The sequence below is a fragment of the Musa acuminata genome, chromosome BXJ3-10 (genome assembly GCF_036884655.1).
Source record: "Musa acuminata AAA Group cultivar baxijiao chromosome BXJ3-10, Cavendish_Baxijiao_AAA, whole genome shotgun sequence".
NCBI lineage: Eukaryota > Viridiplantae > Streptophyta > Magnoliopsida > Zingiberales > Musaceae > Musa > Musa acuminata.
In genome coordinates, this window is record NC_088358.1 from 32032583 (window position 1) to 32093530 (window position 60948).

The window sequence follows — 60948 nt, forward strand, 5'->3', positions numbered from 1 at the left end:
CACTTTCGGTGATGCAAGTCTTGGCCTCCTCATACTTAGTAGATTGGGATATTTCCTTTTGGTACATGTTAGATTTTTGCAATTGCTACTAAAACACTTGCTATTTTTATTCCCTGACAGCCACTGGGTTTCGGCAGCAAGTAATACGTCGCTGTAGACTGCAGTTGTTGGTGGATTTTCTTGATGCGCATGGAGTCATGTTTTAGACGCAAAGCTGAAATCATGTGTGTCATGCATGATTGAAAGCTCTCTATGCATGCCCCATGTATTACACTGAGTAAATGCACGGTCATATCAAAGATTGTATGGTTTGTTGATGGAAGTAGTTGTCATGAGTCACGACTTGATGCTAATGAGCTGATTCATTGCACAATGCACATGGATAAGAAAAAGAATAAGGTATGAATTAGAATTAGGTATGCTGGTTCGCAACTATGATGTTGCCAGTAGGTAACATGAGAGATCCACATGAACAAGAAGTATATTTATATACGAACAAAGTTGATGTTGTATTGACTTACATCTCACTGGCCTAAAGCTGGATGACTCTGACCCAAATAATTCCTAGCTCACCTGCCACAGAAAAAAAAAAAAAAAAAAACTTGGAACATGAACCACAAAAAATGAGTTTATTTCACAAGGTTTAATGATTGAAATGGATGTGGACTAGCTGGATGAGAACACAGACAGGTTCCTACAGTAACAGGCACATACATGCGACCACTGGAAGACCCAATGCACACAATAATAGATGATGCTGAATCCATTTTTGCCAGATCGAGCAACACCAAGCAGCAGCATGGAAATAGGTCACCAAGTGATTTTGTAACACAAGTAAATAAATATATAGAAGAAGACTATTAGAGAATCCACAAATCTATCAACCTTAGAATGTCATCTATTTGAACAAGCGGACAAGTTAAACCATGGCTTCTTCATTAATGCTCATGTATCCTACCGTACTATCTGGATTACACTAATCTTCATGGTCTCAAGAAACTTCATATTTGAGATATTTTTTTTCCTTATGAAACTACATGTGATTTAAAGATTATTTTTAACTAAAAGAATAGATGAAAACAATTTCTCTGTTTGTAAAGATAAGACTGCAGACATTGAAATAGATCTCTATCATTAGATGCTAGGGACAACTCGACCCAGAGCTCTGGTCCAAAGGTGAGGGTCCCGACCTAGTTCAGGTACCGACGAAAACATTGCAGAGAGTTCAGTCGATGCAAGAACAACCACTTCAATCCCAGAAGAGACATAAATTGGTACATCATGGTTCTTAATAAAGCTGAGAAGTCAAGCCTGCATCCGGAATCCAATGTAAAGTCATGGAACAGATAACATTATGTATTTTTGTTACCTGTTAAACTCTTTTTTTCCAACGTAGTAAAAACTCCTGCATAAACTTGCATCGAAGATACGAGAAAGGGAATAACTGAGAAGCTCGATATGTGAGTTCAACCATCTCTGCCACAGACCAAGCTTTTAAAAGCTGATAACTGTGACCAAGCTCAAAAAGTCTCAAATAAAAAGTTAGCATGGTCCAGGAGACAAAAGAAAAGCCTGCCATCTAAATCTAACACTCTGTAAAGGACCTCGATCATCTTTGTCGTTTGGACTACAGCTGCTGAACGGCAGTGGCCAATTCCAAGTTACTGAAAGGTTGGTATGTCAGAGAAAACACAAGAACATGCCGCTATTCTTGTTGTCCCTGCGAAATATAATACCAGATCTTACAGGCTTCACTAATTTAATTAGTGTGGTGACTCATCTAAAGTTGTGCAGTCAACTTAGAAAGGGACATAGAACCAGTCATGAAGTGCAATGTATTTGCAACGAGACCTCATGATATTAGCTAATTTGGCCTCTTTGATCCCTCAAATTTCATAGAGGTTGACAATATCTCCTATGCGTGTCAGAATCAGGAAATTTCACTCTCATGAATCATATTGCAGCAGACGAGACAAGGCAATGCAGCGCACAGTTTCCCTTGTCAATCATAGACAAACTACACCATTTCACCACCCACAAAAGAAGTTGTTTGAGCTTCTTCTTTTTCTTGGCAAGCTCCTCTCATGTTGGTGCAATTTGCTCTAGGATCTCAATTGTCCTGGGGAGCACCGAAACCACATAAGATCAACGTAGCAAGAAGTCATCAAGAGAAAATTGGGCAAAGAGAGGATTTTGATGAGAGCCATCGGGTGATGGACCAAGCAATGACGAGGAAGGTGAGTTGAAACTTCGCCATGGGTGTTGGGGCAGGTAAAACAATAAGAATACCATCATTTTGTTGCCCATTGATGGCTTGTTTGGGCTGTTGTGTTAATCCACCGTAGAAAATGTTCTCTGACCTGGTGGGTGAGTTCTAGAATGTAAGTAATAGATAAAAAAAGATTAAAAGGGATGACAAATGGGCTAATTATAAATTATCTGTTATAGTTAGTTACTTTGAGCTGAAATATCTATGTCTATTAATTATAACATCGTCGATTTTATCGATGAAAATAAAAAATAAAAAAATAATTTTAAATTTGTGATAATGGATAATGTCAATGGTGATGGATGATGTCGGTGGTGATAAATGACAGTACTATTAGAGGGTCATGGGTGATTGTTGTGGACAACAAGAGGTGAGGGTCACCCAGCAACTATGTTGACACCGACATAAATGTAGAGCGACCTTTACCTCTCGCCATCACTCTCCTTATCTACAACAGTCACTGACAGCCTTCAATGGTACCATTGTCTGTCACTATCGATGTCGTCCGTCAACATCAACTGAAACGTTAAAATAATTTTTTTTCTTTTATTTTCATGTTTTCGTTAGTAAACTGACGATGTTAGTATAAATGGACTTAAATATTTTATTTTTGTAACTATAAAAATATTAATATAACCTTTTAAAGTATAAATATTAGAATACTAAAGTAGCTAATAACTAGCTAGATAGGATTAATAATCAAGCCTATCCGACCTATATATATATGAACTTGATTTCAGCATATTACTGAGGCTAATGAGCAGCAATTCTAAAAGAAAATTCTTAGAGAACAGCAGCATGCTAGCATGTGTGGTCTCATTAGTGAAACAAGAAAAGCAAAGAATTCTCAAGAATTCACTTTATCCAGAAAGCATCGCTCGTGAGTTTTGAGATCATAAGGTATTGCCCTAAGTCTATTTCAAGGTTCAATCGAGAACAGATCAAAAGAGGCAGGAAGCAAGAAAATCTCATCGCATATGCATTTCGTCACCAAATTTACGTTTGTAGGTATCAGCAAATTGGGGGATCTCCCCCATCGTACGTATGCTGTATATTGCAGATTCACATGTAGTTTCATCCCCATCGCATGATATTCCTCCTGCCTTACTGGTCACTGAATCCCAACTATTGGCTATGATATTGAATCGATTCTTGCATTTATGCTCTATCTGGCTGCTAAAATCCAATCATGTGGAGAAACTCCCACACCCCTCGCAACCAATGCATCAAAAGAGCGGGATCGAAATACGGTTCTTGGACAATAAGAAGACGCAACAGAACAAAGAACGATTCCTCGAAGCTTGGGAGGTCGAGGTTACCTTTAAGCCCGCGAGGTTCCTTTGGGCACTCTCGTTCGGCGTCGCGTATCGATCCGCCGCCTTAGCCCCGATCGAGGCCGCTCGATCTCGAACGAAGAAGCACTAGGACGCAGGGGAAGTCCAGTTCCACCGCCGGCGGATCGGAGTCTGGGATGAGAAGGATGGGTGTCCGGGAGGAGAAGAGCACCACAGGAGGCGGCATAGCCGGGAAAAGAACAAACACGTTCTAATTCTATTTGCCTCATATATTTAAGTATACCGTTTGGATTCCTCCCGATGTTATAATTCTTTATTAATCTCGTTATCATCCCAACGCTTCTATAAATGATTAATATTAATTATTTTAAGTTTAAAATACATAAAATATGGACAACTAATAACAATTATAACCTTAGAGATATATGTTAAATATATATACGAAAATGAAAACATATATTCGATTTTGCCAAATAACAAGGTTAAGGAAAACACATGATCATAAACGTCAACACAGCTCAATCATCCACATGAAATCATAATTTTTATTTTTATCAAAGGGTAAGTAGCGAAGAAGATATCATGACCTTGATATCGACCAAACATGTTTATAAGTGCATAAGTTGCTTGAATAGCGGGCATATAACTCTTTAAAATATATATAAACAAATGGACAAAACAATTTCATTACATGTTCATCCTCCAATAAGCTTACATTATCTAAGGCAACAGTAAAGTACCAAATGAGCTTTTAGGATCGTTCGACACAAGTAATATTGCATAGTCCACGACCAGGAAATAAAAGCTTTTATTGGTTACATAATTGCAAGGCATTGTTATGCACAAAAGCATAACTAATACTTACAATATAGTTTATTTACTCGGCAACCTCCTCACCCAAACTCCCACAAGAAGCAAACAGTCCCCCTCACATGCTTCATATGCCAATTAACATCATCTTAGATGATTTTTCGCCCTCTCACAAAGGCTCAAAGGATAGCACACCTTTGAGCTAGATCTTTCTGTTCCATCCTCTGATCGTCGCTTCCTAAAATGTCCACCAGCATGTAAATCTTATAAAACCACAAGAAGATAATACAATATGTAAGTTGGGTGCAATATTTTGACAAGCAGTATACCTTCTGGAGGCTGGTGGAGCTTCCGGTTCTGGGGAGCTGACATCTCTTTCTTTAAGGTCAGTAGAATGTCCTCCATGGTGTATTCTCTCTGCCAGTTTGTAAGCATCGGAAATAGGCCAGGTTCAACCTGAATATATTTGGACAATAATACTAATAGGATCAACATCATGTTATCTTTCAGTAATACAAATAATTAATTAACAGCTAGTAAATACCATTCCGGTTTCCTGGTTGACGCATGTCATGTTTATCCGTGTCTGAAACCGGACAGCAGGGGGTTTGTCAGGATAGTCTTTGTCACAGAACAGTTTCAACTGATATATCCGCCCTTCATGAACAGTCTGAAATAGAATAAGCCAAAATCTTTCCACTATTTAGTACAGTAATAGCAAGCATGTGGCAGGATTATATATAAACAGTGACATCAGAACATACATTCTGAGGACCTATAATGGTTCCAGTCCAAGAACACATATAAATATCATCAGCATCATCCATTCCATAGCTGACAGTACCATCACCGATGCCCTTCTCTCCCCTTTCAAGCTCTTCCAGCAATCTGAAGTTCCTTGGAACTGCAGAGAAACAAGTACAAAAGTCTAGCTCCAATTTGAAATTTAAACTCCCAACAGTTTGGCTTTCATCAATCTTTCACCAATGTAAAATGGCAAACATGATGATCATGCTCACAATGATGTCACTACTTATAAGCATTTTGTACTTAATCAACCAACGGCGTTTCCTATTTACATCAACTTATTATAATATAATTCATCCAACCTAATAGAAAACGTAAAAGATATGTCTGACTTTACACATGAAAGGAGAGGACATAAAAAGCCTTGAAGGTATTCATTGGACCTAATTCTAAGTTAATGAGATATATCCTTGTGGAAATTTATAGCACAGAAACTAGACATGCACTAGTATTTGATCTCTAACTTCTGGGAATGTCCGAAATTGATGCATATCATAATGGCATACTAGTATTTGTCCCAAGACATAATTAATGATAAATATAATATTTTCTGAGATGGGTATTCTTTTGCACCTTTTTATCTTCACGATTAATCTTTTTAGTCTAATAATTTTGGCCATTTAGTCACAAATGCTCAAAAACTATTTTCAAATTCCACACCTTACTCTGGGGGTCTATTTGGATGGAGAGAAGTGGAGAGAAGAGAAGTGGATTATCCTGTTCAGTTGCAATTAGTAGGAGAGTAGCATAGAGAAGTGGAGTGAATCCAATTATCACTGAAGGCCATTTGATTCTCTCCAAAATTGGAAAATTTTGAAGAAAATCAGAGAGAGAGAGAGAGAGAGAGAGAGAGAGAGAGAGAGAGAGCATACAAATATGATTTACTTAGTTGCCCTTACATGATAAGAAAGATATTTTCAAAGACCAAACAACAACAGCAAATTTCTATACTACACATTGAAACTTCCCTTAAAACTCATTTACCAAACTAACAAGTGAAGATGGTATTCCTTTCCTCTTTCACTCTCCTCTATATTTAACATAGGAAAAGAAAAAAACAAGATTATCTTCTTTTCTCTCCAATATGCTTATTACAAATGGAAGAAAAGATTCTCCATTATCTATAGTAGCAATGAGGAGAAAACATATTGCACAAGCAACTGTTATGCAACTACCGGCAACAAATCCAGTGGCATTCTAGTAGCCTAATGTAGATATAGGAAATAGATAATCAAAAGTAAAAGCACCATTACAAAATTGCCTTGACAACAACATATTCGTCTTACTTCTTCGACAGTAACATGTTCCTCTTACTTCAATCCTTGTTCTATCATGGTAACACAAAGCTAGCACCAACAATTACATACTTGGCTTCAATCCTGGTTAACTACCGAACCACAAAGTCAGCTTACCTTCTTAGCTCATGCGCACAAGTCCAATATTTGGATTAGGCAGAAACGAAAGAGATATGTTGATATCAATGATGGAAAATTTCTCAGGCAGAACTCTTTAAAAGCTCCTCTTTTCACCTTTTTTATTAACAGAGTCTCTTGTACATACCCACTTCATTCATTCTTTTCATGCCAGACACAATAGAACATCTTCTTCTCACAACTTTAATATGAAAGCTAGCCTTTTGAATTTCTTCTTTCAAAATTTCACATGAACAAGGCTCTTACATTCATTTCATTGGTTCTTGATTAGCGAATTCTACTTTCAGCGCCCCTATAGGTAGAGCCATCTAACCAACCATGTCTAAAACTTGAACTCAAACATCCGTTAGCTCATCAAAATGATCTTTTAACTAGCAATCAGCAAGAAGTCCGCGAGTATCTCGAGTTAAGCATCAAACCCCCCTTGAAAATTCAGAAAACCCCAACCCAATATTACCAACCATGTCGAAACATACAATTCCACAAAATCCAACCCCAAGAACCCAAGAAATCAAGCAAAACAAGCAGAACTTGCCAATAAAGGTGAGGACAAATAAGAAAGCAACGGCGGCGACAGAGATCGTACCAACAACCCGTGATTCCTCGGAGTCCATCGTCGAGCGGGGAGGGCGGCCTCAAAACTCAAGCTATTTCGCGTGCGCGATGAGGGGAACGGGGCAAGAAAGGGGGTTTTGCGGGAAGTGGAAACGAAGTGTTAGCGGGTAACCGCTCGCCGCGGGTTCAGGGATTCGAACCTCCTTCCTCGCCAAGAAAACCGCGGCGCACGGCCGCTTTGGGATGGGAAGCAGAAAGCAATCCACACGACTTCGACTCTTCTCCTCCTCCTCTTCCTCCTCCTCAATTCGCCACCACCGGACTGGGAGAGCAGGTGACAGAAAACAAAGCGAACCAAAAGAAGCGATGCGAAAGGTAAAGTGAGCGTCCGCGTAAAGAACAGAAGAGAGCGAGAAGGTTGTGCGTGCGAAACGACGAGGATAAATAGACCAAAAGAAAATAAAAATCTCGACCAATCCTACCCGTCCCGTGGTTACCCCAGTTGCAATTGGATCGAAAGTGGTCCCTCTTTGGGGTCCACAAGGACTCTTCGCCACCTCTCGAAAAACAGGTATGCAAGAAGGTAAATAGTCGCTCTGGTTCAGAAATCAATCAAAGAATAGGGCGAGTGAGAGAATACGTGTGCCAGAAACATTGTTCTGCTTAAGACATAATTCTTACACCGGTTTCTAGGTTACGATGTGACCCAGAATCTTGATTGGTGAAGGACGTGGCATCACAAGTGGATCCCACTTTCCCAAATGCCGGTACTTTCTTGGGTATTGAAAGGCCGTATAAGGTAGCGGGTTTTCCTAGGGGCGCATGCTGTTCACGGCGTGTATTCTGCATCGAGATTCGGAATTCCATCACCGGTTCGACGGTACATCACTACTTACCAATATAAAGGTTGCATTTAATTATGTTGATTGCTCAACGTAATAATACATTGCATTAGACTCCGTACAGAATTAGAAATAGTATGACATACATAGAGTACGTAACACTGGAACACGATAGTTTCGGTGACAGTGATCGACGGACGGCGGGAGATCATCGGCCGTCGACAAGGCCGTTGACGAGAGCGAGGGCGTTGCTGGTGTACTTCTTCACCTTTCCAACCCGGCGGCATACGTCGGCCTCGACCGAACTCGTGCCGCCGCTGCCCACGTTCCGGAAGCCGTCGGAGCAGGTGCCTTCGTAGGTCAGGGCGGCGCTCATCCACGTCTGCGCGCTGGACACCCGCCACGCCACCTCCGGCTCCTCCACGGACTCCAGCTCCCGCAGCTCCGTGGCGGTCCTGCCCACGTGGTCGGCCGCGTCTCCCAGCTCCTCCGCGCAGTCCCTCAGCGCCGCTGCCACGTGTCCGGCGCCACTGGCGCGACGCAGGGCGGAGACGTGGGAGCATAGGGCACGGAGGCGGGCGAGGGTGACGTTGGTGGCCACGCGGGCGAGCTTCAGGGGGCTGTGCTGGACGGCGGCCGCGTAGCCGGAGAGCGACGTGTAGCAGAGGTCCGGGTACCGGGTGCCGCCGCACCGGGCGCGGATGAACTCCGTCGTGTTCTCGTCAGGGCTTGTCGGCGTCATCGGTACCGACGTGCACGTGACGAAGGCGAGGAGGAAGAAGAAGGACGACATGAGGACCGTCCTCGGAAGCATGTCTCGATGCCAGCGTAGAAGAACGCTTGGTGGCTTGCGGTGGCTGATGGATCATGAAGAGGCCGAGGGATTTAAATGCCAGTATTCGGTGCGGGAATTATTACTTCGCGACGGTAGCTTCTCACAGAGATTACGGGGAATGCGCACAACGTAGACCGACCACTTCTATGGCGTGTTACCAATACATGCAAGAGAACGTAAACAAGGAACTGGTATCAGAAGACACGCTTGATGCATGGGGAAAGCTGCTGCAAGAAGAAACCTAATGCAAATGAGTTCAACGCAAGGAGATGCTTCAATGACGGCAAAGGGAGGAGACAAAGTTCCTGGAAGGGAGGGAGGAGATATGGATACAAAGTTTCTGCCCTGTTCATGGGCCTACCTAATCAACTGCAGCTATAGATCGTCCATCCACATGATAATGAGCAGAATAAGTTAGGTTGGTTTCGTCGATCCAATCATAGACCCATTCGAGGGATGCCCTCCATGCTTTTCTCGATCCTTGAAAGACGAAGAAAGAAGGAATACCAGAGGGGCATTATCCTTGCCTGGTTTGAAATGTATCGTCGTCTTACTTCCACGAGATTGGGGCTTCGGAGCCAACTTTGGAAGACAAATAAAGGAGTATCATATTGTGGTGCAACTTTAATGAGTTGAGACTGAATAAATGAGAAAATAAACTTGTAGTAAAGTAGAGATAAAGATTCGTTGTCCCTTTTCTGTAAGAGGGGAGGCTCTTATGCCATCTCTAATAGGCTTTTTTCATCTTAATGGGATTGAAGGGAAGAATCTGATGTGGAGGGATCAGAAGAATTTTGCATGCTCGGGAGGAAGGGGAAAGAGGTGTGTCCTTTTGTTCTCATAAATGGATGTAATTGTAGCTGATATATCAAATGGATCACGACGTGAGACGAGACATGATCTTGACAAATCATACGGTACCAAGAGACGTCTCATCATAATCATAATATAGGATTGCTATAGTGACATATTGATATTGTTTTATCGGTGCTTTGGTGTTAAAACCACAATGATAGCCCAATGTGCTCGGTTAGTGATACTTATCGAGACTCCATGACATATAATGTCTAAAGGAGTTATGATGTCGAAATGGTGATACTATGTTGAGGGAACCGAGGTGAAAATATACTAATATTTTTTATTCTTAAATATATTTTAAAAAACCTACTTAATATAAATCAAGTAATTGATCATTTTATGGAAAGAAGTATATGACGTCCGAGACGATTCAGACTCGTGTACGTAGGATTGTCCGAGATGTCTTCGAGATGGAAACGTTAGCTCCTGAGGTATCATATGCATGAAGACCAAGGTTGGGAGAGGTTTCCCGATCCGATCCCTCTGATGCCCAAATTAGTAACATGATATTAGGTGAGTGTAGACGCGAGTGGTCAAAAATTAATATTGAAGATTAGTTTTTAAATCTACTCATAAAAGGACAGAATAATTCATGAAATATTCTACGAAGAGACAACCTCTAATATCCTCCAACAATCTTCCCATGATCTTTTATCCACGTGAGCGGCAAGGTGGGAACAACTCATTATCCATATGGGTAGATAAGCGAAGGGTGACTTTTGTCTTCCCCTTCCATCCTGGACGCAATGTGGAGACCATGTGTTAGGTGACGTCTAGCTGACGATGCTCTCCCTATCATTTGTGTCCCCTCCCCCCAAAAACGTGTTTCGGGGGTTATCACAATAGAGATCCGAAGTGCAATGTATAGCTCATTCGACACATTAAGCTACACCTTATTAATTGTTCTTCAACTCTACACATTAGATAGACACTGATGGGATTGGGGGGCACCCGAGCTGTGCTTCAAATAAATAACCTTTGTCTCTAGGTAATGAGTCGCTCCTTGTTGGCAGACCCTCATCAATATTAGATCAATCATTCCCAATGTGAATTCGACTCTCCTTCGGGCATGAAGGTCTACAATGAAGAGATCGATTTTCTAACTTTGTGGCTCGACGGTAGTGACAAGGGAGAGTTAGGTTTCTCAACTTTCATACCTTGGGCGTAGGAGGGGGTTGAGTTTTCCAAGCTCCTTGATTTAGTGAGGACTATAAGAGAGAGGCGCAAGAACTGTTGGTAGCAATCCATTGACTTACCCTTTCTATCGTCAAGGGACTTACATTGAGCAAAGAAGAGGGTCAGGTTTTTCAACTTCTCTGACTCGGTAAGGACCGCAAACGAGGGGTGCAAGTGTTTTTGGTGGTGATCCATCACCAAGAGACCCACCTTGACTAGAGGTAGCCCATCTCCATCCAACCTGGTTAGGTTTCTCAACTTCCACATCTTAGGCAAAGGACATGGTTGGGTTTCTCGACCATATGAGAGGGGTGCAAGGCAATGGTCCATTATTGACCTACTCTTCTTCTTCTGCTTGTTGTCAAGGCAAGCTTCGAGAGGAGTTAAGGCAGGTTGCAAGTGATGTGGTAGTAGACTTCTTATGTACTCAACCCTAAGGGAGCCAGGCAACGAGTCCATAGCAAGAATACTACAAATTCCCCGTAGCTGACCTACCCCTCTTTTTATGTTTGTTGATGTGAGCTATGAGAGGAGCTAATGCAAGTTGTAGGCAATGTCGAAGTAGGATCCTCCTCTACTTATCGTTGAGGGAACCAAATCGTGTAGTGGGTCCACAACAAGGATGCTACAAAGTTCCCCCCATCGTCGACCTACCCCTCTTCTTTTACTTGTCGTAAGATAGGCTGTGAGAGAAGCCGAGGTGGGATGGAGGCGATGTAGAGGTAGTCTCCTCTACTCATTCCTGAGGGACCCATGTCAGACAATAAGTCCACAGCATGGATGCTGTAAAGCCCCCATATCATCGATCAACTCCTCGTATTACCGATGGACTATCACCCCTCAGCCTTTTATCCATGTGGGTGACAAGGGAGTGACAGTTCATAATTACCTATATTAGACCCTTGTCCACATGAGTAAATAAGTGGAGAGTGTCTTTTGTTTTTCTTTTTTTTACCTTGAACACTATGTGGAGGTCACCTGTTGAGTGATGACTGTTGGGAAATCTTATCAAGGTTGTGTCTTTTAACATGGGCAGGGCAGTCCCAAATCTTAACAACCTTAAGATCAGGCTATGACTAGCAAGATTTTCCAACAGTGGTATACCTATGACTAGCAATGACTAGCTTACAATATTCTTCCTATCATTTGTCCCTCCCAAGGTATGCTTCGGGAGCTTTTATAAGAAAGATCTGAAGTGTAGCACCTAGTTCATTCGATATGTTAAGCTTACACATCCTTGATTGTTCTTCAACTTCATGCATTAGGCAATTGTTGACAGTACTAGGGGGTGCCTGACCCGCGTATTGAATTGACGATCTTCGTCTCTTGATAAGGGGTCACTCCTTACCAACATGCCCTCCTTGATAACAAATCAATTCTTGCTAACGTGAACCCAACCCTTTTTTGGGTGTGGAGGTCGGTAATGATGAGGATCGATTTTTTGACCTCCGTAGTTCGACGATAATAAAAATGGAGGGTCAGGTTTCTTGACCTCCCTAGCTTGGTGATGACCATAAGTGAGGGGTACGAGCATTACTAGTGATGATCTATCCATGACTTACTCCTCCCATCATCAAGGGACCCACCTCAAGCGATAGAGGGGGTCAGGTTTCTTAACCTCATTGACTTAATGAGGGCTACAAGTAAGAGGGGCTAGTTCTACTTGACGGTGGTCCATCACTAACTTGCTCCTCTTATCACCGAGGGACCCATATGTTGGGAAAATCTTTGGGGGCGACATCACATGTGCAGCGGAAGAATAAGAAAACAAAATCCTCGATACCCAAAGAGATGTTCGTCGTCGTGCGAAGATTGGTGCGCAAAATCCGCGAAACTGAAAAACTGCGTATAGAGTAGATTGTGTTACATAGGGAGATCGTATATCCCTATTTCCTTACAGATCCTTAGGAGAGGGTGAAGGAGGTCAGGCGTCCTCCTCTCTAGCGGTGATCCATACAGCAGGGCTGCGACGATGCTCCTCAAAACTCCTGGCCTGCTCTGAGGTGGAGAGGGAAGGAGAATAGGAGAGGCAAGCAAAGACTCTAGCCTATGAGGCTCTGAATCCCTCCTATTTATAGAGGTCCCCTGTCAAACCCTAATGGATCTTCGCCTAGTAGGTATTGGATCTGCATCCAATAACCCAAGCCTTTTATATTAGTAGATCTCTATCTAATAATCTCTCATGGGCTCTTATTGGATCTCATTCATGGGATCTAATAATTCAGGGGCTTATTGGATATCCAATAAGACAAGGGCTCCGTCGGATATCTCATATCCGAACCTCTACTCATCACAATGCCTATCATATGTGTGTGACCCTCTAGGCTCAATATCGAGCTAGCTGTGAGTCATACCTGTTATAACTCCTTCTAACTCAGCGAATTATTATCTCTGTAATAATTCACCTAACTCATTGACTACGGACGTACTAGGCCACTACGTCATAGTCCCTAGACGATACAGGGGAATTAAATTCATTGGACCTATCTGTCCTCAATTACCGTGTACATATAATCCCTCATCCATCTAATATCCCAAAGACCGTATATCGAGCATGGTGTTGTTAGACCCATACGGTTTCTACTCGAGTCTCGCTCTAATCGGATTCTCCTAGAGAAATCTTTCTCTCTCAACCCGAATAACCATGGCCAAGGATTTGTCTGAGCAAGAACACATGGGATATTCCTCTCATGATGACGCCGAGAGCGGATGATCCTCTATCGACACTCAATAGCCCTCGTAAGGTCGACTACCACTCCCAATGACTAGTTGTACTAGATCTGGGACAACCAAACCTATAAGTCTGGTATCAAAGAGTGGAGCACTCATACAGGACATCATTGGTGTCTCAAGTCTAAGGACTAGATATACCACTAGGACTACGGAATCACTGTCTGACAATAAGGTATCATCAACCATCCAGCATTCCGTAAGCGGATCAATCAGTGAACTCATTCTCCAATGAGCACTTGTACTATATCCCTAGTGTCCCTACACGAGCAGCTATGAGACCCGCTGCATCCATCATATGGACGAGTATACAACACACCAGTCTGTCCGATTATCACGATGTCCCTCTCGAGTAACCTATGACCGAGATTATTTAGGATATGTGTTTAAAGGTGAATCGATCTCATTTTCGTGATCTCATAACGATCCAATTCTCATTGCACAAATCTATGGACATCACAATATATATATGCATATATGCAATAGTTATAAAGTGATATATGCCAAAATATAATAAGCAAAAAGATTTTGTATCAAGTCACACATGCCATCACTCACGTGATTGACTTGCTGGGCACCTATGACTAGCACCATCTTGGGTGGAGAAGGTCCATTTTTCTCTGACCTAGTCAGGGTTCTCAACTGCCACACCTTGGGCAAAGGTGGGGATCCAATTTCTCAACCTCCATAGTTGGATGAGGACCATAGGTGAGGGGTGCTAGTATTGCTGGCGATTGTCCAATGCTAACCTACCCTTCTTCTTCTACTCGCCATCGAGGTAGGCTACGAAAGGAGCTAAAGTAGGTTACAAGCAGTACGAAGGTAGGCTCCTCCTTTATTCGTCTCTAATGGACCCACATTGGGCCATGGATCCATAGAAGGGATGCTACAAAACCCTTTGTCATCGACCTATCCCTCTTCTTCTACTCATCTTCGAGGTGGGTTGTGAGAAGAGCTGAGGTTGATTGCAAGTGGTGTTAAGGTAGGCTCATCTTTTACTCATCACTAAAGGAACTACATCATGCAACAAGTCTACAACATGGATGCTACGAAGCTCCTCGTCGTTGACTTGCCCTTCTTTTTTCGCTCATCATAAGGTGAGCTATGAGATGAGCTGAGGTGGGCTCCTCCCTTGCTTATCCTTAGGGAACTCACATTAGGCAACGAGTCTAAATATGGATGCTACAAAGCCCACCTTTATCGGCTTGCCTATCTTATCATCGAGGGACCTACCTCGAGTGGAGGGAGGCTGTCTCTACCAAAGGTGCCAGCATCTCTTTTTCTTTTCAAGAGCCTCTAAGTTGATGGGTTACGTTGGGCAATGGTTTACCCAGCTCAAGTAAAGGAGGGGTCGGAGCTCAACCTCCCTACTTCGAGCGTTCTTGTCCTTTTGTCTCTTATCATGGCGGATTTACTCAACCTATATCCTGAATCACATGCCTTTGATACATCTCGCCTTGTGTCTCCCATAGTAGCATATTTCTTGTTATGTTGATCAAATTTTTTTTAATTATATACCTCGATTATATTTGATCTTATGACTCTTATCGTGGTTGGTTTCTTATTATGTGGGTCGAGTTTTTTCGATTCATGCATTTTAGACACATTTGGTCTTATGACTCCCACTATAGTTGGTTTTTTTTATGTTGGTCAAATTTTACCCACTCACACAACTCACGTGTCTCAGGTACATTTTGTCTTGTGCGTTTTACCGTGGCTGATTTTTTCTTACATGGGTCAGATTTTTTTAACTCATGTGCCTCTAGCATATTATGTCTTGTATCTCTTATCATGGTAGGCTTCTTCTTAAGGGGGTCGGGTTTTTCTGACTTATGTTTCTTAGGCATTCTATCTTATGCCTCCCATTGTGACGAGTTTCTTCTTATACGAGTTTGATTTTTTTTTTACTCATATATTTCAGACATATTTTATCTTGTGCCTTAGACATATTTTATCTTATGTCTCTTATCATGGGTCTCTCTTATACTTTTCGAGATAATCTTATTACATGGGTCAAGTTTTTCTGATTTATATGCCTTGGACATATTTTGCCTAGTGCCTCCCACCATTACAAGTTTCTTTTATGAATTTTGAGATGGCCTTCGAATATCAATCACTTTTATGATTTATAAGGTGGTCTTCGTACATCAATCACTTTTGTGTTTTATGAGATACTCCATTGTCTTTAACTTATAACATATCCATTATGTCACGACCCTTCTTGACCCTGTACAGGATGCCAACTCCATTATTCATCAATAGTCCCTCACGATCGATAATCTCTTTGAGAAAGTCGAGGGATTGAAGAGAAAGAGGGAAGACGGTGCTTGTCACTAAGATAGTGGCTCGAGGAGCCAAGAAGGCGAGGCAACTAGAAGAGGCCAAGTAATGCCTCACTAATTACGTTGAATAGTTGAGGGTGGTCTAGAGCAATAACTGAAATGTGCAGAATTAGCTACTTCTACTTACCCAATAGTTGGGTTTAATGAGGGCATACAACTCTGAGCTCATCGAATAAGTTATCACGACTAATGAGCAAGTCATGAGCATGCCTGAACATATGTAGGGTTTGAAGGAGGCACTAGAGGCTAAGAGAACCATGATACCAAGGTTTTAGGAGGAGGTGATCATCAACAACAAAGTCTCCTGTTGATTCCAGGAAGGGCCTGCAGAGATTAGGGATTCGCCTCGTGCTAGTATTGGTACTACGCTACTGTAGCTCATTTTAAGGTGAGGTATCCCAAGGTAGAGATTGAAGAAGATCCATTCACTAAATGCCCCCAAGATCAACATGTTTCCATGGCTACTGAAGTTAGGGTTTATAATCTATTCACTGATTTCGGGTTTCCTTGAAACAATTGGGTTTTAGTGGTAAAATGCACCTCGGAATCAGATAAATCTTGATTTCTTGACAAGAATGTGTTGCGTGTTTGATGCTATAAAGAACAATGTTTTTTGTCGTATTCAAGAACGAAGATGTTAGATGAGAATCAGTGTGATCGATGGACATGGGCAAGTAAGTGCTCATAGAGGAAGGGAAGTTCCTTTGGGAATGTTAAGAATGGAAACATATCCGATAATGACCTTATGATGATGTGGTGCACATCCTCTTCTCCGATTGGTGGTAGAGCAACACAAGCCTTAGTGAAAAAGTTCCTTGCTAGACATTTCAAGAAATCAGTTAACCTTCTTGATCACCTCTTATATTTGGTTTTTTTCTAGTTTCAGTTTCGCACATTCAATTAAATGATAACACATTGTTTAACCGATGTAGTAGACATAGTGGTACTTCTTGCTGCACAGTTGCAGAAGCATCAGGTGCATTTACCAGAGTTGTAAGTTAGATAATCCATTGAACTAAAGAATGTGTAGAAAATCCTTATAAGAAGAACTATTTCCTAAAATTTCATTTCAATTCTAGAGGCAGCATGACTTTTAGTAAAGTAATAAGGATTCTTGCTTTGTATTACTATACTCGTTCTTTCAAGTGCTTCTGACTCTTGTAATCTGTTTTTGTTGTGATGTTATATATATTTTATGATAGTGGCTGTTGTTATGATGGACTTCTCATCTTTTAAACTGTGTTGGTTTGAATAATTCCATAGTTTTGATTGAGGTGCTGAAGTTTTAATAAATTGATGACCTGATTGGGGATCAGATTAATTATTTGCTATCAAAATGTTAGACAGGTTGATATAATTTCAATGGATTTCTCCCAAAAACTTCCCTTCCGTTTGGGGCTTCAATCCATTAAAGCATGCTATTCAGATGCTGTGAGTATGTTTATTTTGTCAACTTGTTACAGTTCCTGATTTTCTGTTCAGATCTGCTTATACTTTTCCTGCCTATGTCCCATGCAGCATGGATTATATTTTGAAATAACCTACACTCATCTTATAGCTGATGCTCATGTTAGGATGCAAATCCTATCAGATGCCAAGGTGAAACTAGTAATTTTTCTTTCTCCGCTTATTTGAGAAATCTAATTTAATTTTGCTTTTATAACAAAATGTCATTTTTTTTCCTAAACTTGAAGCCATCTTTCAGAGAGGGACTCGTTCAGTGTATGCCATTGTTAGTTTTGAAGTACAGTTATTTCCTCTAGACCACTTATTTAGTGTGTGAGAAATATTTAATTTGTGTGAGAATTTGATGTTCTCTCATTAATCTGGTTCGTGTTGAAATATTTGTTGTAAGTTAAAAAAAAGTGATAATCTTGTGTTTTATTTAGTCGAGAATTAATTTTTGAGTTCTTTTGACATATATGGATCTGCTTTGTGTTTTGGTGATTACCGGTTCTTGAGTCCTATAATTATCTTCATGTTTGTCATAAAAAACTCAGATGGTATTAGTTGCTCTTGAGAACTGTCTCTTGTATGCATCCTTCAGTCCGAAGTTATCATATTCAGAACCTTCTTAGAAAAACCTTTCATTTTGTTGTTGTTATAAGTCATTCTTAGTTGTTTGCAGGAAGAGGAAATCATAAAGAAAGATTATCCTATCCTGCTTATCCTTTGCCTTTTAAGAGTTTGTTTAAGCCTATTATTTTCAAGAAGAAACTATTCAAACCAAAAAGAATGAGGAAATTTGTAAGGTAAGACGAGTCCAATAAGTTTTAACGGGCATATTTATTGATATTCCTTCACTATCAGACTTCCATTGTTTTGCATGTCTTCTTTTTATCCTCTAGTTTCTGTTCCCATGTTCTAACTTTTGTCATTGGCTCATATAGCAATTCTCCACTTAGCTAAGTTTGTTTTTTCCTAAATAACCATTATGCTGACAGATTCTCCCACAAAGATCAGTATGCTAAACCTATAATACCTGGTAGTATGCTACAAGAAATAAGGGGCAAAAAATGGAGGCTAGTGGGGTCAAGAGATGTATCTGAACATGCAACAAGTGTTGTGGGCTATTTCAAAGCAACTAGTATGTTGGATTATCCATTTTGCCAATATCTCATGGCTTTGTCAAGTTGATAACCAAAAACATCCATGGCAATTTTTAGTACTCAGGGCATGGTTAGCTGTCTAAAGACTTGAGCAAATTAATGTGTCTTGGGCAATGAACAATGATGATCTTTAGTGAGTAGTTAAAATAAGAAGTACTAAAATGATTTAGAACAAGTTAAATTGTTAAAGCACTGTTAATAAAGATGATCATAAATTTAACCTACCACTGTGTTAGTGTACTCATTTTCTGCCTGTGGTAAAGGTTTCTTGGAAGTATGATCATAAATTGATATGAAAAGAGTATGAGGTGAAGAAGCAATAACTAGAAGTCCTAAAATGAGTAACTGTAACAATGATGTTGCAATTGGTGTTGTTGAATTGGACACTTAATGGTAATTATCCATCAGAGTAGTTGTTAATGGCTACTAGTCCTGACTGCTGAAGTGAATCAGTTTGGAGCAGAAACTGCAGGTATTAGGCTAGCTAACATCTCGTGGATGTTTTTCTATTCCTAAGGTGATGCTTTTCTTGGAGTTCTCTGTGATAGAATCTGCTGTGTGCACCATGAGAGGGAGAAGTACATGAAGAAAGACTATCGTTGAAAACAAAGGCTACTTAAATTTTCTTTTTACAGGAATAGTTATATGATTGTTTCTCCATGCAAATCTATAAAAATTCTACAATTCAGATCACACTGTTAATAATAATAGCTGTCAGTGATGGATGCTTTTGTGTTTACAGTGCCGACCTACAATTCTGTGGTTTGACATGCGGTCCAGCTTTTGTTCGAGGGAATTGGCAGAGAAGACCTCCAAAAGGGAAAAAGTGGGATCACCAGTGATGTCTTACAGAGGAAGAAGCTATATTTTAAGTCTAGTTTATATAAAGCACCATCCAAAATATATCCTCGCTTAGTTCATCCCGGCCGAATCCTTCGAGTTCTACGACTGGTGGCCATGTGGATGGATGTATCGTTGAAGCATCTAACTTGGCTTTTCATGCTTGGTGGTGGGCAAACTTTGGTCTGTAACAGGTCCAAGAACATCCAAAGATGAGTTACACCGAATGCTGCCGCCTTCGAGTCACTTTGTGCCCGGTGGCCCGCCCAAATCATGCAACAACGAACGGGTCGGTACTCGGACGCCCGCCGAATTGGCTCTCTCGGTCTCGCGCCCCCTCGTGCACTGCCCATTGACTGTGGGACCCGCACACCCCTCGCACGAGTCCAGTGGGCTTTCCTCACCGTTAAAATGAGCTTGCTGGTGCTCTCCCTCTCCTCAAGCTCAAGAACCCCAACAATCCCATGTTTCTTTCCTCCTCCTCCTCCTCCACCACCGCCGCCGCCAACTACCCCTTCGGCGAACCCGCCCTCGACCGTCCGGAATTCGGCTCGGCCGTCGGTCCTCATGGCCTCATCACCGACGCCAGTGGTTCCTTCTTCCATTTCCCCTCCTCCATTCCTCCCTATTCGTCCTCTCTTCCCACCGAACATTATCTCCACAGGAGCAGTAGCGCCCGTTCGCTGCCGCTCCGCCGCCACATTCTCGGCCCCCTCAACCAGCTACAGCCGCCATTTTCGTCGTCCCCGACCTCCTCCTTCTGCGACTACCTCGACTTCCACGCCGCCCCGATGAGGCGGGTCGTCAGCACTGGCGATCTCCAGGTGACCAAAAATCTCACCTTTAATCGACCTCGGGTCTTAAAATTCTCATCTTGAATGGCTACTCAGTACTCACGTTCAATCTTGGATCTTTGCTCTTGTTCGACGGCTTCTTGTGGCAGGGGGTCGACGGTGTCCACGAGAATCATAGCCATGAGGGAGGTGTTGCCGGAAGAGTCGGTCGATACAGCGCTGTGGAGAGGAAGGAAAGGATCGAGAGGTATAAGAGCAAGCGCAATCAACGGAACTTCCACAAGAAGATCACCGTATCTACCGATCCTGTTCTCCTTCATCAGCTGTCTTTTTTCGACGGAGTCATCGTACCAACACTTTTGATCTAAATGACTTGGCTCTTCATTCCAGTATGCATGCAGGAAGACATTAGCCGACAGCAGGCCGCGAGTGAGGGGCCGGTTTGCGAGGAACGGTGAGACAGGGACGGAGGCAGAGGTAGAGACGGCGACGGCGGCTACAAACATCTTCGATGGCTATAGCTACGACAACTACGAGCAGAACCAAGGCTGCAGTGTCGGTGGTGGCAATGACGGCGAGTGGTGGAGCCGGTTGCAAGCGGCGCTGGCGACGGACGAGGAAGACGAGTACAGCTACGACGACGATCTCCTCGCCAGCTTTGCCGACGTCTTCTCCATGGACATTCTCTCCTCAAGTCTGGTGAGCAGAGAAAGCACCGAGTAAAGGAGGCCTTATCGAAGATGAAGCAGCAGCAGTGAATTCTTCTTGTACTTGTCTTCTAATGTCTTCCAGTCAAACCTCGTCGCAGCAGCTACAGTTTCTGTCTTCTCGGTTCCATAAATTCTACATATACTCACCGCCTTTTTCTTTTTGAGTTGATGCCATTGCATTAATTCTGTGCATGAGATGCTGCTGAGTCTCTTCTCTTTGACTTTCGAGAAAGGTGGTAATGATTCACAGAGAGCTGAGTGGGAGTCAGCTCTAATCAAAGGACTCAACAGAGACCGATACGGTGAAGATAAAGAAACATTCTTGTCACTGCTTCCACTCATTCTCCCAAACCAAGTAGAATCGATCCTAAAAACCAACCATCACAAACATTACGAAAACAAATATGATTATAATTTATTTAGCTTGTGTTCTTGACTAGTTTGTTTGGCTCCGTGGATTCCTGTCATCATGATGAAAGAGTGGAACACAATGAACAACACACTCTAGTTGACAGATCATAGCGCTTCCAAGGGAGGGCTAAAGCTTCCACAAAGATGACTGTAGCTTTGGTATTTGGAAAGGAGAGATAAAAGAGGAAATGGAGAATGTTTGGTCAAAAAAGCGATAGAAAAAGAGGACACTCACTATTTTTTGGCTGAGATTTTGGAATAAGTTCTCTCACAACATTAGCTTACCTAATGACATGATTTGAGGTGTATTCTTGGTCGCTTTAGTGACAACCCACTCCACTCATCAGCTTAGATATATATAGTAGTAGCACTCTTAATACAACTGCATCAACTGCATCAACTCAGCGACATTGAAGCCTTTGATCCAAGTCTAAAGAAAGCTCCTCACTGTCACCTGATGATGAAGATGTTATTCCATGCACGAGGAGGACAAGAGATCTTTCCGGACGCAGCCTTTGCACATGAGCTTCGAGGACATGCAGATCACATTAATATCTCACAAACACGAGAATCTAAACCTCAGACAGAGGCTGTATGAGCAGGAGGAGGAGGAGGAGGAGGAGGGTAAGCAAGGAAGAAGCCCACTCCGTGTGATTCCTCCACCACTAAGCTGGATTGCAATTGATATCATAATTATACCTCTATGATGAGGATGTGAAAGTACTCTTCTACTTTCTGATGATTAGGTTTTGTGTGCGCATGGCGTTCCAAAGAGCCATGGCCAGCCAACTCCGGTCAATGGAGCCTCACACTCACAGGCAAGTGCTGCAAGTTGTTTACTGAATCTGAACCGAGCTCGAGAAGCATCATGAGGGCCTAAGACAAAATGTATCATAGGAACAGAATGATGGACAAGGTTATTCAATCATGTGTTCCACTTAGCAGCTGGTGGGAGGGGGAATGATGAGTTTGTGGAGTTCAATATATGAGTTGCAGGAGACAATGGAATCTAGAGACATGTAGTGGACTTTCTTTCAAGTCCATTCATCAGTCTTGAGAGCATGCCAAGAGCTGGGAAAGCTACCCTTTGGATGCTCATATTGACTAAGCAACACTCACATACGACTTTGAATCTCCAAGTCTTTGAAGGATGATTGAGACCGGAATACCTCATGATGACCAAGGAAGGCATTTTGAAGAGTGAATTGACGAAATGTCACAGTAACACAATATAAAGCAGTAGTAGAAGAATGCATCATAATAAATAAAGGAATCACGAAATTCTAAAATATAGAGTGAAATAATGGAAGATAATGTGACACTCTCATGCATCTATCTATCTATCTACCCATCGATTGACTAAATGAATCAAATGCATAATCAACAGCCTCAATAAAAAGAACATTATCAAAAGAAAATTATTAATTATAATCACATATTAAACTTTTATTATATTTAGAAATTAATATCCATCATCACAACAACAATCCGTTGTAGTCTAGTTGGTTAGGATACTCGGCTCTCACCCGAGAGACCCGGGTTCGAGTCCCGGCAACGGAATTTTACTTTATATATCAATGAAATGAATTGAGTTATTACTTTCCGAAGCGCAAAACGTTTATGTTTCGTTTTGCTTTTTGTTTTTGTTTTCTGTTTTATTAAGGGAAAACGTTTCAGTAAACCGTGATGGGGAATATACGACGGAGTCCCATTGCCCTTCTCTCCTCTGCCGCGCGACTCCTGTGGGTCCCACGGCGAATTGTCACAATCTCTCTCTCTCTCTCTCTCTCACAAAAACCAGCGATGGCGTTCGGACCCTCCCGCGTACGGAGCCTGCCTTCCCCGCCCGGCGGAGACGACGGCATCATCCGCCTATCGAGATCAGCGGCAGCGCCGCCTCAGCCACCCTGGCCCATCTTCCTCCAAGAAAGCCCCCGCCGCCGCCGAGGACGTAGGAGCGGGGGCTAGATGGCGAGGAGACGGAAAGCCCGCGGGGCGTCGAGGTGCGGCCGTCGGGGGCCGCCCCGACGAGGGCCTCTGTGGGAAGAAGCTCTTGGCGGAGCTCGGAGGTCTTGGGGCACGGGCGGGGATAGGAGAGGGGACGCCGAAGGCTCCTCGGGAACTCAGTAGATCTTCGTGGTGTCGCTTGCGCCAATGCCCGATTCTTGATTCGTCGGCAAGAACTGGTACGCAACATTCTTTGCCCTAGTTTCTGATGTAATCATCGGCAAGAACGGCTACCTCGCCAAAGAATTCATCGGCGAGAACTGGTTCGCGAAATCTTTGCCCTAGTTTCTAATGTAGAAGTCATCTCTCCGTACGATCAAAACTGGGAACAAGGCAACTTCGTGGAAGGGAAAGAGATGGATCTCTCAATTCCAGGTTCTTGATCTCTTGGTTCTTTCTTCGATTTTTGTGGAGGGAAAGAAATGTTCTCTTGATCTTGAAGTTCCTTATCTTGTTTCAGTTTGAAAGGTTTCTTCCGCTCTTTTTGATCAATAGGATTGGGAACTCATGGAGGTTTCCAAGGGAGAAGCCAATCTCACATCATAGTTATCTTTAGATTCCATGAAGTTGCTCTCAACTATGAGCCTAAACCATCCTTAGTCTTCACTAAAAATCTTGATACAAGTCTTGAATGTAACTAATTCCACTAAAATTGAAGCCAAATCGGAACCATCGGCACATTATTACTCTCTGTTACAAGGAATAGAACTACTTACTGTTTTGTACCATTCGAACGGAGCAGGAAATTCTTATTGAAGAGGAAGAACTGTTGATCAAAGTGATGATGAATGGCCTGAAAGTTCTTCTGATGGCGAGGAAAAAGAAAAAAAAAGGAATGGTAAGGGGGCATCGATCTCGCCACAACCCTGAATGCACCGAAAAGAATTGTCATTACTTACGATTATGTTGGAAGATCCATGCTGCAGGTTCTTAATTCCAATAGATTTATTTCCTTATGTGGAGTATCTATCTGAATTATTATGCGGGAAAAAAATAATTAGTTCATTTTATGTTTTTTTTTCCAGATATTTGCATCACACCATTTATTAGATCTGAGAATATAGTACGAAACACGATCAGACATGTGCATTAGAACCAATCATTTGGTCAGCTTTACATCTTGAAACTCTTTGGTAGATATGTGCATTATATTTTGAGGTTATGCTCTAGACACTTTGATCAAACGGTTAGTGACCTGTTAATCATTCCTGTTATTGAAAGGAATAAGATTTGCTGAGAGAAAAGAACCATGAATATAGTTGTGAGGATATGTTGGGAAGAAATTTCATGGGTGCAGGAATCGCTCACTTATTTTATATCTTGAGACCCTCTGAATAGCATAATTTGTAACTAAATTGAGATCGTAGAAATTATATTACATGAATCTCATGCAGGCATTGAGGTTTCTTTTTTTCCGGCATGAATTAGTGTGGGTGTCTTGATTTTATATAAACGTCATCAAAATTTATAGATTCTAAAGTATGTTGAGTGTTTTCGTTTTAATTTTGGATGTACTTGGGTCCCTCAGATATATGATGTAGCCGAATTGGTTCATGAAAACAATGATCTTCAAAGCACATTTTTCAAAACTAAGTTCCACTGTGTGATTCCTGAAAACATGTAGGGTTTTTACGAGAGGAGCTGATGCAGCAATCCAAGGAAAATAAGAGAGGAACTGTGCAGTTGAAGAATTATTACGAGAGCGGTATGCCTTCTTCCTTTTTTGAACATCAATATGACTCTGAACATGTGTTATATCATTTTCTTAAGAGGGATTTATTATTATGGCTTGTCATAGTGTCTCTTGGAAGTTTATCCTCTAGTGTAAATAATTGTTATGAACATGATGCATTGCATTCCTGAATAGCATTGTGGTCATGCTAAAAGCTGCTTAGACTGGTGTCAGATTATTTGGATATTTTTGTCTTGTGACCTCTAATGGGCCCCCTTTCATGATGCATTTTTTTTCATGTCCCGTCGTAGGAGTGGTTTCTTTTAGTTGTTGGTGGCAATCCTGAAACTTCCAGTTAGGGTCCTCCTATGTTCTGGACCATAATGTTGTCATTGTAGCTTGAGAAAAGGTGCAGCAGATGATGTAAACCTTGCAACCAGATCCACTGACAATCATGATTAAACACAGAACAAAGTTCCACCTTGGGCATCCTTTGTTCAGAATAAAACAAATATATAACCCAATAGTAAATCTCTTCCTTTGCATATCTGATACTTCCGTTTATGTCGTAGTCCCAGATTCAAAACTTGTTGACAAATTGAAAGCAAATAAAACTTAGTCCTTTGAATTTAAGCACTTGTCGGTTGTTTCTTCAGTAGACTGTACAAACTTTTAGACTGTTCTCCACTGATCTCAAGATGGCAGTTCTCTTGTGAAGAAGTATGAGGCATCTTCGTTTCAGACAGTATCGGCTCATATTGGCTGGAGGAGGAGATGATGATGAACTTCAAGACTTGTATTTCCAGAAAATTCAATTAAAGTTGGTGAGCAGCTTCCTTTCCTTCTTTTTTTTTTTAATGTTTTTGGTGGAGATGGTTCCAAGTGTTGTGATGTTGTGCAGAACTCGAGCTTCAGTGAGAGACACTGATCAGTAGCCAAGTTCCAGTCACAGAGCACTATAGTTGTTAATTGTGATCTAATTTTTTTGTTGTCTCTATTGATCTCATCTCATGAACTGTTCTCCTACATCTTCCTCTATGCAGCACAGTGAAACTTAATGATGGATGGATTTTTCATTAGTGCAAATACAAAGAAGTTGTTCCCCTCGGAGTGCTCATTGTTTAAGGGAAGGGTGGGTATTATTACTTTTGGTCCCTTTTTCTTTAAATTATTCTTTTTATTTTGTCGCTATTTCTTCATTTCTTTACTTTTGCGTAAACATGCGGGCAAGGCATAATATATTATATTTGCAGGCACGATCGATGATGGATGGGCTCAGATATGTCTTGCATGCAATTTTGGATGACGTGCTGATAATGTCCGGATCTCATTAACAACAAAGCTCATGGATTCCCGGTGGAGGGGGGGGATGGCGTATGACCGGGGCCAGGGATGTGGAACCCACGGGTGGGACCCATCTCATCAATCCGAGGTAAATTTGGATAATCTAAACGTACCTGTTAATATGTTTGTAGAATAAAGAAATCCTCCGATAAATGGATCCATCTCAATCAATCCAAGCAAGGTAAATATTAATAATCGAAATTAATTTGTATGTAGAATAAAGAAATCCTCCACCCAAAAAAAATATTGGTACTTTTTATTAGATTTTATATAGGATGGTATTAGGTAAAGTGATAAAAATTAATGGAATAAAGTTTTGAACCATGTCGTTACCGTCTTCCATTCAAAACTATTTCTCACTTCGAAGGTGGGATCCTCTACAACCATCCGTGCCCCCGCCAACCAGCAAATTGAAGACAGCAGAGATGGGGATGGGACAAGAATTGGAAGGGATCCATGCTAGCCCTCCTTCGGAACCGTCTGTCATCTCCGACCCCCTCAATGAAACAAACGAAATCGACGACACTGACATGAAGATGGGAGGAGCCGACGTGAGGAAGGGGCTCATCGTGCCGGTCGCCGGCGATGAGGAGACACCGACGACGAAGGCGCCCGTGGCCTCCGCGCCCAAGGACTTGTTCCACGTCGCCTACGCCGTGTACTTCACCCTGGGTGCGGGGTTCCTCCTGGCGTGGAACGCCTTCATCACCGCCGTGGACTACTTCAGCTACCTCTACCCGGGTGCCCCCGTCGACCGCGTCTTCTCCGTGGCCTACATGGTCATTGGCCTCCTCCTCCTCGCCGTCATCGTCTTATGGGCCCGCCGCTCCAGCGCTCACCTCCGCGTCAACGCTGGCCTCGCCCTCTTCATCGCCGCCCTCCTCGTCGTCCCCGTCATGGATGCCGCCTACGTCAGGGGCAAGCAGGGGCGCTACGCCGCCTTCGACGTCACCGTTGGCGCAGTGGTCCTCTCCGGCATCGCCGACGCCCTCGTGCAGAGCGGCGTCATCGGATCCGCTGGGGAGCTCCCCGAGAGGTACATGCAGGCCGTCGTAGCCGGCACCGCCGCATCCGGTACCGATCCCTTCTCAGATCTCTGTTTCTTTCATGAATATAGCACAAGAATTCCCATGTTCTTGATCAACGAGTCAAATCATAGTGGCACATCCATCATCCATCACTTGGTCTTGAAACCTGATTTCTCGTCGAGTGGTGTGTGTGCAATGAACCTGTCGACTGCACAAAGTTTTAGCTTCAAGATTCATCAAGGCTATCGAGATGCATCATGTCATGTTCGGCTCAACGTTGGTTGAGCTACTGACTCTTCATCAAAACAAATTCTGCAGGGATCAGAATGACGTATGAGATAGAATATATAGATAGCATTTGAAGTAGATCATATCTCTAACTAAAAGAATCATCATTATAATTAATACATGTGGAGTGCTACTACCCTTATAAGTTTCGTGATCTCACCAAATAAATTATTATAGCAATAGAATCCCATGATTGTAATCTAGCTAATAACGACCGTCCTTTAATCAGGGTTCACGGAACATGGTTTTAGTACTGTAGTGATTGGTCTAACAAGTAAATGATCGATCCTTTTTGTGAAAAAAAAAAAAAGGGCCTTCTTGTGTGTGTGAAACAAGCAGACCAAATAACAACTTAATTCTTGCTATGTGTAGGGGTGCTTGCTTCAACTATGAGAGTCATCACCAAAGCCATCTACCCACGGGATGCCCATGGGCTAAGGAAAAGCGCAATTCTGTACTTCACCGTGGGCATTGTGATGATGGTGATCAATATCGTCTGCTACAACATGGCGGACAGGCTTCCTGTCGTCCGATACTACAGACACATCAAGCTACAGGCAATGGAAGACGAGAGGAACGAGAGAGGCCCCACGAGCGGGTCTGCACTGGGGTCAACCCTGTGGCAGATCACGGGGAGGATCAGATGGATTGGGCTTGGAATCTTCCTCACCTATGCTGTGACACTATCCATATTCCCGGGATATATCACGGAGGATGTTCACTCCGAGTTGCTCAAGGACTGGTATCCCATCATGCTCATCGCCGGATACAACGTGTTTGATCTTGTAGGTAAGTCTCTGACGGCGGTCTACCTCGTTGAGAATGCCAACGTTGCGGTATCTTGCTGCGTCGCAAGGCTTCTCTTCTACCCACTTTTTGTTGGTTGCTTGCGTGGCCCCAAGTTCTTCCGCACGGAAGTCCCGGTCACCGTTTTGACATGCCTCCTGGGGCTAACCAATGGGTATTTGACTTCAGTGCTGATGATAATGGCACCCAAGTCCGTGCCGATACAGCATTCAGAGACGGCAGGGATTGTCAGTGTATTGTTCCTAGCAATTGGCCTGTCTTTTGGGTCAATAGTTTCTTGGTTTTGGGTCATTTAGGTGCAGTTTTTACTCACGTAAACAAGCTACTGCTATATAGTGTAATGTACCAATGTCCGCAAGAACGATGCCTTTATACGCTTTCTTGCTTCTATTTAACCATGGCAATCGACATGCATTTCTGCTTATTCAAGTGTTATGTTCTACGATAAGATGCATACACAACAATGCAACAAAACACTGTTTATGTTCTGAGATTGTATAGAAAATAATTTCTCAATCACAACATTTAAGCAATATACAATCCAAAAAATCAAGCAGCGTTTCAAGATCCCTTGATCCATCATGAAGAAGCATCAGAACGAGAAAACCAGAAGAACGAAGCAGCGATTCAAGATTCTCGATCGATCATGAAGAAGCATGAGAACGAGAAAACCAGAACAACGAAGCAGCGGTTCAAGATCCCTTGATCGTTCATGAAGAAGCATCAGAACGAGAAAACCAGAAGAACGAAGCGGCGGTTCAAGATCCTCGATCGATCGTGAAGAAGCATGAGAAGGAGAAAACCAGAACAACGAAGCATCGGTTCAAGATCCCTTGATCGATTATGAAGAAACATCAGAACGAGAAAACCAGAAGAACGGAGCAGCGGATCAAGATCCCTTGATCGATCATGAAGACGCATCAGAACGAGAAAACCAGAAGAACGAAGCATCCGGTCAAGATCCCTGATCCGTCATGAAGAGGCATCCGAACGAGAAAACCAGAAGAACGAAGCAGCGGTTCAAGATCCCTTGATCGATCATGAAGAATCATCAGAACGAGAAAACCGGAAGAACAAAGCAGCGGTTCAAGATCCTTGATCGATCATAAAGAAGCATGAGAAGGAGAAAACCAGAAGAACAAAGCAACGATTCAAGATCCTTCGTAGCAAAAGGATCATAGGCAAAAGAAGTTCTAACCATCAAGAACAACAGCGACGGGCACGAAAACAAACAGGGTAAGCCGTCAAGAGAGAGAGAGAGAGAGAGAAGGGGAATCACGGCCCACCGTTACCGGACGAAGAAGCCGAGGGCGTTCCACTTCCCTGGAGTCCCCCTCGCCTCCCTGCATTACCGGCATCGGCGTCGTGGAATAAAGATAGCGTCATCACGGACACAACTTTAAATGCAGCTTTTTCTGTTGGGAGGGCAGTTGGAACAACACGACAAAAGACTTCTGCTTCACACGTCCTTCGCAACAGCAGGCAGTTGTGCTTCGACGACGACGTGTGCAGCAGAAATCTGTTAGTGGTGTTGTTTCAAGTGCCCTCCAAACATAAAAGGCTGCATTTAAAATCTTTCGTTGTGAAGTTGAGATGACCAAAAAACAATAAGAAAAGGGACAAATTTTGATCTACACACAAAAAAAAAAAAAAATATATATATATATATATATAAATATATATATTGCATAGTAATACATGAAAAAAAAGAATAGAGAACATATGACAATAATATGTGTCCTGCAAAAAATATTTTTGCTTACTAGTCGAAACATAGGAAAAATAACATCTTTTTCTATCAAATCATTTGATATTTATAAAACCAATACTACACAAAATAATCTTTCTAAGAATATTTTCATTATGAGCTAATTAAATTGAATTCAAACATTTGAAATCTTTATATGTGTAGCTTACGATCCCACATCCATCGAATTTAGACATAGTTCATGTACACAATACTCCCCTACAGTAATTGATCGCAACCTATATACTCAGACCATGATCTAATCCATTATTCTCCTACGAAAGCTTTGAGATAGAAGCCATGATTTTGCACATCACGCGAAGACTTTATATACATCTCCAGTGGCTCATATGCATGATCTTAATGTGCATGCATCTCTCACTAGTTCATGTATATGATCTTAATGTGCATGCACCGTCTCCATACACTCAACACTTTCTATGGAAAGACCAAAATAATAATAATTTCATTCCACGAAAGGCGACATCAACATGCTTATATTCTAGGTAAATTCGCTCTCTATATACGATGAATCTAATCATGGCTTGAGAATCTATAAGTTAGGACATGCAGATCACATTAATATCTCACAAACTCGAGAATCTAAACCTTAGACAAAGGGTGTATGAGCAGTAGGGGGGCAAGAAGGAAGAAGCTCACTCCGTGTGATTGCACTTGATATCATAATTATATCTCTATGATGAGAATGTGCAAGTACTCTTCTACTTTCCGATGATTAGGTTTTGTGTGTACATGGCGTTCCATGGACAACTCACGGTCAATGGAGCTTCACACTCACTAGAAAAGTGCTGCAAGTTGTTTACTGAATCTTTACCAAGGGTGGAGAAGCATCATGAGGGCCTAAGACAAAGGAACACAATGATGGACAATGGAATCTTTAGCAGTTAGTGGGAGGGGGAATGATGAGCCTGTGGAGTTCAATATATGAGTTGCAGGAGACAATGGAATCTACAGTCATGTAGTGGACTTTTCTTTCAAGTCCATTCATGAGTTTGAGAATATGCCAAGAGCTGGGAAAGCTACCCTTTGGATGCTCATATTGACTGAGGAACACTCGCATATCTTGACTCTCCAAGGGTTTGAAGGATGATTAAGACTGTAATACTTGATGATGACCAAGGCATTTTGAAGAGTGAATTGATACGGTGAGGAGTGTCGCAGGCTCTTCTGCTTTAGGATGGATGGATGGAAGCTACAGGGACTTGATGAAATGTCACAGTAACACAAAACAAAGCCGTAGTCGAATGCATCATAAAGGAAATGATGAAATGTCACAGTAACACAAAACAAAGCAGTAGTAGAATGTACCATAAAGGAAAACAGTAACACAAAACGGCAGACACAAAATGTTATAACCAATACCTTGTCCAGATCCATAATATAAATTTTGGATGACATACATAAGATACTATTCCTCGATGGTCCATGCACTAATTTTAAACTATATAAATAAAACCATCAACTCCCAGCATAGCTGTCATGTTCGATTAAGATATTACTATCTATATTATCACTATCAATTATATCAAATGGGTTACTGAATATGATTTGAGAATGTATCTAATCATTCGACTTGATTCTTTCTAATGATATAATTGATGCTACTACTTCCACTTTACTATTGTCTTTCATGTTAGGTGAATGACTTTGACACTAGATATCTCTGGTTCCTTTCGTCACGTTTTGATTGAGAGGATCTTTCTTTTCTTATTCTATTACCTTGGTGATAAAACGTGAAAAACTATTTAAACTAGAATAATTCTCTCCATTGATCGGTATCGATTGAAATCTAACCTCTACCAACTTGTACAGTCGATAATAGTTAGATTTTCATTTTTTCAGCTAAGACAAACTTTGTTTCAAGCGATACATGATCTTTTATATCATGGATTGCTCGGTACGGATTAGTTTGCATGCGGATCCCCAATCAAATCGACATCTACCACCCATATTGAATGATATATCACGACACAACGAACCTTGCGTCAGACACAAAAGGAGATAAACAAATATATGGTTATCAAATAGGAGAAAATATGAATAAAGATGTAGTAAGAATTGTAGCTGAACATATATAATCGTTCCTTTTCTTTTTCTCCAAACTGATGGTCCAATCCTGCAAATTCTCTTGCTCTTGGAATTTTGCATTCAGGAATGTTTCCCATGCATTTTTGTTTTAATTGTTCATAAAAAATACTCACACTTAAAACCTAATTCTTAAGGTTAATTAAATCAAGCATAAATGAAAGATCATTAAACTAAAAATCAATCTAATAGGAATTTTCTAAAATATGGAACAAGGATAACCATATGTCAGTATGATGCATCCAACAATGACTAAATGAATCATATGCATAATTAACAATAATAATAATAATATTATTATTATTATTATTAACTATATCAACAAAAAACAATCCGTTATAGTCTAGTTGGTTAGGATACTCGGCTCTCACCCGAGAGACCCGGGTTCAAGTCCCGGCAACGGAAGGTTTCTTTTTGGTATTTAGAATAATACGCAAAACGTTTTTGGTATTTGAAACAATACGCAAAACGTTTATGTTTATTTTCGACTTTGTATGCAAGTGGTTTGGTTTTCATATCCGAGGATAAGGATCTTTCTTGGTCTTCTTTAACAAGTGACTAATGGACGAAGCAAGAATATGTAATTGTCCACATCAGATCGATTCTGAAGAAGCATGAGAACGAGAAAACCAGAAGAACAAAATCCTTTGGAGCGAAAAGATCATACGCATTAGAAGTTCTACTTGCTGCGATGGGCATGAAAACGATTAGGGTAAGCCGTAAAGATAGAGAGAGAAGGGGAACGACGGCCCACCATTACTGGACGAAGAAGCCGAGGGCGTTCCACTTGCCACAAGTCCCTCTCCTCCCCTGCTGGGAGAACCGACTTGAATGCCCCGTCTCCGACCCCTCCAAGGCGGCTATCCTCGCTCACCCTGGTGGCGTCCCCGCCCTTCTTGCCCCTTTTCTTGAGGGACCGGAAGCGGGCGTGGGATGAGAGGCCCTCCCTCGCACGCGCGACGTGCATGCCGCGATGAGGAGTCGTCTCGCTGCTGGGCGACGAACACATGGAAGGCCCCGACCATGTTGGAGATCAAGGAGAGATCAAAAAACAAGAACGCCTCTTCTTTCTTCGTCGCTCCTTTTTCTTGGTTGGGATGCAGTTGTTATCCCCTAACTGGTAAACTGGAGAAATAAAGTCTTCCAACCATCGCATCAGAGGCCGACAAATGCTTACATAAAAAGATACATAGTAGACAGCATATCATATAAAAGAAACAAACAGTCAGGAAGGAATGTTAATTTTGCTTTCTCCATCTTAAAATGTATGGCAAAAGATCCCAATTGCAGGAGGAGAGTCTACACTAACCAGTTTCAAGTAATCTCATCAGTAGAACAGTGGGCTTTCACACGAATTGCATTACACCTTTACTTGTGATCGAATTGCAAAAATAATACTGTGCACTTAAACCAATACACTGTAAAATATCCAATAACAAGAATAGCTCGAAACGAAACATTAAAGACGAGTTGAGAAAGGCGGGTGACACAAGTTGCTCCAATAAAGACAGCGTAGTCATATGGATCTCCTATCCTTGGAACTTCTATCACACAACACATAAAGATAGCGTAGTCAATACATATATTACTAATGAAGACAAACAAGAATCCAATCTTTGGAAAATAATGGTTTGCCCAGTACGGTTGTCCACAGAGCAAGAAGAGAGGAAAGTTCAAAAAGCAGAAGATTCTCACAACACCTATTTAAAGGTAGATTCTACATTAATGATCATAAGTAACTAAATCAAGATCACTGGTCATCTCCTGATTCCTTCTTTGGAGCTTCCTTGATCTCATCAACATCCTCCTGTCCAGATTAATAACTAGTTAGAAAAAAAAACACAGTTCCGCACCGATAAATGAAATAAACTGACCGTCATATCAGACGTCCACAATGTCAAGTTGTCTCGGAGAAGCTGCATAATCAACGTACTGTCCTTGTACGATTCCTCACCTAAAGTATCAAGTTCAGAGATAGCCTCATCGAAAGCCTGCAATTGACACCCAAGTATTAGCTTCAAACAAGATGAACCAGTGAAATAAAAAAATTACTTGTTTCCCAAAATTAACACTCCTTGAGCTCAAATCAGCAAAATTCATGGCAACAAGTCCAATCGCTGACAGAATTGTAATTTTAAGGAAACTTGAAGATTTTAGTAACTCTAAGAAATAAACATCATGTCAAAAATGACCGACAGCAAAGATTAGATATAATCTATCCGTAGTAGTCAAACAAGAACTTTCTGCTATTGCAAGAACAAGTAAATATTCTATATGTAATCACATCGAATGTTTGTCATGTCTTAAATTTAGATGTTTTCCAAACATAATATATACAAGATAAATGAAGCTTTTGGTTCACTACAATAGTATAGAGATTCACTGCAAACGTTACCAATTGGTCAGAGAGCTTTCTTTTGGGTAGAATAAGCCTCCAAATGCAATCTCAAACAATTTTCAGATCCATTACTACCTTGTCTGTTATTGCCCCACAATAAAGTTGAAGACATTAAGTGCATTTTTCAGCCTTTTCTATAACCAACTCTTACAGCAAAACACCTTTTTTTAGTTGACTTGCTAAAATTCGAAGCAAGATTTTTGCCAAATAGAAGTCCCCTGAATAACTTTAAAAGGGCCAATGAAACTTCTGACAGCATGTGACTCATTGGAGAATTTTAGACGAATTGTGAATTTTAACTCAACCTGCCTACTGGTCTACGGAAGCCAGTCCTTAGCATTCACCTACATGGAACCAAACTTCACAGACACATAAATGCAATCAGATAATCCACAAAGTATATTACTCTTGCAATAATTACAAAAGAAATTAATACTAAAAAATCGATTATTACACGATTACTAACACTGTTAAGAAATTCTGCAACTAATATTCATGTGTATACAAAGTCAATGCACTAAAAGGGCAATCTGAATTCAGTAGTTGTAGTTTCATATCTCATATTTCTACTGCATTTTAGATTGGACTTATTTGAGAACCAGTTTAGTTTTACGGAGGCCTCTATAAAACTTCCACAAGGGGACATTTAGATGTCAATTAACATCACATTAACTCAGATAAAGTAATGAAACATGCATGTAAATCAAGCGAAGGGAAGTCAGAGACAAACCTGCTTTGCAAGGCTGCAAGCACGGTCTGGTGAGTTAAGAATCTCATAATAGAACACAGAGAAGTTAAGTGCCAGACCAAGCCGTATCGGATGAGTTGGGGCCAGTTCAGCTAAAGCAATATCCTGTGAAAGATTTCTTGAATGTCATAATTTGAACCTAAATTTACAAGGATGACTTAGAAGAAGATAATAAAGAGAATTTTAACGTGGAAAATATGCGGCAAACAAACAGCGATGTAATGAGTTATCAGTATTACACTCGCATCCATTTATATCTAAAGCAAAAGAATGGCCTAGTACACATGTCTCCTGCCAATGCAAAATGTGAGAGTTTGATCACAATCTTAGGCCTGCAATCAGACAGGCCATTTACATAACTTGAACTCAGGTCACCAGGTTGTAACATTACATTATGCCAAAGCTCACCCTGACATTCATGCATGTATGGTATCTATGAAATGAAAATGATTTTGTTAAAACCAAGGTAGTTACTGAAAAGAAGCATCTCAATGCAGGTGATGGGAAATTAAAAAAAAAAAAAACATAAAACACCAAAATGAAGACTGAAAATAAATGCTTCCTCTGCAGAACAGATTCGACTGTAGTTTATCCATTAAAAAGTCTTAGCCTAGACCTGTTTTCTTAGCATTCCACTGGATTACTTCAAAAGAAAGAGAATGGAAATTGAAGAATCAGCAAAAGATTAACACATTACGAGCACACACCTGCGAAGATTTGTAAGCCAACAGAGTGCTCTCAGCTGCTTCTTTCCTCTCAGCTCCAGTCTTGAACTCTGCAAGGTACCTGAGCACAGCCCCAGAACAAAAATCATAATTAACAATAAATTTAAACTTTGCGGCAGAAACTTATTCTTGGCATGCTTCGTCTAACCTGTGGTAGTCACCCTTCATCTTAAGGTAGAACACCTTGGACTCCGCCGCGCTCGCCGAGGGCACCAGGTGGGAATCAAGCAGCTTCAAGATCCCATCGCAGATCTTGCTGAGTTCAGCCTCGACCTTCCCACGATACTCCTTGATCAGCACGACATGCTCCTCGTTGCCGCGGCTCTCCTCCTTCTGCTCGATGGAGGAGATGATGCGCCACGACGCGCGGCGAGCTCCGATCACGTTCTTGTAGGCCACCGAGAGGAGGTTGCGCTCCTCCACCGTAAGCTCCTCCACATTAGCCGTCTTCACCACCTTTTCCATGAACTCCACCATCTCCTCGTACCGCTCCGCTTGCTCCGCCAGCTTGGCCAAGTACACATTCTCCTCGCGCGTCGATTCCACCGGAGACATTTTGCTAGATCTCTATCGAAGAATATACTCTCTCTGACAAAATCACAAACACCAGATCGACATAAAGATGATGCTTAATTTAATCCATCAAAAGGACCGGATCCTAAAATTTCTTCCCGAGAAACGAAACTTCCCATCTTAGCATTGAAGAAGAAATTTAGCCCCAGAAAACACAAATGCGATGGTAAAACGATTCCCAAAAGACAAAATTGTCCGGATCCATCGACGAGGGATCAAAAGAAACGAGAGCAAGCGGAGGAATGATACCCTTTGCCGGAAACGAGACGATTAGGGCTCCTCTTTGCTTCCCGTGTCTTCCTCTGCGAGGACGAGTTGCGCCGCTGGATCGGGTCCGTTTGTTTCCGTCACGTTTTTCCGGTTTCGAAGGGGACTTTATGGGGGCAAAGTCGAGGCGACCAGAGAATAAAGAGCAATACTTCTTCTACTCGCTTACTTTACTCGTTCCCTCACCTGTCTCACTATTGGATAAACATTACCAATAACTTGGTCTAATCGTAGATTGGGTAGGGTAAACGAGGAGGAACTCGATAGGTCGGAAAGGTCGAGCGCTTGGGGTCCTTTCCCGGAGGACGGCCGAACACGTGGTTGGAGCGGAATGGCGATAACCATGTGGCCCACCGGCCGCCCATTTGCGCAGCCCGATGCGCTTCGGCCAAATTGACCGACCACGCGAAGAGATAACGTTGCGATGACATCACGAAGCTCTTTATGACGACAACCATTGGGTCCGTCACCGTGTTCCGCGACTTGGGCGAGCCACCGGGATCAAGATCTTACGCGTTGTGGATTAGTCCGACCCAGATCAAATCCAAACTAGACATCATTATCCGGTACGATCGGATCCAATGTTCAGTAAACGAATCCTACTTTATCGTACGTAATAGGGGTTGGATGCGGTCAGATCAAATTTGGGTCCATTCAATTGTAAATCTTTGTATTTATAGCAAGAGTTAGATTACAGATAGATTATGATTGTATCATAAAAAGCTAAATATTGTTGCTGATTTTATTAGCAAAATTTACATATTGATATCATATTGTCATAATATATTTTGGGCATATGGGTTATGAAACAAACGCATCCATCAAGGTGAATCCTTCACGCTTGCATGGAAAATCTCAATCGTATCACCTGGTCTCACATCATGCCATCTGAATGATTTATCTTCCTCCATGGCGTTCTGCTTGTAGATGAAGAAATAGCCTTCGGGTGGCAAATCGAAGTTGAGAACGCCATGCAGTCTCTGCACCTCCTTCCGCAGCTCGCTCACGTTGTCCGACGCGTTCACCTCCACTGGTATCGTCTTCGCGCCGTGCTTCGGCAGCAGCATCAGCCTCAGCTTCTTGGCGCCCAGCGACGGCCGCATCACCAGATTCATCCTCGAGTGGTCGGCGACGACGTAGTCGGCCAGCCTGCGGTGGTCCTGCAACTCGACGCCGCCGTGGAACAGCACGAACCGGTTCGGGGGGACGCCGCTGAGGTCGCGGACACGCTCCTTGAGGCGAGCCACGGTGTCGGCCGCGTCGGCCTCGAGCGTCAGCTGCCGCCGCGACGTCGGGGTGCTCACGGCCACGGTGATGCGGGCGCGGCCATCGCCGCTCTCCGGAAGCTTGCCGTCGGCGGCGTCTGCTGCAAGCGCGAGATGGATGCGGGAGTTCTGGAGGATGTTGTAGTGCTCGGTGTCGCGGTCGTCGGCGAGCTCTTGGCCTTGGAACAGGAGCTTTTGGGAGGGGACGGGGTAGCCTTGATACTTCTGCACCTTCTCTTTGATCTCCAGGACCGTGTCGAAGAAGCCAATCTCGATGGTGAAGTACCTGCCGGTGGATGTCTCGAAGACGACGTCCATGTTTCCTTGGCTTCTTTACGTGGGTCAAAGATGGTGCCTTCGTCCTCCTCTTGTAGACTCGCTCCTCCACTGTGTACTCCATAGCATCCCGAGTAATCCGGTCTCTTGCCTGATCGAATCCTCTCTTTCCTATCTATCAACATTACCAATAAAAGCAAGAGAAAAATAAAATAAAATAAAATAAAATAAAATTCAAAATATTAAAACAAACTATTTCTTCCTCATCTTTTGTCTCCTCGAGGCTCTCATCAATTCATTCGGGATCTGCGGAGAATTGATGTGCAAAACATTAGTCATAGAGAAATTATTTATACGCTTCAAATGAGTATCAAATATGATAGGTACCATGTTCATCACTACTGGGATAAGATTCCAATGAGTAAATTCATGGACAATATATTTGTAATAACCCAGTGTTTATAGATTAAATGGGTATTTTTTGCATTATTTTTTCATGGACTGGTATGATTCTACCTGCTTGGATAACTCCACATTTACCTCAACATACACATCTTTGTGCCAGCAAGCTTTGGATCTGCCATCCCTTGATTGTCCAATGTTCTGACACATTCATTTCTAGTATTATAAGCATCAGCTTCATCCATGTCTCCTGCAAGTTAAATACAAGATCTAAGACAACACAAGTATTAGTTTCTGGAACTTCATCCATCTGTGTCAATTATACCTCAGATTCTTCTCCTGATGCCAGTATAATTGCATCTCTTGTATGCTTCCTTAGCCTTAATCCCTGCATTGTGAAAAACCTGATCCCAGGTCTCTCTTTAGAAGGAAAAGAAATATAACTTGAAAGAATAAGCTCCAAGAACAAAGTGGATTTGCCACCACATATGAATCTTGAAAAGGTGCTGGAACATGCTCAGCTTCAAGCTCATTGAAATAGTGAGGTTTTGCCATAATGGTAGAAATTGAAACTATTGAATTCCACATTTTATCCCAAATCTATTGACTCCGCATTCAAAGTTCAGAGATAATACACAAACAAATTATCAACACATTGAACACAGGAGCAACTACCATGATCATGATCATTCAATGGCAAATGCTTGAGAGTCTTAGCAAAGGACCAAAGTAAGGATCAAAGTGCACATTGTCACCCCTACAAGCAGAAAAGATCAATGTATACATTCTTAGTTCCACCAGCTAAGAGGTTAATTCAATGACTCCAGAACTAATCACTAAGGTCATACAACAACAACATATGAGACCTAACGTTAAATGAATGGCTGCCACTTAGCTGTTTAACACAAAAAAGATACTTGTACAGATCTCAGTAGTTTAATCACCATAGTGTTGATTTACTTGAATGCATATATGGAATTATAGTGACATGAATTCCTTCGGTAGTTCATCTCATGCATCACATGAACACTCACCTTACTGGCTTGTGCAAAACATGAAAGGAAACCACGACCTGCAACCCAACCCTTCTCATCGGCTTGCTTCCCCGACTCCGTGGCGGCCGCCCACGTTCGACAAGGGGCGGAATCGGAGGGGACGGTGAGCCTGGGCTTCGGTTTTCGGAGTCAAGTGGGCGGCCAGCAGAGAGGCGTGCAGTGAGAGCAGTCGATGTACTCGGGGATGGCCAACTCGCTCCTTTGCCTACCACCGGGCGCCGAGATCGCGGCCAGTATCATCTGAATGAAGGCAAAAAAAACAGAGCAACGATCTGAGCGAAGACAATTACTGGGGTTAGGGTTGAGCGAGAGGCGGATTTATGGAGTACTTGCTACCTCAGCGTACGAAGCGAGGCATCGAGTCGGTGGATCTCCTGCTGCGCCCATCAGAGTGATTCTGTTTGGTTACTGTCGGATTGTCTTTGATTGATTGATCGATATATATATATATATATATATATATATATATATATATATATATACACACACTTAATTACGTGGCGTCCTACACGACACACACGTGGTGATGACCCGAATAGTATCAACGAAGGCCCATTAGTGAGTTGGGCTGAATTGATGGGACTCTATTAGTGGTTTATTAATTGGGATACATAATTTCTTTCTGTTTTTTGCAAATGTTTAAATGGTATAGATGAAATTTTTAACATACGAATTTATTATGCTGTATTAATGGTTTATTAAATGTGATTATCATCATAAATCATAACACCCTAATTTAGTGTTATGATAAAAGTATTAGGATTAATAAGTATTTTAGTAAGTTCTAATTAGATTTTTAACTATTTGAGTAGAAAATCTAATTAAATTTATTTTTTTTATCAAATTAGAATTAGAATTTAGATTAGAGACTTAAGATATGACATGTCCTTAATTATTAAGATTTTAATTCAAATAGGAAGAATCCATACATACTTAGAATTATTCCTATAAACATATTTGAGAGGATATACAAAAAAAAAAAAAAAAAAAATATGACTGTAGAAAACTCAAAAATTTTATAGTTAAATTGAATTATAGGTTAGATTAGTATCCTATTACAAAGTAGGATTTAAATGTTTTGTATCAGTTTCTTTTACTAAGGAAAGCCATCAACTTACTTTAAATCCACAATGGAGTTGACACAACTAGGAACCATTTGATCATCATTTTACTGTTCTCATCAATCACTACCAAAGAAGAACAAATCTCTCATCCATGGAGGAACCACAGTGGCCTTTGGCTCTTGGAGGCACCACAGGGCTGTTGTATCCACTGAGACAACAGGTGGAGAGGTGGTGTACACACACCATCAGAATCTGGTGATGTCAAAGGAAATCCAATTTCCAGATGACACCAAGCTCCATGTCCTTCTCATTCAACTTGAAGATCTTGAATAAGAACAACATCATATACATGTCTATCCATTCTTCCACCACCACCAGATGGACTGACTGTGACTTCTCAGCTCCATCACAGGATTGGTACTGAGCTTGTTGCAAGTGATCAGATTGCAGTCGATGTCAGATTTCATTCAGCAGCAAGCTCTCTAAATCTCTAACCAACATTCTAGATGACTTCGAATCCCTGCCTTACTTAGTACAAGTGGTATGATATGATCATTGTTATACTACTAAAACCTTAATACAAGTAGTTGACATTGGATCACACCTTCATAGGACAGACCTCTAAAACAAACCCTAAAAGAAAAACAGATTAGATTGGATCAGTTTTTTATGTTGAGTTGATGATCAAAGCTAACTATAAGACAGTCCATAGTAACTCACATCCTATTTTTCTGATTTGAAACCCTAAAAGAAAGCATCCAAGTAGGGAGCTAATCATGCGCTATCGCAGGAAAGCAACTTCGTCGACCACAACGACATGACTAATCGAACTCCTCCAGCTTTCCATTGTTACCTCCCTTCTCTGAGCTTTAAGCCTGCTCACGTTTCCCAACCTGTTGGCTGCGTCCAATGGGGTTGCCCGGAGAAGCCCCCCCCCAAGGCGACGTGGGCGATCACAGGCCTCGCTCTTCTTGTGGCCATCTCTGCGAGTGACCCGCGGCACTTGAGAAGGGTCACGAGGGACGAAGGTCACGTCCGTGCTCGTCCTTCTCATCGACTCTGCACTGCTGCTGCTGGCTTCTTCTGCTGCAGGATGTTTGAGAGCTGGCAAGGTTGCAGGACGCCATGAACGGATCAGTCGCTGGCCGCCACCGCGTCACATCATTGCATGAGTTCGAAGAAGATAAAATGCTTGCATGAGTAGGTATCTCTCTCTCTCTCTCTCTCTCTCTCTCTCTCTCTCTCTGTGTGTGTGCAGGCAACTTGAAATTTGTCTGGCAATGCATCACATCACATCATGAGTAGGAAATAATTTTTTGGTAGTATCAGAAAAGAAAAGATTGTGAGATGAGTGCTCTAATCCAATCGAATATTAGAAAATATGATTTCCATTATGCATTTTGATTCACTCACATATCAATCATTTTGTGACAGCGTAAGGTTTTAGATTGCATTGATGTACAGTGTGATGATAAAGCCCAATTCCGAAATCAAATTAAAGAACATGAAAGAATTTTCTTATTATGCTATTAAATAAAGAATTATAACAATTTATGCCATGCAAGACTTCACTATCTTATGATAGACGGATACTAATGATTTTGTGATACACGATGTGACGAAATAATTGACCTATTAATTTTATTATTGTTTATATAAATTAAATAAAATAAATTAATAAATCATATATTTTTCTTGTTGATTACCTTTTGAAGCATATGGTTACAAAATTCAAAACAAATTAATCGTTCAAACCGAAATAATCGAGAACTAAAACCCCGACCAATTCGATCAATCGTAGAAAAAATTAATTTTCTTTTGTTTTTGAATTGAATGGTACATAATTTTTTTTATCAAAAGAATGAAAAAAAATTTTATTCTTATAATTGCTACTCTTTTATTCCCACAACGCATATGCTTTCGTGTAATTATCGCTACCATCCGTTTTCACTATATTACAAAAATTATATGAGGGTGAATTAAAAAAATCCTAACTTTATCAATTTCTTATATAACAATCTAACTTTCATAAATTCACACTTAGGATTTTTTTTTTTCAAAATGATCATTCTATTCCGATCAGCCATCACCCTTCGCCCGACTGACTACTTGCCTTATATGCAGGTTGGCCCTATCAATCTTGCCTATACCTCCATGCACGTGATGTCTCTAGGGTCTAAGAAGGATGGCTATGACTAGGTGATGCTCTTAGGGTTCGACGAGAGCATAAGAATTGTGTTGGACTCGACATAGCGAGGAGAAGCTAGAGATTTTTTCAAAGTTAAAGATTTTTTCTAGCAATTCACTTGATTATATATACAATATTATTTTTATACTATAATAAAAATATTTTTGTTCAAAATATGATATACTGGACTCATTCATCAGAGTTTGAAATCTTATCTGATATATTCACTAGTGGTGTACTGGACTTATTTATCAAAGATTGAGAATTCAAAATCTCATCCAATATATTTTTTCTGTAGGCAACAACTAACTTATCCTTTGCAAAAATAAAAATAAAAATATATAATTATTACTATCAGACTAATTGAGCTCACATATTCGACTAGTAATCCATTAATATAATACATGAGAAGATTGATGTCTGATGGATTATGATAACTATGTTTTGAATAAGAACATCTAAGTCAACATTCGGATAGACTTATGGCCTTAATCAAGAGAAAAACAAATATAAAAAAAAGTTTTAGGTGAGACTTTCAACAATCAGATAAGGTTCAACCACGTTGGTTAATCTTCCTACTGTTGTAAGGAGCAAACAGACATCACCTCTCTCTTTCAACCTGATGGAGTATGTCTCTTTGCCTTTCAATCGAAGAAAAAGATGAAGAAGAAGATGATGATGGATGCCTTGTACATAATACTCCCGAGGACCCCATCCAACCGTTCGATCAAGGAGGCGAGCGGTCTAGATGTAACTAAAGCAAAGAACGCAGGCTCTCCCTCGTAACCAGCCATCAGTGCGTGCAGCTGCGCCCGCCTTCTACCAGGGGAGAGGAAGTGGTGGGAAGAAGCCCGTCGACGACAAGGCGGGGCCGCGACGGGGACGCCGACGCTTTGTCCGGTTCTTCCCCTCGGCGGGCCACCAGGTGAAATCCGGTGAATGGACCGCTCGCCCAATGGCGTTCGGGGAAGCGGATGGCCTTCTCGACCTCCACCAATGCCGTTCGAGATAAGCCCCCTTAAGGGCCCCACAAGCTTCTTCCCGGCCTCTCATAGATCGACACGACGCCAAAAGCGCGTTCCACGGGCCCCCACGCGCCCGCTTCCCGTCCCGCGAACATATACCACTAATGCCGGTGCTGCACCTGCTTGCGTCGTCTTCCCTCGCTTTCCTCACTCTCTCCCTCGCTCCCTCTATCTGGTTGGGTAAGGAGAGCGCTGGCTTCTTCTCCGGCGATGGGATGCACCGAGAAGCAGCGCCCGGCCAGCGCGGTGGGCGCCAAGACGGCGCGACCCTGCGATGGTTGCCTCCGCCGACGCGCCCGGTGGTTCTGCGAGGCCGACGACGCCTTCCTTTGCCAGGCCTGCGACGTGTCCGTCCACTCCGCCAACCCTCTTGCCCGCCGCCATCGCCGCGTCCGCCTCAAGACTGCCTCCTTCTCCGGCTTTTTATCTACGACGGAGGATGGGCTGGGCGATCATGCGACGCCCTCGTGGCTTCATGGCTGCAAGCGCAAGCCCAGAACCCCTCGTGGCAAGCCGGGAGTTGCCGGAGCACCCACGGCGGCCAAAGTGGAGTCCCTCGTGCCCGACCTCGAGGCGTTATCGGCGGAGGAGAACCAATTCAACGAGGAGGATCAGCTCCTCCACTGCGTGCCCATCCTTGACCCTGTTCTCGCCGAGCTATTATCCCAGCCTCACCACGACCACGCCAACGGTTCGGAAACAGAGGCGAAGCCGGCCGTGCAGCTCTTGGAGCAGGCTCACGTCTCCGCCGTCCCCACCGCTAACGGTCTTGGGGGTTTTCATGCCTCGGACTTGGAGCTCGAGCAGTTTGCGTCGGACATGGAGGTCTTGCTTGGATCGGGGCTCGACAACGACTCCTTCTGCATCGACGGGCTGGGTTGGATGAACGGCACGGTGGAGGACGACAGCGACGGACAGGTGAAGGTGGAGGTGGACTTGGACGTCGCCGGGACGAGCAGCAATTTCAGAATGGAGATGGACCTTCCCAAGTGGAAACTGGACCTCGGTTTCGACTCACTGATGATGGCAGTCGAAGTGGACGAGCATAAGCCACTGCAGCAGGCGGAGACGGCTTCAGACAACTACAGGGCGGAGGCAGCCGCGAAGAGGAAGATGATACTGAGGCTGGACTACGAGGCTGTCATCGCCGCTTGCTCTTCTAATGTGTTGTCGCTGTGGATAGATGGGGTGAGACCGGATTTCGATCCCAACGATTCATGGCCGGACGTACCAGTAAGAGACCGCACCCTTCATGTAATACTAACCTCTTTATTTAGATGGCGATCGATCTTGAGATCTGTGTCACGTACAGGCGATGGCAGGAGGAGCAGCAGCGATGAAGGAGATGCATTATCAACAGGAGGTGGCTCACGCGGCGGACGAAGGAAGGGAGGCGAGGGTGTCGAGGTACCGGGAGAAGCGGAGGAGGAGGCTGTTCTCGAAGAAGATACGGTACGAGGTGCGGAAGCTGAACGCGGAGAAGCGGCCGAGGATGAAGGGCCGGTTTGTGAAGCGGCCGGCGTTCCCAGCCGCCTTAGCCTGTCGATGAAACAGGAGCCGTCGAGCCCTTAGACTTGTAGAATACCTTAGAATAGTTAGTCGTCTCTCCTTTCTTATGCTGAGAAAGGGCAGATCTACTACCTACCACATGCAACCTTAGAGCATGGCTACGTAGTTATCTGGAATTGCCTAAGAAGAGTACTAGTTTTTGTGCTGTCAGTGCAAGCAGGAATTAGCGTAGAATTATCAACGGTAGTTGATATGTTGTATAGATATGAAGAAATTTGGGACTCTCTACTACAGTACTAGTACATGAAATTTGCTGAAGCAACTGTGAAGATTGAGATCACACCTCTGGAGTTTATTTGGAGTAAAGGTGTGACAGGAAAATTTATCTTTATCATTTTAACTTTGAGGTACATTTTATGACTATGAACTGTTTAAAAGAACATTCAGATTTGAAGTTAATGACAGGGAAAAAAGGAACAATAATTATTAACATCTAATTTGATAAGTGCAACTAAGTCCAACAATAATCAGGATTAAAAAGTTACTATGAAAGAAAGAAATACCTACATGATTATAAGAGTGTTGAAGTCGCTAGCTAGCTAGCTAGCTAGCTTATCCAATAAAAGCTTGGTTGGATCGTCGTATCAAAATCCACCCTCTTTGTTTACCCTTTATAAAAAAAAATCATGTGAGCATTAAAAATAAAACAAAAACTTGTGATATCATAGACAAACATATACATTCATACATACATATATACATACACAACTCACAAAACATAAAGATGTGTAAAAACAAGGTATTCACATGCATTCATACAAAATAACTGCAAAAGTCACAGAAAGTAATCTCAACTTGCAAGAGACATTAGAGTAAAAGGACATGAGATCCATTCACCAATGATGGTCCATTTGAATGCCAAGGACCAGTTCTCACACCCCTTTCTTTCTCTCTTCCTTTCTTGTACAACAGACAACTATTCCATCATCGCAAACAGGCAAATTAACAGAGAATTCCAATCAAATGGAAGATTTGTAATTTCCCTCTTTGTATAGCTGTTCCAAGTAATGGGTCATTCGATGGAGAATGAACCATACGGAACTAGAAAGGACTCTCACCATTCGGCTAAAATTGTAGGCAGCCATTGGGAAACTGGCCCACAGGGTGAAAAACACCAGCCTGGAGTTGTCCTGAGCCTGCATCTTATGAAATGAAAAGAATTTAAACCAAGAGTCAGCAACCAGTAATAAACCAAAACCAGTTTTTCATGAGATGTTTTTCACTTACATTTACAAGATGTACATGAGACGAAGTTCTCTAAGAAATTGTCCAAATCAAACAACTTGCAAAGGAACACAATTTAAGTTCCGGTTTTTGGTCGTGGATCCTCCTTCCAACCTTTGCTGAGTAGATCATAGTTGATTGATGCAAGCTGTGATAGATTCTAATCACCAAAGACAAAAAAAGGTTCAGTATCAAGTTAATGGAAAGTGCATAAAATATATATACTAGAATGGTTCTTCTTTGAAAGAATGCAAACTTCAGCTTATTTTGTTATTTTCACTAAGGCATCATACCAAATATTTGCAATGCAGATTTATGAGAAGCAGATTCATGTAAATAACAGTTCAACTTCATGGAACTTAAACAGATGTCAATGTAATATATATTAAAACAAGTCCAAAAATATTTGATTACCAAATTAAAATAATCCAAACCTGGCCCCTCCAAAAACAATCCAAACCAACAAATTAGAACAAGGTCGATTACCAAGTCAGCATGGCTCTTTCCATCCCCATGTTTCCATCCACATATAAATACTGGTGTCAGCTGCTTTTGCAGCAGAAGCCAGTTTCACAATTACATGCAAGATACTATTGGCAATTAGAGTGCTTGACCATATAGTAGGGCACTTTTAGTACCTAATTTTTCAAGAAACAATTTTGCAGAAAATGGTTGCAAGTTGCAACAGCATGCACAGTTTTTTTTTTTCGGTTAACTACAATTTAGGGTTTTGTTGTCATCAAAAAGACTGATTATTAAGGAAACTTTTACTATATAATTTTGAAGAAAAATTGAAATCTTCTTCCTCTTGATGACAAATGGAAAGCTAACAAGTTTATTTAGCTCAAGCATGTCAAAGATCCAGGAGAGCATACAGACACAACTGTTGATATCATTAATGGATAAAGACAGCATGAGCTTTTTGAACCTGTCATATATTTCTTGGTCAAATGAGTTTAGAAACACGTTAGTCCAAATCCACAACCTCAGAGCTAGTGTCCAAAACTTGGACCCAAACAATACTTGTGTGACCTGAACCCTTCTTATTTTGTTAGGCTAAGTCAATCAGATGGGTCAAGCAAACTACTGCCACCACTACATTAAGAGATCAAGACAACAAAACACAACACACTAGCAAAATAATATTTAAGACATTGACCAGCAATGTCTGTTGAATGTTAAATGTCAAAAGACTACGAGTAACATCTCAACCGAACCAATCATATTTAAAATGAAAATTCCAGAACAAAAGTTTTAATCTTTATCCCAGAGTGGCCAATTCTAGCACCTCACAAATAAATGTATTTACTGCTCAAAATTAGAACAGAAAATGATACCGCTAGCTACTAGCATCTTGTATGATTCTAGGGAAAGATTAAATAGGCAGCCAGACTGGACCATAAGTATGGTACCACTCGAACCCCAGAGAGAGAGAGAGAGAGAGAGAGAGAGAGAGAGAGAGAAGGAAATGATGCATGCCAATAGTAGGCAAAACATAAAGGCAGGATGCAGTGGCAACGAGGAGTCGGAGAAGAGCAAGAGAAAAAATATGGGGCGGCAGTGGAAGTAGAGAGAGAAATAGAGAGAGAAGGAAATTATAAAAAAAAAAACTTGTCAATAGCTGTCTGGTAAGCCCAATATGGTGTATGCATTGAGCTCTAAAAGGAGCTTCTTAATATGTGTCCAGGTTATAAAAGAAAATAAGAAACTGCAGAAGCTTTCAGAATCGTTCACTAGACCCCAAAGCATTAAGATGATCAAATCTTCTTCTAGTGCCCCCCCCTCCCCCCCACCTCTTTTTACGCTGCTCCCTTAGATCAACACTTTGGGGGGATTTCATCAATCAAGTGTTCATTCTTAGTGTAGCTTTTCAATGGATGTTACTTCTGTCAAATATATATTTATCTGCATCTTCTATGTCTTAGTTCCTCTGCTGCAGCTGGATAATGATGTATGATTTAGCTGATTATCACAGATCTTTTGAACAAATCTATATAATTGCTTTCTTCACCTGTTTTCCACTACCTATTTTACTTGTAACACCACAGAAAGGAATCAACACCAGAAGAAATTAATATGATTGTGCTAATTACCTTGAAAGAGAAGTTACTAAATGAATAATTGACGGATGTACTGGAATCAAACTCAGCAAGACCTCCACACTCATCACCCTGTTTGTCATTATTTACAAAAAAAAATATCAATGTCCATTGTAACAAAAAGACATTAAATAATCAATAACAAAAATGATTTTGGAAAATGGCAGTAGAAAGATTTTTAGTGTACAAAAAATGACGAAACCATTATTTTCATGAACAAAATCATCAGTTCAAAAAATAAAACCACAATCACACTTGCATACCAGTTCATCATGGGGGTTGCTTAAGCAACTACTGTTTCCACTTATGCTTCCATTATCACTAGAATCTTCAAATTCACTGGTTTCATATATCTGTTCGTCTGATGGATTCCAAGAAAAACGGCTAGTGAAGTAGCTGGTATCAAGGGCATTATCCGATGAAGGAACAAATGCAGCCTGCAAAAGTGGCAGCATTAGTACACTTAATTTTAAGTATCCGATACAGCAAATAGTATGATTGTAATTGACATCACCTTCTGCCTTGCAAGTGTGTCCCAATTTATATCTTTGAAAAACACATGTTGCTTGACCTGGAAATTTTGATTTAGAATATAAGTCTATGGACCTCACCATACATTATCAGACATGCAGCCATAATTGCAGTAATTATATAAAGTCAAGTTAACGTACTTCTGATGCACCATTGGCTCCAAGTCTTTGATGAGGATCTTCAGTCAATAAGCTGCAAGGAGTTGACAACAATAGAAAATCAAACACTATGTCAGAACCGTGTGCAACAATCATCTCGAGGACCTTCAAATGAATTAACAAACTACTAAAGGACTTTGATAGCTGTGCAAATATTGCTTGACATGAGCATGCAAGAGAGCAAGCAATTAAACAGTTAATAGTCTACATCTTGTATATGTTTATATTACAGTGCAACTATTTTAGAAGAAAAATAGAAATAAGCCGAATTCTGCAGTGAGATAAGACCTAAAAAAAACTAGTTGCAGCAACCATTTTAGAAGAAAGAAAGTGACACAAGTGATCTGATCAAATATCATATCAACAACAAATAGTGATTTTCACTAGGCAAGACCTTGTCATAAGGATTTGTGGCAGGTAAAGAAAGAAAAGGATTCATATCAGATTTTACAACAACCAACAGTTTAACAATTAACATGAGAAAAAGGTTTCTGTCTAATGCAGAGACATGATGTTAAAACAAACAAGATTGCAGGCTAGAAAACAGCAAACAACTTTTCACTGAGAAACAGGACCAGGGTCACCTGAGCAGAATGCGGAGCAGAGTCCAACAGTACAGCAAGTATTAGGAAAATTTAGGAAGGGATAGGAAAATTGATTTCTGTCTAAGTTCCCAGTAGAAGGCCCCCAAGTAACATGTAGAAATTCAACCTAATCAAATTAATAAAGTTTATCTAAAGGGGCTATTCAATCGTAGTTCCCTATTTACTGGATCCAATTAAAACGATTTGGTAAACATTGAATACGTAAAAAGCATAACACTTACATAAAGTCAATTACTATAGAAACAAGGCAGGAAAACAAAGAATCTGCAACTACATGACTCCAGTTCACCTGGACTTATAAGCATCACAGAACCATAGAGCTTCAGACCCTCCACCAGTTTATGAAATTTAGTACAAGAATAAATGACAATGCAAGATTTCCTGCTAAAATTTTGGCAATCTATGCAATGAAAGGTCTATCAATAATATACACGATAATCATTAATATCATAACAGAAATTGCAAACAGACTTCAAAAAATCAGAAATTTCTATCCCCTGAGTTATTCAAAGAAGTGGAAGACATTAATAATAAAAGAGCATACCAAGTACATAAGGCTCTCACCAATAGAGGGTCTGGGAAGGGCCAATATATATAGTCGTCCCTTTAAATATTTAAAAAAGACTATTTCCACGACTCAAACCTTGGTTTCCCAGATCGCAAAGGAGCAACCTAACCATTGTACCAAGTCCCGCCATCAAGTAGAAGACATTAATCATGAACAATTTTAATGATGACAAATAACATTGAGATTTCAAGCTATATTAAGTGTTAAGCTTTATTATGTACATTATTTCAAGCTATATTATGATGTCAAACAATGATCAAATCACTATCCTTCATCACTAGAATACACTCGGGAAAACTACAAATTAAGTCCCCGAGCATTAACTTAAGAAGCATTGTGTCCTAGGTATGGTAGGTGCATGTGAAGTCAGGGAACAAACCTAAATGAAATAAATAATTATAAACATTAAGTTTCAAAAAACTTCCATATAATCAAGAAGAACAATTTCTGCAGGAAAGTCAACTACAATTTTGCTTAATCCAATTCACAAGGTATATATAACAGCATGCTTCTCTAAAGTGCAGAATAGGTTATCTCTTACTTGTCAATAAGATCTTGGGCCTCAAAACTCATCTCTTCATGTACTTGCGGCCAAGGTATTTTACGATTCAGAATATTGTCAAAAATTTTCTACAAGCATAAACAACCAACAAAGAGAAATTGGTAACTCTCATTTAGGGAAAAAATAATGAAGAAACAAGGCGTTAACATATTCAATTCAGTATATACTCAAATAAGTGTAACCTCGATTTTCAAGATGCAGAAGAAAATTCTACATCCATAATTTGTTAGGAGACCTAATAGTCTTAAAATGTTTATTAATTAGACTCAAAGAAGCTTATCTCCTATCACATCTGAGCCACAATAAGGCTACAAAGTATGTGGTTTTAAAAGAACCTGTGGATGTTCTGCATTGAAGGGTGGAATTCCAACAATGAGTTCAAAGAGAATGACACCAACTGACCACCAATCTGCACTTGCACCTGCAGACAAAATAATAATAATAATAATAATAATAATAATAATATTATTATTATTATTATTATTATTAATGTGATCAGAAACAATCAAATAGTATAAATTTCACCAAGAATTGCATAGGTTATACAAACCATGCCCTGTTCCCAGAAGAATCTCCGGTGCTAAATAATCAGGTGTACCAACAGCAGACCGTTTCTTCCTACATTCTCGCTGATTCAATTGCTCAGATGCAGATACCTGGGGTTCATCTTCTCCATATAATGATGTCCCACTAACAGCAGGACCAGATAAATCATCCGTACTGTTAATGAGACCAACCTTGGAAAGACCAAAGTCAGTCAGCTGTGAAGACAAAAACAGATTAGAATAATGAGAACAATAACAAACAAAATGAAGTTTAGAGTGTTAAAGCTAAATGTGATTAAAAGAGACAGATCCCAACATTAAAATTACTGAGATAGCAATGTTCATGCATTCGTATCCATGTATGTATGTGTGTATGTAGAGTGAGGGATAAGTATGATGAAAACCTCCATGGAATATTGGATAATTTAGATACATAATCCAAATACAGACACATGGTAATGTATACCATATATGCATGCTTAATTCAATTTAACTAAATAAAAAGACTGCCAGATATGCATGCAAAAGTAGCATGCCTCAAAACTTGCTGTCCTCATCTAGAATGCCAGATATGCATATAACTACATATGCATGTATTGCATACATTTATGTCATTATAGATAAAAATGGCCCATGCTAGTATTATCATGTTTTCTTTGTTCAGTTTAATTGCTTTACAAACCATAGTATATGTTAATATCACAGCCATCAGAGTCAAGGTACATTGATAGGTACAATTATCTAAAAATAGCAATCAAACTACTGAACACATGCATTAATAAACTCAAAAACAATTACGTGATTTTGCATTGATTTTGTCACTTGCACTACCACCTATGTGCCTAGCCTAACCACTGTACTTGGTAGGTCTGCTACCTATTGTTGCCTAGGCTATTTATCAACCATGCATCAAATCTGTGTGACATAGATATGATAATGTTGACAACTAAAGGTGGCAAAGAATAAGGTGGAAATGGGTCTCAATTGTTCAAATTTGTAGTTCATAATAGGATTGAAGGAAACTGCTTTTATATATGGAGAATAACATCATTTTTTGAGAACTAAGCAAAAGGAGTGATGGCCTCTGATAACCACATATAGAAGATTACATTGGCAGTAAAAGAATTGAATCTTCCGAGATGGCAGTGCAACCTTCAAGAATTTTCCCGATCTATAAGGCTCAACTCTTATCCTCCATTTATAAAATCTTGACTGAATCAACCATATTTGAGGTTTTAAATCGGCTAGACTGTCCTACATTGTCAGCAATGTGGATAACAGAAATCTGAATGTAATCCATCTATAGTTGATTGGTTTCAGCAGGTTGGTGGAAGCCATGGGAGAATTCCACCTACATATTACTTGCCAAACTATAACAGAACCTAGTACCAGAGTTTTTCATCAGTGGCAATGGTAGGAGGAAGACACTTCTAGATTCATTTCAGCTATATAACCTGGATCGTTATTAATGGTTTTCATAGACATGCAATGGATCTTGATGAGGGTCGAGATATTGAAATTTATTATGAGAAACCACATTCAAAAGCTAGCAAACCAATAATCTCGATATATCAGCAAAATTTAAGCAGTGAATATTGTTGAGCTCACATAATAAAGAGTTAGTACAGCCATTTGCAGTACGTTCACCAAGACAAGACAAGATGGGTCTGTTTTGTTGCCAATGCCTACTTCCATCTTGCTGTACAGCCGCAATAATGAAAAGTATGGATGGCTGGATATAAAATAGCTAAATGCAACTCTGTCAAACATTAAGTTGATTCTTATTTGAAGTACTTCAAGATCCAACTGGGTCAAGCTGGTAACATATTCACCTGCTGACCTAAGAACTTACACATATGGATCAGCGATACTTAAACCTGACATTTTGAACCATTCATAAAATCCATGGGAAAAGGTAATTCGAAAGGTTGCAGATTTAAACTTTCCAGTTGGCTACTTGTCTGGTTTTGAATATTCCAAATTGTTTGAAGCATAAGGTATATACTAGTTGAATCTGGAGAGCATATTTTTTCCTTCCATTCGATTATAATGATTCCTAATCTACAGTCAGTCATCCACTAATGACTGGATAGCTGTTCCTCGTGTTCTCTACCTTAAACTGCCTAACCATCTGTCATCAAAATGAACACAGGCCACCACCATTGCCACAATAGTCACCTTAGTAACCCCTCTATGCAAGCATGGCTTGCCTCAGCCACCAACCACCAAACAGGAGGCCCCGGCCAGCTACGACCTCTTGGCACATGTGCAACCATAGGTCAACCACAGATTGACCAGTGATCAAACACAAACCCATGGCCCAGAGAAAAAAAGGTTGGGTCATATTTAAAAAACTCATACGTTCAAACTTTAAAATATATTAGTCATCTGAGAAACCCTAAAGACATGCAAAGTATTTATCTTTAATACCTTGATATGACCATCATGAGCAATTAATAGATTGTCAGGCTTCAGATCACGATGCACCACACGCAAGGAATGCAGGTATTCCAATGCAAGGACCTGCAGATTTATACTCCAGTTGTAAAAGAATAGGCACAAAAATTTTTAAAAAATGAATGCAAGAAATAATTTCTCAAGGAGTACATACAACTTCTGCAATGTAAACACGAGCAACATCTTCATCCAAGCAACCCAAATTTCTTAGTAACGAGTACAAGTCTCCCCCATTCAAGTATTCCATCACAAGATATAAATTCTCCCGTGAAGTAAACGAATAAAAAAATCGAACCTTTCAGAAGGAGCATGCCAGTCAGAGAGAAGTCATAGAACATTAATTTTCAGATACATTAATTTCCGGATAGAAACTTTAAGAAAATCACTCACCACAAAAGGATTGCGAACCGTAATAAGAATGTCACGTTCAGCCAAAATACTCTCAACAGCATTTTTGCGGATCATATCTGCCTTTTTTAGAACCTGATAAAAAATCAATTAATTTCCACCCTAACATGCTAACAATATATATATATATATATATATATATATGTGTGTGTGTGTGTGTGTGTGTGTGTACGTACCTTTATTGCGAAGAGATCTCCTGTAGTTCTTTTCTTGGCCAAAAAAACCCGACCATATGCCCCTCGACTGATGGGCTTAATAATTTCAAAATCGTCTATAGATGTCCGATCCTTGGTGGTAGGGTGAACAGGACTTGCTCTCAAACTGCGAACTACATCATCCTCTTCATCCATTACAGAACTTGTTGCAACATCCTTTTCCATGTCAAGTGAAGTTACTGAATCACAAAGCTGCAAGTACTTCTCACTATAGGATGGCACATAGCAAAAAATGAAAAACAGTCATGATTATAAGAGGGGGGATTAAGAGGCTACAAAATGATCGATGGAAGTGAGAATATCTCCGGTGTAGATCATTTTTTTTTCTTGAAATGTATGAATGAATTATGAATTCTCAAGGAAAAAAGGACAAAAGTCAACAGTACTATGTACAATTGATTGATCTACCTACCGATGAAGCTTTTCTATACGTGTTCCAAACGTTTGAACTGTAAGTGCCTCAAGCTTCCGACGGTTCATAACTTCTTGTAGATCTTCCAAACATGAAACTAAATAATTCAAGGATCTTTCTTCATCCACTGGAGTATTTGCTATGCATCGAGCAATATCGGCAAGCTCAATCATCTGCACCATTTTAGAGAAAATAGAGTGCTCATGATGAATGGCATGATCATCAATAAACAACCTGTTAAGCTACAAAAAGTGCAGTTGGAGAATCCAAGAGAAGAATCATGCTTTTACAACTACAGTTTAATCTTTGGATGAATGACTTGGCATTGTTCAACTAGTGTCTAGCTCTGGGTTTTGTAGCAATCAATTTCACTGTTTGAAGTGACATTAGACAGACTGTCTTGTTTACACAAAAGTAACAATGACATCAACAACAGCACCCAAGAAAAAACGACGACGTCAACAACTATTCATAACAATTCTTTAATGATATCAGATCATACTTAATTCACAAAGCCCCGTATAAAAATTAAGTCTTTTGTTAAGATTAAAACATGCAAACATCAGTGATTTCAGAAAAATACTGCAACTAGTACATTACAGATAGAAGACCAGAAAGTAACTGCAATATATACTTTAACAGCAAAGAAAAAAAAGAAGCCTATACATCTAAATTAAGTGTCATTAGTATAATTATGTTCCACAAAAACTGCTAGTTACAAATTAGAAAAATCAAGAAATCATGCTTTTCCTAAAAACTGATAACCAGTATCATCAGATAAGTACATTGACACAAGTAGATAATGAAGTAACAAGATTGAACGTAATTAAAGGCACGACTTGCATGGATAAAGCCAAGAGAAAACAAATTCATAAAATGAAGCCCGATACAAGTATGCATGCAAGCCCAATACAAAAAGTGGAAATAATGTGAATATAGCATAATTGTACACACATTTGTATGAATGCAAGAATTAGATTCATAATACAAGTATGCATGCAAAAAAAAAAAATCCAAAGACCATAGATTCTGCCGAGTTAGTTTATTGTTAAAAAGAATTAAAGAATATCTACCAGTAAAAATGTTTAGAACAATAAGCTTATTGTGCTTAATTAGACAATAACCACCTGCGGAAGATCATCACTCTCAGAAACTACACTCTTCCCTGCCAAAAGCATGTCTATATGACTAGCCCTCGGTGTCATTAAAGGCGACCGAGGAGTCATGCTGCCTATTGATGAGGTAGCCACTCCTTGATCAGACTTTGGACCAAAACGAGTCTTGCAAGTCATCGATGGCAGATATTTTAGGTCATCTAAAAGAAGGGGATTCTCAGCCTCATGAAGACAGTCAAGCATATCACCCAAACCTCGCTGGGGCAAATCACATAATTTTGGAGAAGGAATATCAGATTCTTCAGTCACACTCGAATTAGATATCTTTGCAACATCTGGGCTGCCAGTTACATTAGGTAGATCTTTCTGTGTATAGGAATCAATCATCTTCTCTAGTGTCTCAGCTATTCGAAGGAGACGCTCATCAACACTTAAACCTTTTTGGTCACACCGATCCACGACAGCACAAACTTTTGAGTGTTCCTCCACAAACAAAGTAGGAACATACTCCTCACAGATACGACACATAATTGATCCTTCTTCAGAAATACTCTGCTGATCAGCCCAAAAGCCCCATGAATATTTGTGTTGATGCTTGGAAGAAACAGAAGGATGCACAGAGGCATCAACAGGGCTAGTTTGCTCAGCAAGATTAGAGGAAATCAAGTCTTCCTCTGAACTCTTTTGCAGGTGTAAGGAATCAACTTTCTCATTGTGTGATTCATCTATAAGGGGGCTAGATTTTTTTTGGTCCTTCGATGCAGGTGATGGTAGAGGCTTCCAAGAAGCCATGCATTCCCTTGTAGAAGGTGAATCATACTTTCCGATGTCAAGTTGTGAAAAATAGTCAACAGGCTTTATCTCCTGGCTTCGTTTCCATTTTAGATTATTTTGCTCTTGACTACGGGACTTTCTTGAAACAACTGCTTCAACAGAGTTCTCTTCAGCCTTGGTAGGTTTACGATCTTTCATTGATACTGACGATACCTCAGCTAAATGCATGACTTTAGATCTTGGATCCATGGCTATCTCATCCTCAGCAAACCCACTTTCCTTGTGAAACTGAAGTAATCTAGTGCATCTAGTAAGGATAAATAGCATGTGAGTATGGAGTTTTTTTAGCATTCCTGAAGAAAGTTCCTGGCGACGGTCATCCAAATCCTGAACTATACCTTCACACTGAAGCCAGAACTCCCCAGCTGTCATAACACAACAGCTCCGAGCAAGTATCAACAAATCTTCCAAAACTTCTTTCCAATCAGGATGGTTCTCTAGATTTTTTTCCATTATACTGACCAAATCACCAGCAAAAATAGCTAGATCTGAGTTCACCTCTTCCTTTGCTTTCTCAAATTTCACCTGAATAACTTTCAAGATTTCCTGTACAGAACAAGCAGTACAAAAAAAAAAACCAATCTTATCCAAAAATCACCAATCTTAAATGATTTTAAAATTCAGAAAGAAACTTATCGAAAGAAGTAATCACCTTCAAATTGAATATACTTCGAGGCTTCCAAAATGGAAATGGTCGTACTCCTTTGGAGCTTAGTTCATGTGAAAAACTCTTTACATCTCCAGGAAACTTCTTCCTGGGAGCACTGGTAGCCTGCATTATTTCTTTAAAGCGGGGAGATTCAGACTCCTTTGGAGTTTCACAAGCATCATATTGTGACTGTAAAAGCAACCAAATAAAGTTATTATTTGCAACTTAATAAAAAATATATTTAAGAGGTGATATGTGGCAAGATATGAATACCATTTGTGCACTAAATATAAAACGTAATTAATGTCTAACCTCTACCGCCGAAGCAAATGTAGCATTATTTTTTAATTTCTCAAATTTGTTCCATGATAAATTAACTTCACCTGCAAGGCAAAATTTACTATACATATTAGCAGTGTAGAAACTCGGTCCTCAAAACTAATATCACCATGTATTTTACTGGTTGCAGTGAAAATAATAAATGATCGATGACTTCTCAAACGAGCAAATTTAGCAGCATTCCTATAACTAAGCGATTGGCAGCTCTGAATCATTTTATATTAAAGCAAAGTGGCATTTAAAAAACAGCAAATGAAAATTCAACAAATTCCATAAAAAAACCAATCTCTGCACTTAACCCAGTGAGATAGGAAGCTTCTGTACCACAAGCAACAAAAGCATTGATAATTACATCCAATACTTAAAATGCTAAATGAAAAAAGTCACTAGAAAGTAAAACGAAAGTATACAACAAAATTTCACAAGGTTCGTAGGATCCAAAGCTAACGAAAGCTCATGAATGGAAGATAAAATCAAGCAACAACCAACTTCATAATCCCTTAAGACTCAATTCATAATCAAGAAAAAGAAATTTCTCCTAAACACCAATAATACAAGAAATCAATTTATAGAAGGAAACAAGAAAATGGTTTTACATGTCCAAATGTTCACAAATATGGTGCAAGAAAGGGGACAAGAGAACAGCAGTCCCTTCCCACCTCCCAACCTAGACAGTACACAGAAAACTGGTTGATTTTATATCTTCCGCTCTTTCTTTATTGGTTGTTTAACTACTTATTTTCGGAAGTGAAATACCTCCAAAATTTCATTAATATGATATGATTAGTGGAAAACACTACCACTAAGACATTGCAATATTGTAGGTACTTCATTCGTTATTTTCAACATAAAGCATCATGAAAAGTTCAACCACATCAAGGCCGGATTTTAGAGACACGGAATGAAATAGTTATGTATCTTCCAACAGGCCTGAGTTTTGTAATGTCAGTATTGTCAGAAGTAATCTGCATTCAGCCAAAAAGCAAGAATCATCATGAAGGTTTTGAAAACATGCATGTTTATGTAATAAGCCAAATGTTGGGTATGTCGTCAATTTATCAGGATGACCGCTATAAGTCCACCGGTTTATCTCCATTGTTCACATGATCAATAAATTCATCATAGCTGGCCTAAATCAAGATTAACCCCGAGAAAATTATCATCTCGACAAGAATATTAATGCCACATAGATGTATCCATCTGTACCACAGAAGCTTACCATTATTAATCTGCCACCCGAATGGAGTATCCGCGCTAGCCGTGGACCACTGCTTGGCACCACCACCACCACTACCACCACGATTAACCCAGGAGCTAGTAGACGACTCGGGGACCTTGTCTAGGGCCCTTCCATCCTTCTTTGCGCCGCTACTGCCAACACCACCACTCTTTCCTCTGGCCATCGAAGTCGACAAAGCCGATGATGAGGCAGTGCCGTTGGTGCCTCTAGACAAGTTGCTACTCCCGGAACCCGACATCCCATGCTCCACGCGCAGACCCTCCTGTGGCAACGGCCCGGATCTAGTCTTGATCCTGTTTAGGCCGAGTGAGGAGGCCAGGATCGGGGAGAGGGACGCCGCCGCTGGCCCGGCCCCGTCCTTGGCCGCCGCCGGCCCTTTCCGGAGCTTGGCGGGGGCGGAGAAAGATGCGGCGGGCGGAGGGGAGGGCTTGGGGGAGGGGGCATGTACAGCCTCCTTACCCTTGGAATCCTTCCCATCATTACCCTTCTTCTTCTGCTGCTGCTGCTGCAGGTGGTGCTTCTCGACGGCATCCTTGATGAGGGTATGACGGGGGGTGGAGGCGGCGGCGTCGTTGGACTTGGCCTTCTTCTTGTCGGATCTAGCTGTGGAGGGGGATCCGTCGGGGCTGGACGAGGAGTCCGACTTCTTGGAGGAGAAGAAGCGCCCCTTGAACACCATCTCTCCCTCTCCTCTTCTTCAAGAAACCGAGGGCTAGTCTCCTCCGCACTGAGGAGCGAAGCCGTGGATGGTCGGAACTCGGAAGCGCCAGTCGTGAGGGCGAGGGTGGCGCTTCGGACAAGTCTTGGGGATTACCTTTCGTTGGTGAGCGAGACAGCGACGAGCAAAAGTAGGAGAGAGTGCGGAGTGCGGAAAGAACGATACTCGGTGACCTCAGGATTAGGTTAGACTGCGCTTTTGGCTTGAGTGCAGACCTGGGTTTGACACGTGTCCAGGATTGGGTCCCATCATTGAAATTTGAATCTCGAACGTTTCATATCCTTTCGCGCAACGCTGGTAATAAAAAATTATTGTATTATAAATATATTATTATGTTTATATTATAATTTTCTATGGGTGATCGATTAATTTTGTTATCATTGGTATGATAATAGATTG

General features: G+C 41.1%; 8 protein-coding genes, 2 long non-coding RNA genes and 2 other non-coding genes across 28 annotated transcripts in view; 5 read left to right on the plus strand and 7 right to left on the minus strand.

Annotated features, from left to right (window-relative positions):
- LOC135651165 (uncharacterized) overlaps positions 1 to 3815 on the minus strand; it is a 3873-nt gene extending 58 nt beyond the window's left edge. Inside the window, exons 1-3 of the long non-coding RNA XR_010501794.1 lie at positions 3589 to 3815; positions 522 to 573; positions 1 to 357 (exon numbers count right to left, since the gene is read on the minus strand). The exon at positions 1 to 357 is cut by the window's left edge and continues 58 nt beyond it. This is a non-coding gene — a long non-coding RNA (uncharacterized LOC135651165). The remainder of the gene's footprint in view (positions 358 to 521; positions 574 to 3588) is intronic.
- A 392-nt stretch (positions 3816 to 4207) lies between these two features.
- Positions 4208 to 7570, minus strand: LOC135650657 (ubiquitin-conjugating enzyme E2 variant 1D-like). Its single transcript, XM_065170155.1, has 5 exons — positions 7201 to 7570; positions 5139 to 5278; positions 4919 to 5044; positions 4704 to 4830; positions 4208 to 4612 (listed from the first exon to the last, which is right to left on the minus strand). The coding sequence occupies exons 1-5, from the start codon at positions 7226 to 7228 to the stop codon at positions 4554 to 4556; spliced, it is 480 nt and encodes a 159-aa protein (XP_065026227.1). The 5' UTR covers positions 7229 to 7570; the 3' UTR covers positions 4208 to 4553.
- Positions 7571 to 8134: 564 nt separating this feature from the next.
- On the minus strand, positions 8135 to 9414 carry LOC135650612 (21 kDa protein-like). Its single transcript, XM_065170094.1, has one exon. It carries the CDS (start codon positions 8823 to 8825, stop codon positions 8220 to 8222), a length of 606 nt encoding a protein of 201 aa, XP_065026166.1. The 5' UTR covers positions 8826 to 9414; the 3' UTR covers positions 8135 to 8219.
- A 7033-nt stretch (positions 9415 to 16447) lies between these two features.
- Positions 16448 to 21069, plus strand: LOC103969324 (zinc finger protein CONSTANS-LIKE 5-like). Its single transcript, XM_009382823.3, has 5 exons — positions 16448 to 17383; positions 17471 to 17551; positions 19304 to 20225; positions 20345 to 20488; positions 20586 to 21069. Exons 3-5 carry the CDS (start codon positions 19866 to 19868, stop codon positions 20916 to 20918), a joined length of 837 nt encoding a protein of 278 aa, XP_009381098.2. The 5' UTR covers positions 16448 to 17383; positions 17471 to 17551; positions 19304 to 19865; the 3' UTR covers positions 20919 to 21069.
- A 1734-nt stretch (positions 21070 to 22803) lies between these two features.
- On the plus strand, positions 22804 to 22876 carry TRNAE-CUC (transfer RNA glutamic acid (anticodon CUC)). Its single transcript has one exon. It is a non-coding gene; the product is annotated as a tRNA-Glu (tRNA).
- Positions 22877 to 23043: 167 nt separating this feature from the next.
- LOC135650541 (equilibrative nucleotide transporter 1-like) lies at positions 23044 to 28886 on the plus strand. Of its 13 annotated transcripts, none has more exons than XM_065169993.1 (8): positions 23044 to 23698; positions 24066 to 24161; positions 24948 to 25028; positions 25701 to 25819; positions 26039 to 26127; positions 26249 to 26427; positions 26707 to 27413; positions 28028 to 28886. In XM_065169993.1, the coding sequence occupies exons 6-8, from the start codon at positions 26372 to 26374 to the stop codon at positions 28756 to 28758; spliced, it is 1494 nt and encodes a 497-aa protein (XP_065026065.1). In that variant the 5' UTR covers positions 23044 to 23698; positions 24066 to 24161; positions 24948 to 25028; positions 25701 to 25819; positions 26039 to 26127; positions 26249 to 26371; the 3' UTR covers positions 28759 to 28886. The 13 variants fall into 13 exon arrangements, with proteins under 13 accessions (XP_065026065.1, XP_065026066.1, XP_065026063.1 ...); XM_065169994.1 differs by having other exon boundaries at positions 23044 to 23502; XM_065169991.1 differs by having other exon boundaries at positions 23044 to 24249.
- On the minus strand, positions 26577 to 31861 carry LOC135650543 (uncharacterized). Its single transcript, XR_010501572.1, has 2 exons — positions 29749 to 31861; positions 26577 to 27679 (listed from the first exon to the last, which is right to left on the minus strand). It is a non-coding gene; the product is annotated as an uncharacterized LOC135650543 (long non-coding RNA).
- A 786-nt stretch (positions 31862 to 32647) lies between these two features.
- Positions 32648 to 32720, plus strand: TRNAE-CUC (transfer RNA glutamic acid (anticodon CUC)). The gene has a single exon. It is a non-coding gene; the product is annotated as a tRNA-Glu (tRNA).
- A 1154-nt stretch (positions 32721 to 33874) lies between these two features.
- Positions 33875 to 37202, minus strand: LOC135650542 (14-3-3-like protein). Its single transcript, XM_065170001.1, has 6 exons — positions 37009 to 37202; positions 36335 to 36774; positions 36169 to 36247; positions 35444 to 35566; positions 34190 to 34306; positions 33875 to 34122 (listed from the first exon to the last, which is right to left on the minus strand). The coding sequence occupies exons 2-6, from the start codon at positions 36739 to 36741 to the stop codon at positions 34066 to 34068; spliced, it is 783 nt and encodes a 260-aa protein (XP_065026073.1). The 5' UTR covers positions 36742 to 36774; positions 37009 to 37202; the 3' UTR covers positions 33875 to 34065.
- Positions 37203 to 37734: 532 nt separating this feature from the next.
- Positions 37735 to 40456, minus strand: LOC135651334 (ubiquitin-like protein-NEDD8-like protein RUB3). 3 transcript variants are annotated; one of them, XM_065171362.1, is made up of 5 exons: positions 40361 to 40456; positions 40004 to 40264; positions 39295 to 39357; positions 39108 to 39219; positions 37735 to 38873 (listed from the first exon to the last, which is right to left on the minus strand). In XM_065171362.1, exon 5 carries the CDS (start codon positions 38607 to 38609, stop codon positions 37848 to 37850), a length of 762 nt encoding a protein of 253 aa, XP_065027434.1. In that variant the 5' UTR covers positions 38610 to 38873; positions 39108 to 39219; positions 39295 to 39357; positions 40004 to 40264; positions 40361 to 40456; the 3' UTR covers positions 37735 to 37847. The 3 variants fall into 3 exon arrangements, with proteins under 3 accessions (XP_065027434.1, XP_065027433.1, XP_065027432.1); XM_065171361.1 differs by having other exon boundaries at positions 39295 to 39373; XM_065171360.1 differs by having other exon boundaries at positions 39295 to 39389.
- Positions 40457 to 43689: 3233 nt separating this feature from the next.
- LOC135650733 (probable serine/threonine protein kinase IREH1) lies at positions 43690 to 60705 on the minus strand. Of its 3 annotated transcripts, XM_065170293.1 has the most exons (19): positions 59811 to 60705; positions 58565 to 58635; positions 58256 to 58441; positions 56782 to 58149; positions 55655 to 55827; positions 55204 to 55450; positions 55010 to 55102; positions 54774 to 54914; positions 54593 to 54685; positions 52168 to 52378; positions 51953 to 52038; positions 51597 to 51685; positions 49865 to 49916; positions 49708 to 49764; positions 49457 to 49630; positions 49188 to 49265; positions 47098 to 47254; positions 46666 to 47012; positions 43690 to 46479 (listed from the first exon to the last, which is right to left on the minus strand). In XM_065170293.1, exons 1-17 carry the CDS (start codon positions 60508 to 60510, stop codon positions 47171 to 47173), a joined length of 3903 nt encoding a protein of 1300 aa, XP_065026365.1. In that variant the 5' UTR covers positions 60511 to 60705; the 3' UTR covers positions 43690 to 46479; positions 46666 to 47012; positions 47098 to 47170. The 3 variants fall into 3 exon arrangements, with proteins under 3 accessions (XP_065026365.1, XP_065026366.1, XP_065026364.1); XM_065170294.1 differs by lacking the exon at positions 43690 to 46479 and having other exon boundaries at positions 46656 to 47006; XM_065170292.1 differs by lacking the exon at positions 43690 to 46479 and having other exon boundaries at positions 46656 to 47012.
- LOC135650734 (zinc finger protein CONSTANS-LIKE 16-like) lies at positions 44512 to 46150 on the plus strand. Its single transcript, XM_065170295.1, has 2 exons — positions 44512 to 45534; positions 45614 to 46150. The coding sequence occupies exons 1-2, from the start codon at positions 44512 to 44514 to the stop codon at positions 45848 to 45850; spliced, it is 1260 nt and encodes a 419-aa protein (XP_065026367.1). The 3' UTR covers positions 45851 to 46150.
- Positions 60706 to 60948: the final 243 nt, after the last annotated feature.

Coding starts and splice junctions, on each gene's coding strand:
- LOC135650541 (XM_065169991.1), top strand. CDS start 26,372: ATGACCGGGGCCAGGGATGTGGAACCCACGGGTGGGACCCATCTCATC. Junction 26,428..26,706: donor ACCCATCTCATCAATCCGAG/GTAAATTTGGAT, acceptor CTCACTTCGAAG/GTGGGATCCTCTACAACCAT. Junction 27,414..28,027: donor AGCCGGCACCGCCGCATCCG/GTACCGATCCCT, acceptor TGCTATGTGTAG/GGGTGCTTGCTTCAACTATG.
- LOC135650612 (XM_065170094.1), bottom strand. CDS start 8,825: ATGCTTCCGAGGACGGTCCTCATGTCGTCCTTCTTCTTCCTCCTCGCC.
- LOC135651334 (XM_065171362.1), bottom strand. CDS start 38,609: ATGGACGTCGTCTTCGAGACATCCACCGGCAGGTACTTCACCATCGAG.
- LOC135650657 (XM_065170155.1), bottom strand. CDS start 7,228: ATGGACTCCGAGGAATCACGGGTTGTTG. Junction 5,045..5,138: donor CCATTATAGGTCCTCAGAAT/GTATGTTCTGAT, acceptor ATTCTATTTCAG/ACTGTTCATGAAGGGCGGAT. Junction 4,831..4,918: donor TCAACCAGGAAACCGGAATG/GTATTTACTAGC, acceptor AAATATATTCAG/GTTGAACCTGGCCTATTTCC.
- LOC135650542 (XM_065170001.1), bottom strand. CDS start 36,741: ATGTCTCCGGTGGAATCGACGCGCGAGGAGAATGTGTACTTGGCCAAG. Junction 36,248..36,334: donor ATGAAGGGTGACTACCACAG/GTTAGACGAAGC, acceptor GGCTGTGCTCAG/GTACCTTGCAGAGTTCAAGA. Junction 35,567..36,168: donor TGGCTTACAAATCTTCGCAG/GTGTGTGCTCGT, acceptor AATCTTTCACAG/GATATTGCTTTAGCTGAACT.
- LOC135650734 (XM_065170295.1), top strand. CDS start 44,512: ATGGGATGCACCGAGAAGCAGCGCCCGGCCAGCGCGGTGGGCGCCAAG. Junction 45,535..45,613: donor ATTCATGGCCGGACGTACCA/GTAAGAGACCGC, acceptor TGTCACGTACAG/GCGATGGCAGGAGGAGCAGC.
- LOC135650733 (XM_065170293.1), bottom strand. CDS start 60,510: ATGGTGTTCAAGGGGCGCTTCTTCTCCTCCAAGAAGTCGGACTCCTCG. Junction 52,039..52,167: donor TCTTCTGGGAACAGGGCATG/GTTTGTATAACC, acceptor TTTTGTCTGCAG/GTGCAAGTGCAGATTGGTGG. Junction 49,631..49,707: donor ACACACTTGCAAGGCAGAAG/GTGATGTCAATT, acceptor CCACTTTTGCAG/GCTGCATTTGTTCCTTCATC.
- LOC103969324 (XM_009382823.3), top strand. CDS start 19,866: ATGTTTCTTTCCTCCTCCTCCTCCTCCACCACCGCCGCCGCCAACTAC. Junction 20,226..20,344: donor TCAGCACTGGCGATCTCCAG/GTGACCAAAAAT, acceptor TTCTTGTGGCAG/GGGGTCGACGGTGTCCACGA. Junction 20,489..20,585: donor ACTTCCACAAGAAGATCACC/GTATCTACCGAT, acceptor TCTTCATTCCAG/TATGCATGCAGGAAGACATT.